The following is a 72,089-nucleotide window of genomic DNA, read 5'->3' as shown; positions in this document are numbered from 1 at the left end:
TCCATTGGATCTGAAAAAGCACAGCTATCCTCCACCGGGATAGTGGTACGCTTAGCTAAAGTAGAAACTGCTCCCTCCACCTTAGGGACCGTTTGCCATAAGTCCCTTGTGGTGGCGTCTATTGGAAACTTTTTTCTAAATATCGGAGGGGGTGAGAACGGCACACCGGGTCTATCCCACTCCTTAGTAACAATTTCAGTAAGTCTCTTAGGTATAGGAAAAACCTCAGTACTCGTCGGTACCGCAAAATATTTATCCAACCTACACATTTTCTCTGGTATTGCAACTGTGTTACAATCATTCAGAGCCGCTAACACCTCCCCTAGTAATACACGGAGGTTTTCCAGTTTAAATTTAAAATTTGAAATATCTGAATCCAGTCTGTTTGGATCAGAACCGTCACCCACAGAATGAAGTTCTCCGTCCTCATGTTCTGCCACCTGTGACGCAGTGTCTGACATGGCCCTAATATTATCAGCGCACTCTGTTCTCACCCCAGAGTGATCACGCTTACCTTTTAGTTCTGGTAATTTAGCCAAAACTTCAGTCATAACAGTAGCCATATCCTGTAATGTGATTTGTAATGGCCGCCCAGCTGTACTCGGCGCTACAATATCACGCACCTCCCTCTGAGCGGGAGATGTAGGTACTGACACGTGAGGCGAGTTAGTCGGCATAACTCTCCCCTCGTTGTTTGGTGAAATTTGTTCAATTTGTACAGATTGATTTTTATTTAAAGTAGCATCAATACAGTTAGTACATAAATTTCTATTGGGCTCCACTTTGGCATTGCAACAAATGACACAGGTATCATCTTCTGAATCAGACATGTTTAACACACTAGCAAATAAACTTGCAACTTGGAAATACAATTCAAATAGAATAATATTAAAACGTACTGTGCCTTTAAGAAGTACAGAAGATCTATGACAGTTAAAAATTAATAAATTGAAACAGTTATAGCCTCAATCCTTGTAAACAACAAAACTTATGAAAGGTTTAATCCCATTAGCAAAGATAACAATTTCTGAAAGCAGGAAACAAATTACAGAATAAAAGTTTTTATTTCAGTCAAACTATAATTCTCACAGCTCTGCTGAGAGAAATTACCTCCCTCAAAATAAGTTTTGAAGACCCCTGAGCTCTGTAGAGATGAACCAGATCATGCAGGGAATACAATGAGTTGCTGACTGAAATATTTGATGCATAGTAAAAGCGCCCCTCCCCCACACACACAGCAGTGAGGGAGAACAGAAACTGACAGAAAAAACAGATTTAAGCAACTGCCAAGTGGAAAAATGGTGCCCAAACATTTATTCACTCAGTACCTCAGCAAATGAAAACGATTTTACATTCCAGCAAAAACGTTAAACATAATCTCTAGTTATTAAACAGCTTTATGTCTTTTTTACAGTGTAATTCTAGTGAAGTACCATTCTCCCAGAATACTGAAGTGTAAAGTATACATACATGACATTATATCGGTATGGCAGGATTTTCTCATCAATTCCATTGTCAGAAAATAAAAACTGCTACATACCTCTATGCAGATTCATCTGCCCGCTGTCCCCTGATCTGAAGTTTACCTCACTCCTCAGATGGCCGAGAACAGCAATATGATCTTAACTACTCCGGCTAAAATCATAGCAAAACTCTGGTAGATTCTTCCTCAAACTCTGCCAGAGAGGTAATAACACACTCCGGTGCTATTTTAAAATAACAAACTTTTGATTGAAGATATAAAACTAAGTATAATCACCATAGTCCTCTCACACGACCTATCTAGTTGCTGGGTGCAAGAGAATGACTGGGAGTGACGTAGAGGGGAGGAGCTATATGCAGCTCTGCTGGGTGAATCCTCTTGCACTTCCTGTAGGGGAGCAGTTAATATCCCAGAAGTAATGATGACCCGTGGACTGATCACACTTAACAGAAGAAAGGTCATTTAGAACCAAAATACAAAAAACAAAAAGCAAAAAATAGAAAAAATAATAATAAATGATAAAATCCACTTTGGTAAAATCATATATGAAATGTAGCAATCCAAAAAAAAAAGAGTTCGTGTTAGTTGTGTGCAAAAAATGGGGGATTAAAACAAATTCTGTGCCCAGTGTGTTCAATGTCCCATCCGATGTTAAAAGTAAAATCACAATAGATAGCAACAAAAAAACCTGTAGGAAAATAAAGATTTTTTGTTGCTATCTATTGTGATTTTACTTTTAACATCGGATGGGACATTGAACACACTGGGCACAGAATTTGTTTTAATCCCCCATTTTTTGCACACAACTAACACGAACTCTTTTTTTTTTGGATTGCTACATTTCATATATGATTTTACCAAAGTGGATTTTATCATTTATTATTATTTTTTCTATTTTTTGCTTTTTGTTTTTTGTATTTTGGTTCTAAATGACCTTTGCCTAAAGGTTGAATTGTATTTTTCACTCATCTTTATTCATTTTTTTTACAACTTCATCTAACATCTACATTTGACTATAGATCTCTCACTACCCATCAGCAACGTTGGAGGACACACCCACGGTTTAATACGAACATTCACATTTTACTTTTTCCACTATTTTTTCACCATTTTTGATTGACTTTATATTTGATTGACATTGTGAGTTTGGAATCGTTTTATGGTTTATAACTTTGCTTATAAGTATTAGTATTTGCATTTCTATTCTACTTCCCACACTTGTGTATCACCATCAAGGAGTGTCAACACTCCCACTGTAATTCGCATCTCCCAGGAGATTTTATTATGTACTTTTGTTTTTAGTAGTTAGACATGGATCCATGTTTCTAATTTTATTGTGTTATTGTGGTTTTATTGTGATATTTTATGTTTAGCCTTTATCGAAGGTAATAAATTGTAAGATTTAGCCACAAGTTTGTTAGCCTTTTAAGCTCTTTTAGCGCTTACTCTCACCTTTTCATATTAGTACTATTATCAGCCTACTAGGAGGCTAACTGTTAGTAAGCTTAAGGCCCCATTGCAGCGCTCGGTCCAATTCTCTCCATTTTAGATGGACTTTAAGGACCACCAAAAGGCCCTTTTAAGGGCCCTTGGTAATTTATTATATATTAGGTTTTTTTTTTTTATTTTGGGGTGTTTTAGAATAGGAATATTTTTTATTGTTTTGTATAATTTCGCTTGTTATTTTTTGTAATGGTAGGTTTTTTATTTTTTGTAATTTTAGTGTTTTTTATTTTTTGTAATGTTAGGTTTTAGTGTAAGGCAGATTAGGTTTTATTTGACAGGTATGTATTTAGTTTTAAATAGGTATTATTTAGTTAATAATTGTAAGTTTATTTTAGCTCTATTTTAATTATGTTAAAGTTAGGGAGTGTTAGGGTTAGGTTTAGGGTTATGTTAGGGTTAGGTTTAGGGGTTAATATACTTTAAATTAGGTTGTTGCGATGTGGGAGGCCAGAGGTTTAGGGGTTAATACCTTTATTTAGTGGCGTCGATGTCGGGGAGGGGCGGAATAGGGATTAATAACTTTAATATAGTGGCGGCAATGTTGGGGTGTGGCAGATTAGGGTTAATAACTTTATGTGGCGGCGATATCGGGAGTGGCAGATTAGGGGTTAAAAACTTTATTTGGGGGGCGGAGCCAGCAGCACACATGAACAGACGCAAAGGGCGAAGCCAGCAGCACACATGAACAGACAAATTTTTTCAGAGCTCCAGCTATAGCTGCTCTAACAATGATAAAAGATCAGTTTAAGGTGTAAATTAAATCTTCTGTGCTAGGAGGGCTTCAGGTTGGACTTCTAACTGACACTTAGAGAAAGCTAATTTTCCCATTGACACGATAATATCAAGGTGAGGCCGGAGTCCCGTTTTGCAGCTACAAGGACGGTAGCCATTTTGCTTCCCTCGTGGTGCTGCACCACAAATGGCGAAGGCTCATCAATTACTAAGCGATCTCAGAGGACTTCTAATCTCTCATCATCGTAAACTTATTGCTACCTTGGACAGGACTTTTGGCTTTGAGGAGGATACTGGGTCTTTGGTAGAGGTTTGTTCCGTCCCAGCTGAGGCACATAACACTAGCGGAGATGCTTTGGGGCCTCGGTGCCGCCCGCACACTAATACAGAATCAGCTGGGAAGGAGGGATATCATGCAGCTGAGGAGACTACTAATGAATCCCTGCTTACAAGAGTGCCCAATGAGTCTTGTCAGAGAAAGCTTTTTACCGGTGCAGATGACATGGAAAAGCCTGGCATTTACAGCACTCCCTTCATGAGATTACAACGAGCTAGAGTGGGCAGAAGAAAACTGGCTTCTATTCCATGGTGCTCCAGAGTGTATGTGTTGGAGAGGATCGGCAGGGTGATACGGGACCGCATAAGTGTGAGGCCGTTGGTAGACCTTACCTTGAGCAATAACTCTAGCGCTAGTTGGTGGTCATTACTAGGACTCATGCAGCAAATGCAGTATGCTCCTTGTGGCCTCCCGAGAGGCATTGGTTAACTTGGAAATAGCCTTCGTGCTGACAAAGAGAGACTGACCATGTGTGACTACCGGGACCTTCTTATAACTTACTATGTTTTCCCTGTTATTTTTGAGCAATAAGTTTGCTGTTATGTGTTTCGCATAGCTTTATCTGCACAAATATTTATGCATTGTTTTCCTGTTTCATGATATATCTCATAGAACCAGTATCTGCTGGGATCTACAAGCTAGAATTATACATTCAGTCCTACTTTATATTATGGTACTCTCAGAGTAATCTGACATAAACATAAGTAGGCAGGGAGCCCAGTAGTGCAGTTATCAATATTTAGACCCTATTTACAACATTTAGCATGGGCTAGGGCTTGATACATGTACCAAGTTAAGTTCTCATAATCCAAGCTTATTATCTTCACAATGCCTACTCTGATGATATGTAATACAACATTTGTTAAAAACTATATTTTTGCTGGATACAGGGGTTTCCTTTTCAGTATAATCTGAAGTTCTTTTATCCTTAAGGTATGGGCCTTATTAATATGTTTAATTTTTTATAAATATATAGTTCTAGATATATACAAAAGTTGCCTGTGTGTTAATATGGTGCTGACAGAAGGGTTCATATTGAATACACTGATGATGTTTTTATAATATTTGGATATACCCTTAGGGGTTATAGTCTTGTTTGGTTGGGTTCTATTTCTCTATATGATTATTGTACTACCCTGTTTCTTTATCAGGTCATATTATCCTCTGCCAGATACCTATGTTTTATAATGAGACAGTGCTCTGCATGAGTTGTAATGCCCTGGTGATAGAAATGCATAGGAGCTTGAGGTGAGGTTTGCTACATGGCCATACTTACAACCGCTGTGCTGCAACTGAGGTTATATTCACTTTCCCACCCCTATGGTGTATGTATAGGAGCCACCTGTGCCATAATGTTTTATGTATTGACTCCCATCTAAGCCTTGCAAACTGTGCTGTGTGTTTTTCTTCTTTAGCTGTAGTTGCCTACTCACTGTTCTGCTACACCTGTGCTGGGTATAGGGTCCATACCTAGCCAACAGCATTTATTTATGCTAATAGGTGAACCTTGACCTTTTCATTATAGTAAGGAGGCATACATGATTTGCTTTATGGCAACACACAACATTAGTCTCCTTGCAAATCATGAGGCATTCTATGGGACAACTTGAGGAGGTGGCCTCAGATGTTGAGAGGTGTTGTGGCATATCTGATCCTCCTATCGAATCTAGCATAACTATCTTAAGCCCTCTGCTAGCATATACCTTGGTAACCACATATCGGTAGCAAGTCTCAGGATTTTTGGGGATATACCTTAGTCAAGCAGATGTTCTTTCCCTCTAAAAGCTTCCTTTGTCCCCATATCTCTCAGCTGATGGCCTACTATGAAAAGGTATTTATGTTAACTACACATATATAACCTTAGCCTTTATCCAGTAATCTTATAATGAACCCTTGAATTCATAGAGGTCAATACACAGAGCATTCTTGACTTATCTTGCTTACCACACTAAAAACACCACCTCCCCCCCCCCCCCCATAATAATAATAATAATAATAATAATAAATCCCCTATTTTAGGGGAACTAACTAGTCGGGTTGTCTTGTTTATACTGCACCTTAACTACTGTTTTTAATTGCTTCCTAAGCACTTACTCCTATATAACACCATAGTAATGAATCTATCTGCCCTATCTAGATCAGCATGACTGATTATTATTACCTGACACCCAAACATACCATCTTAACACAGCTTTTGGTTACCTCTATTGAGGTGTTAGTTCCACTGTTTCCTTATAGATTCTATTTATCATTAGGGGAGTTTGATATCATATCATATTATATATTACATTATATTATATACCCTATACTATAGTCTATATATTTTATTTGTTTCAAGGAAGTTGCTACCTGTTCGCTTATAATTAGAAAAACTGAGGTTAATTTAATTTTACGTTGCTATAAGTGCAGTACTATTTTATTTGGACACCTTGTAATGTTATGTACTGCAATGACCTTACTGACTGTTACCATTTGTTTCATTCTGGCCGCGTATGTGGCAATTTTGTACTGTCTTTATTTTTTCAACCTCAATAAAAATGAAAAAAAAACAAAAAAAAAACAAAAAACTTTATTTAAGTGTCTGCGATGTCGGGGGCAGCAGTTTAGGGGTGTTTAGACGTGAAGTTTATGTTAGGGTGTTAGGTTTAAACGTTAGTTTTTTTCCCCCATAGACATCAATGGGGTTGCGTTACGGAGCTTTTCATTCCTCACTTTAGGTGTTAGACTTTTTTCTGACCCGCCCTCCCCATTGATGTCTATGGGGAAAGCATGCACGAGCACGTCAAAACAGCGCTTGAATTGTGTGCGGTATGGAGCTTAAAACCACCATATCGCACGCACAAGCCGGCTGTTTCAAAACTTGTATTGGCTGTGCTATAGAGGGTTAAATAACGCAACCTTTGTTGCGTTTGTTAATTTCCCTATAGTGCGCATAATTCGTAATCTAGGTGATAATTCATAACGACTATTGGGAAAGCTATTCCTCATGTACGGGATCTATTGCGAGGATGGGCCATATTGTCTTTATCACTTTCTGGAAGAATCAAATTTTTCAAGATGGTAGCCCTCCCAAAACTACTTTACCCTTAAAGATACTCTCACTGTTTTTCGTCAAACGAGATGCTAGCACTCTACAGTTTGACATTAATGCATTTCTTTGGAGCAGTAAAAAACTGAGAATTAGTAAGATGCATTTAGTAATTCAGTTGAAGTGTGGGGGACTTTTCCTTCCCAATATAACCTGCTACAACTGGTAAGCATTAATTTAACTAGTAACAAATTGGATTGCCAGGTCCAATCATTTTAATGTTCCTACTCTGGAATCTCACTTACTTCACCCAATTAATATAGCATTCCTACCTCATGCATAATTCACTTCTTTGCACAATTACATGAAAAAGAACACTTTTTACAGGGATCCTCTGTGGGTTTGTAAATTGTGGGGAATACAGCAAAAAGCAAGTAAATACCTGCCAATTCAGGGAAACTCTGATTTTTTTTACCAGGGTACACTACTGATGTATTCAGTTTGTGGCATACTCAAAAGCTTACCACAGTAGCACAACTTTTTACAGGTTCTCATCTTTCAAGATTTGCAGAATCAGTATGATCTTTCACCATCACATAAATTTGCTTACTATCAATGCAGACACTACCTAATGAAACTAATATATGATGGTCTTCCCACAGGGGAATTAACGAACATTGACAAGCTTTATACCATGGTCAAACAAGACTCACGTTCTATATTGCATATATACAATTTAATAGTGAGGAACTTTGAAAACTCATCTATACAATTTTTTTTGCTTAAATGGCAAACTATAAGACGTAAGTGACTCCCAACTCACCGCAGCTTTGATAGAGTTAGGGACACCACTCTATTATAAGCATGTTTGAGGGAATCACACTTAAAATTGCTACATTAGGCATATATAACTCCCTGGCTCTTGGCAAAATAGGTTGGACGTCTGAACTAAATGGTCATACGGTCCTCCAGATTAAGATCACTTAATGTGGGATTCTCCTAAACTGAGATGGTATTGGAGTAAAGTAGCCTATTGGCTAACTAAATTTATTAAGGTCAAAATTACTTTAACAACCCAGCTGGTGCAATCTTGATTGAAAGGCAATTGCTTATGCGCTGTTGATACTAGAACCCCCCTTTTCAACAGCTACTCAAAAATATACATTTACAAATGCTGATTGAGCAAGTAGATGTATCAGGAGACAATGAAAAAAGAATCAGGTGGTTCATTCATAAATGGGAAGCTTGCCAGAAATTGTTAGGAATAGAGTCATATAAACCCATTTAGGAACAGTATACTCATCCTAGAAGAGATCTTGTGAGGTAGATGGTGTCTCACGGAATAAAAATCATACTTTTAATGATCAGTGCTATCTTTATTTATCATTCCATGCCTTTGTGAGAATTGGCGGATGGATGTGGTCTATGGGCACTCCAGGTACACGGCTATAGGGAATGTAATTTTTAAATACAAAGAGCTTATTTTGGGGTTTGTTTAATTTGTTTAATAATGTATATTTACTGTGTATTTTATTTATTTTATTTTACTGTGTACTTTATAAAAATAAATATATTTGGACTTGAGCGCATCATTCTGGTTGATGGATGATTGGACGCATGAAGACTTCTCATAAAAGGGACATGAAACCCAAAATATTTCTTTCATGATTTAGGTAGAACATATCATTTTAAACAACTTTCCAATTTACTTCTATTATTTAATTTGCTTCCTTCTCTTGTTATCATTTGCTGAAAGGTTTATTTAGGAAAGCTCAGGAGCAGCAAAGAACCTAGGTTCTAGCTGCTGATTGGTGGATGTATATATATGCCGATTGTTATTGGATTACCCATGTGTTCAGTTAGAAACCATAGTGCATTGCTGCTCCTTCAACAAATGATACCAAGACAATGAAACAAATTTGATAATAGAAGTAAACTGGAAAGTTGTTTAAAATTGTATGTTCTACCTAAATCATGAAAGAAAAATTGTGAGTTTCATGTCCCTTTAATTACTATCACCTTGGGATGTACCATCACTCTTAAAATTATTGTAACTAAGAATTGCTTTATTCTTTTCTTTTGTGAAACTGTGTATGCACTTAAGTTTTTCTAAAATAAAGTTTAAAAAATAAAAATGTATCAAGCAACCAAATAGACAATTATTATTACCTTTTAATTTTTATAAAAAAAGTTTATAAATATTAATATATAATTTTATCAGAGAGTGTATATATGAGTGTAATGCTTTATTTTTAATGTATTTATGCTGTGTTTGGTGCACATATGTTGAATTAATATTGTTAAAATATGCTGATTTTTTCATTCTTCATAAAATGTTTATGTATTTTACACTTGCATTATGTAATATTTGATATTAAATTAAATTTAAATAACACACACATTATAGGCTAGATTCATAGATGCTTGAGAGGTTGCCCAGTTACTTTGCAAAAGCAAGATAATCTTTGAAGCATCATTTCACCTATAGTTAGTTGGTGTTCCTGCCATTAACCTCTATGGTTGTGTTAAAGGGGCAGTATACTGAAATAGCTGTTTTTCCTTAATGTGTTTCCAATAACTTGTTATACCAGCAGCAGAGTATAAAACATATGAGATTTTGATTATTTATATTTATTTTTGTATAATAAATAGCTGGTATTGTTCTTTAAAACTGCAACCCATCAAAATGAGTTGAGCTTGCAGGGAAATCAGATCTCCTTATACTTTCTGTACACACAAATGCTTCCTTATCTTATCTTTGTTTGTATACCAAATCCCAATATTTAGAGAGAGCAATTAGAAATGCAATTTAAAAAGCCAAGAGCATAGGAGGCTTACGCGTTTCGGCCTTAGGGCCGTAGTCATAACCATTATGGCTATGACTACAGCCCCAAGGCCGAAACGCATAAGCCTGCTATGCTCTTGTCCTCTGTTCTGAATGATCTTCCGGCTTTTTAAATTGCATAAATAAAGAATGTTTTTAGATGGCTGCCGGACTTTTGTATCCTTTGTTACTTTGTAACCAGACCCGCTGACAGCCTGTCTTGTTTTGCTTGCATCTGACCCTGAGTCGACATGCCAACCCCTCATTTTCGTATGCTGGATGATGTCAGCTGACAGTGGAAGTGTGGACGCCGACATTCTGTGAAGTTCACAGCCATGGGTGGAAGCAGTTCCGATCGTCGGAGGCAATTTTGAATTGCCAACAGGCCAAAAGAAAGCCTTGTGCTTCCCCACAGAAGAGGCAGTGGAAATGGTATTTACTTACTCACCCAATTCCATGCAAGGTGTTTCTGTGTGGACCAGTTACGGATGCCCAGGTTGCTTTGAGCTGTATCTGAAACGGGGTGAGTGAAGCTTTCTATGCTTCCTATGCTGAATACACTTACTACTATTGTTGACTCAAGCTGTATATATATATATATATATATATATATATATATACGTTAAAAAGAGACTATTATGAGGGATACTTCTGGGTGGCTGCCAAGATGGCTGAATTACTTTGAAGCTATGTGGACAAGCTGATTAATCCTCTGTATATTAGCAGATAGGGACACCATCCAGCCTTGATTTTCTTAGCTTCAGATAGAGCTGCACTTACTGTACCCTGTGACCTAAATAGGTACCTATCTTTCCAGCTTTAAGTACCCTAATGGCAAGGCCTGCAGCGGCAGTGCGGTTAAGCCTGTGGCCTTGGCCTAATCCCCCTTCCCTGTTTTATCCGGTAAAAAAAGTCACTGAGAGCTATAATTTTCATACTTCTAATCCTTCAATGGAGCCTATTGACTTATCTATATTGAAGGCACTAGAGCATTTACTGTGCAAGTTCTCCTCACAGCTGGTAGAACATATACAGACGACATGGGGTGCTCACTTCAGGAAGCAAGTTGGCTTTGCAATAGGAAGATAGCACCAGGAAACCTGAAATACTGGAGACTACAACTTCAGCTAATGATCTCAAATATTTCTCGGTCACGATTGGCACCGCAACATGGTTTGCTGCAGATGGTGAATTTGACATGACGGAGAGTGACCGGAATGGAGAGAGGAGGCAGGCTATGCTTTTTTGTGACTCGGTCAGTGGCGACGAATCGACCCACACTTTGACATGGTATATGGAGAGAGAGAGACTGTCTCTGGCCCAGCTCTACTGCTGAGTAGAAAGAACTGCCGACCAAGGTTGCTAGCACATTTGCAGAGTCTCCCACTTCAAGATTGCGTACAGCACTATCCTAGATTCCCAAAAGGGATGATCATTGCGGAGCCTAAAAGAAAGTAGTTAAGAAGGATGTTAGTCTGTAAGAGGGGAGTAGTCTAACTCATATGTAACCCCCTTTAAGCTACAGGTTTAATACCCTTGGTTCTATTATATTGCATTGAGTGGGTTCCATGCTTTACAGTTTTCAGCTCCTATATATGACTGACAAGTGACCAGACAAATGAGGACTGAATAAATATATGTTTACCTATGTATCACCTAGATTATGAGCTTTGCGCTAAACAGGGTGCAAAACTAACGCCAAAAAAACAAAGTTTATGCCTACCTGATAAATGTATTTCTTTCTTGACATGATGAGTCCACGGATCATCATTAATTACTGTTGGGAATATCACTCCTGGCCAGCAGGAGGAGGCAAAGAGCACCACAGCAAAGCTGTTAAATATCACTTCCTTTCCCACAACCCCCAGTCATTTGACCATAGGAAAAAGAGAGAAAAGAAGTAACACAAGGTGCAAAAGTGCCTGAGGTTTTTTAAAACAAAAAAAACAAGGCGGACTGTGGACTCATCGTGTCAAGAAAGAAAGAAATTTATCAAGTAAGCATAAATTTGTTTTTTTTCTAATGACACGATGAGTCCACGGATCATCATTTATTACTGTTGAGAAACAAGAGGCTGCTATCCAGCAGTCTCATAACTAAACAAAGTATACTTCCAACCAAAGGAAAAAAGAAGTAACTGTCCCAGAGAAACAAATAACCAAACAGAAAACTGGTGAAAATCCTTAGTCACCAGTAGACTGAAATTAAGAACACGCACAACATCCAAGTTGTGCCTCTAAAGTTCCGGATGATAAAAAGGATTGGGACATAGACAAGGAACAACAAATCCCTATGAAGAAACACCTTATCTGAAAGATAAGATAAAGCAAAACACAATGCCAAGCTGAGAATTCCGAGACTCTCCGAGCAGAGGAAAGCCTTCCGAGATAACACTAAATATCTATGGAAAGTACCGCAAAACCTTAAAAACAAGGTTAAGAACAAAGTTAAGGCTCCAAGGGGAGCAACAGACTTAAAGGGACACTGAACCCAATTTTTTTTTCTTTTGTGATTCAGATAGCGCATGCAATTTTAAGCAACTTTCTAATTTACTCCTATTAACAAATGTTCTTCATTCTCTTGGTATCTTTAGATGCCGGCCCCTTTTGGTGAACAACCTGGGTTGTTCTTGCTGATTGGTGGATAAATTCATCCACCAATAAAAATGTGCTGTCCAAGGTTCTGGACTTTCTATTTCAAATAAAGATTGCAAGAGAACGAAGAAAAATTGATAATATGAGTAAATTAGAAAGTTGCTTAAAATTGCATGCTCTATCTGAATCACAAAAGAAAAAAATTTAGGTTCAGTGTCCCTTTAAGGACAGGGTTGAGTCTGACCAGGCTTGACAAGGATTGCACAGCTGGCAGGACCACCAGATGCTTATGTAGCACAAAAGACAATGCAGAAAACTGACCCTTCAGGGTACTGACAGACCCTTTCCAGACATCCTAGAGACAGGCAAAATTCTAGGAATCCTGACTCCACTCCAAGAGAAGCCCTTGGCTTCACACCAATAAGTATAAGTACGCCATAGTCTATGGCAATCCCCTCGAAAACATGCCTGCAAATCTGAGCCATGATCTCAATGACTGGCTCTCTCCTGTTGAATACGAGCAAAGGCTCGTGGAAAAAGAACAAACAGAGTAAACAGGCATGACAGACTGTAATCCAAGAAAAAAACGCCAGAACATCTATCAGGGTGGTCAGTGGATAGCTTGACAGTGAACCGCACCTTGGAAACTAGGCATTCTGCTGAAAACACCCTCAAAAATCAACTCTGGACCCCCCATTTGAGGATTTAACTAGAGAATACCTCCAGAAGAAGAATCCACTCCCCTGGAGGAAATATCTGTCTGTTCAGAAGTCCGACCCTCAAATGCCTGGAGAGAGGATGACAGACAGCAATTGTGAGATTCCACCCACTGAACAATCCAAGTCACCTTCTATACGGCAAAGGAAACCTTAGATCCTCCCAGGTGGCTGATATCAACCATTGAGGTGACATTCCCTGGCTGGAACCAAACTAAGAAACGACTGAGGCCAAGAGGCCAAGCTATCAGAGCATTGAAGATCGCTCTCTACTTCAGATATTAAAGAAAGGAACAGACACGTCCAAATCCATAATCTTAATGAGACCCAGACCGCATACCAGCCTAGCAGGTTGGCATCCGTGGTCACATTACCCCGGAATATCTCCAGAAGCACAAGCCCTGAAAAAATATTCCTTAAATATATATGTATATCTATCCTTTGAGACAGATCCGATGCTCTCTCCTTTTATGGAAATTAGCAAAAAAAGAATGATGTCCCATGGAAATCATTAGACCAATTTTCTCCTAAATCGATTCACTGAAAAGTGAAGGAAATTCAGCTGCAGTTAGATCCGAACTCCGTTAAGCCTGACAACAAATCTTGCTGTTGGCTAGACAGTAGCCTGCAGAGAGAGGAAAAAGGAATAACTCCTAGATATCCAACCTCTGTTAGAAAACTTCTTCTAAATAGAGAGTCATAAAAATCCACCCTTTCAATTCCCATGAGAAAGAAGATTGGACAAATACTCTTGAAAAAGAGATAGCAAGAAGGAAGGATGACACCTGAACTATATATAGTCCAGAAAGTACCCTTGAGCTATCCCAGGAACTAAAGGCCTTTCTTGGCTGATGAAACTCATAAGCTAGAGAACAATAAAAACACAGCCCTCCGGTCTATGTTCTTATGAACAGACCCACCAGAACCAAAAGAAGGTCAGTACCAGAGAAAACTTGAGATAAATACCCAGATCCCGTTCCCAGACAGGGGCTGGAACTCTCACTCCCTGCAAGGAACGTCCTGAATCCTGTTCAAGGAATGTTTCTCATCATACCTGAATTACAGAAATCGTAGATTGGATTCCAAACTCTATTAAGTAAGAAAAGGAAAACCTTCCCTTAGACCTACTCTAGAAAAATCCGTAGGTCAGGGATTGTTCTGCCAAAACAAGTCCAAAGAAGGACTCATCCTTGAAATGAAAACGCCAGAAGCATGATCATGGAGAAAAAAATAGAACCTGCAACTGCAGCACTATAAGGCCTATAAAGCCTAGACTGTACCACTAAGCCACAGGTAGGCTTCCCAGCTGACCAAAATATTAGCCATAATGCCCCGTGGCTAGCACCGCAAGCTTAATAATACAAGTAATTGCTCTAAATGAACAATTAAACCTCTTGCTTCTTATCTATGGATCCGTAAAGGTGCAGGTACCCTCTAAAGGGATCAAAGATCTCTGCGCCATAGTAGCGAGGCCCCTCTCTACCTTAGGCACCATGCATTTTAATGGAGACAGCGACAGAAAGATCCTTGAAAAGACGTAAGACAGGGAGAAAGATATCCCTAGCTTATCCTATTCCTGTGAGAATATCCAAGGTACGCCTAGAAAAGGCTTCCTCAAGAAAGGAACATCATATAAATGATAAAATTCACAAAAACGTTTCAAGGTCGACAAAGACAGGGGTATCAATGTCATCCAAGTAGCCACCTCCTTTAACAGTACACGAGGTGTGCAAGCATACATATGAAGGAAAAACACTTCAGCATCAGATGAAGGAATTATACTGCCCACATCTGAGATTTTTAATCACAGAAGCTACCAGTGAATTCTCCTCACCTGACTTAGGAGAGAGAGAGCAACCAGTGTAGCAGATGAGAAGCAGAAACCTTACTATCCGAATATTCAAATGTCCTTTTGCATCTTTCTTGAAGAAAGGAAGACACAGATAAAGCTGCTTGGGGCACTTGAGGAGAAGGCTGTGGCTTTGCCTAAACAGCACCATCCCGGGAGACATGAGACTCAACATGTAACAACTGATATGTATTTCAGAAGGCAAGACATTAGATAAAACTAATTATTTGTCTTGAAGGATATGAGGCTCTAAACAAATATGAGGCTTTAAACAAAAAAAGGCATAAATGTTCTTTAATATTATGGTCCACCAGCACCAAAAACATATATTGGAAGTCTGGGTAGATACTCCAGGAAGTATACCACTAACCACAGTGGATAGAAATTATACAATAACATGTTTATTAAATCCTTAAACAGACAATTAAGGAAGCAACATATAGGAACATCAGTGTGGACTTCTGAATATAATGGGCATATCTACAACAGTCTCCAGCTCCTAAAAAGGAATGCTCACTACACAGAATGGATATTAAAATACAATGTGTACAAGAGCAAAAATATTGTTACTTTCATAACCCCTACACGGAACCCGCTTTTAGAATGAGGGGACAAGTAAGTCAGAAGCAGGGAAAGCAGATCTCATACATTATAGCGCTTTATGGAACTTCAAAGCAGGAGTAGAATTGAATCCACAATATCGTTAACATTTTCTGTAAACGGAAAGCATGCAGTGCCTTATCTGAGGAGATCATGAAAAAAAACCCCAACTCTGTAGGGATCACATCGCTAAGATTAGACTTCCTACATGATTCATCGGCTTAGTAATGCGCCGCTTGGAGACACTCCCCCTGCAAACGGAAGCAACGTATCAACAAAATTGCGCAGATAGAAAACAGAATGCCCCCTCAGATCTAACTTATCTGAGTTCCCGCCATTGAAATCGCTCTGCATACAAAGCAGTAACGATAAAAAAGACAGCCCTTGTACAAAGCCCTTGTATACAAGTCTCCAACCTCAGTAAATAAAGGAAGCCATTAAGGAGACCTTAAGACTATTAGAAATAAGGAGCAAGCTCAATAACCTAAAATGAGCTCTCCATTACAAATGTTAATACACATGAGGCATAAGGGATTACCCAGATAAGCCTCTGAAGTAGAGTGAGCACAAAATAGCAGGGTATACTAGTATACAGGAAAGTATTAACCCCTAGTCTCCTAGTCACAATAGTGCCTGCATCCTGCTAAAAATGTATCCTTCCAAGGATATATTTTGTCCCAAAGAAAGCTGCAGTATGTGTCATAAGTACACAGTCCCCCTATATAGAAGAACAAAAGGCACTTACCTGCAATCCAGCCATCCAGCAGGAGGACAGTCTGACTGGTATGAGAGGAAGCCACTCCTAACATAGACCTCAATGTAAACCTGCCTGGCAGCTCACCCGGTTTGAGAGGCATTTTCCCTCACATGGAACTGTGGAAAAAAGGCAAAGACTGAGTAATCTTACTCAGGCTTTGAAGTTAGGGCAGCAATAACTATTTGGGAGGCGCAGTGAGGATTATACCCCACAAGTTCCCAATTGCTTAAAAGCCACCACTGCTCTACTGAAGAGACTAACCTGGGCTACGGCTAAACCCCAGGAAAAAGCAGAACAAACTTGCTCTGCTTTAAAATAATAATAAAGAATCTTCTTTTCAAACACCTAAACTTTACCACCTCCTTGCTTTTAACATAGGCAAAGAGAATGACTGGGGGTTGTGGGAAGGGAAGTGATATTTAACAGCTTTGCTGTGGTGCTCTTTGCCTCCTCCTGCTGGCCAGCAGTGATATTCCCAACAGTAATTAATGATGATCCGTGGACTCATCGTGCCATTAGAAAGAAATTTGTGTTATTGCACTCTCCATTGCACTGCCATTATGAGTTACTGAAAAGCCTCCTTGTGCTGTGCGTTATGGTGCGTTGAGCTCCATACTGCCCAAAAGCCAAGGGCTGAGTTTACGTGCTCGTGCACACTTTCACCCATAGACATCAATGGGGAGAGAGTGTTATAAAAAAACTGGCACATGCGATCGCGGAATGGAGATCGCCGTAACGCAACCCTATTGATGTCTATGGGGAAAAGAAAGTTACGTTTAAACCTAACACCCTAACATAAACCCCAAGTCTAAACATCCCTAAATATAAATTATTAACCCCTATCCCGACGCTCCCCGACTTTGCTGACACTAATAACATTTTTAACCCCTATTCCGTCGCTACACGACAATAATAAAAGTTATTAACCTCTAAACCGCCAGCCCCTCAACATTGTAATAAAGTATTAACCCCTAAACCTCCAGACCCCCACATCATAACTACTAAACTAAACCTATTAATCCCTAAAAGGGGATTAAAAAAAAAAAAGCTTAGATGCCTTCTTTTTCAAATAAAGATAGCAAGAGTACGAAGATTTTTTTTTAATAGGAGTAAATTAGAAAGTTGCTTAAAATTGTATGCTCTATCTGAATCACGAAAGAAAAAATGTGGGTTCAGTGTCCCTTTAAGGAACCCTTTTGTAGGGCATTGCCCTAAATTAAACAGCCCTTTTATGTCAACAAAATTAATCCCCCCCCCTAAAAGTAACCCCCCCCCACCCAACCAAACCCCCAAAATAAAAAAACTAACTCTAAAAAATCCTAAGCTACCCATTGCCCCTAAAGGGGCATTTGTATGGGCATTGCTCTTAAAAGGGCATTCAAACCTAACACTAACACCATAAAATCTACTCATGATTCCTTAAGTTCGGACATCGATCTTCATCCAGGTGGAGAGAAGTCTTCATCCAGGCACCGACACCTTCATCCATCTCGGGGACATTTTCTATCTTCATGCCTGTGCTGCAGAGCTATTTTGGAAGACATCCTGTGCGGAGGGTCCTCTTCATAGGGTCACTGCCGTACACTGAAGTTGAATGCAAGGTAGCCGTTTTTTTTAAATGGCATACCTTGCATTCCTATTGGCTGATTTGATTCTTCAAATTCAAATCAGCCAACAGGATGAGAGCTTCTGAAATCCTATTGGCTGTTCAAAACAGCCAATAGGATGAGAGCTACTGAAATCCTATTGGCTGTTCAAATCAGCCAATAGGATTTCAGTAGCTCTCATCCTATTGGTTGTTTTGAACAGCCAAAATAATTTCAGAAGCTTTCATCCTATTGGCTGATTTGAATTTGAAGAATCAAATCAGCCAAAAGGAATACAAAGTACGCCATTTTGAAACGGCTACCTTGTATTCAACTTCAGTGTACGGCGGTAACCCTATGAAAAGGATGCTCCGCACAGGATGTCTTCCAGGATAGCTCCGCGCTGCAGGGATGAAGATAGAAGACGTCCCCGAGATGGATGAAGGTGTTGCCGCCTGGATGAAGATGGATGTCCGAACTTAAAGGGACACTGAACACAAATTTTTTCTTTCATGATTCAGATAGAGCATGAAATTTTAAGCAACTTTCTAATTTACTCCTATTATCAAATTGTCTTCATTCTCTTGGTATATTTATTTGAAATGCAAGAATGTAAGTTTAGATGCCGGCTCATTTTTGGTGAACAACCTGAGTTGTCCTTGTTGATTGGTGGATAAATTCATCCACCAATAAAAAAGTGCTGTCTAGAGTTCTAAATTAAAAAAAAAAGCTTAGATGCCTTCTTTTTCAAATAAAGATAGCAGGAGTACGAAGAATTTTTTTTTAATAGGAGTAAATTAGAAAGTTGCTTAAAATTGTATGCTCTATCTGAATCACGAAAGAAAAAATGTGGGTTCAGTGTCCCTTTAAGGAACTGTGAGTAGATTTTATGGGGTTAGCGTTAGCTTTTTTTTTTTAGATTAGGGCTTTGGGCAATTGTAAAAGAGCTGAATTCCCTTTAGGGGCAATGGGTAATTTAGGATTTTTTAGAGTTAGGAATATTTTTAATTTGGGGGGTCGCTTCGGTGGATAAAAGAGATGTTTAACTAAGGGCAATGCCCTACAAAAGGCACTTTTAACGGCTATTGGTAGTTTATTGTAGGTTAGGGGTGTTTTAATTTGGGGGGGCTTTTTTATTTTTATAGGGCTATTAGATTAGGTGTAATTGTTTTTTTTTTAAATATCTTTTTATTGTTGTCAGGTAAGGCAATACACATTTTCATACCATACTCACATGTCAATCATAAGAGTTTCTAACATAAACAGAATAGTACATAATAGATTCTAAGTATTGAAAGCATGACATGTTTCTTGATTACATACATTCTGATTTCTTCACAAGTAACATTTTTTTTCCCAGTCTGTGTGCTTGCATTTCCCCAACTTAACCATTTTCCGTTATCTGTTCAAGTTTAAAACTAAATCTTAACCCTACTAACCTAAATTATTAACCAAACTAACCTAACCTATATTTATCAGTTATGAGGCCCGGCGGTGGCAGAAAGAAAAAAAAAAAAAAGGGAAAAAGGAAGGGAGGGAAATGAAATAGTAGAAGGAAGATGGGAGAAGTCTGGAGTGTCAGCGGGCTATGAAGTAGCTTTCAGAAAAGGGAAAACAAGAAGAGGGGCAAGGGAGGGGGGGAGATCTACATCCCGTATTGAGCTATTGTCGCTTAGAATAAATGTTCCCATTCCCCCCTCAACCCAGCTTCCATAAATATTGCTGAGTCTTTAAATGGTGTCAAAATCTGTCTTTGGATCTCTAGTTCGAAAGTGTGTATAAGTCTGCGCCATTTACGTAGGAATAGACTTAGCCTATTCTGGACATCCATCCTAACATCCATCTGCTCTGTGAATATTTGTGTTCTAAGTAGGTTCCTAAAGCTCTTGAAGGAAGGACTCTTTCTTACCGTCCAGTTTTTTAAAATGCACTTTCTGGCTAACAATATTACTAGACTCAGCACTGCATCTTGTTGCTTATGCTGTGTGTCCCATTGTAAGAATATGATGGCTTCCGGATTTAGTGTAAGGTGTATCTGCAAGAATTGATTAATCCAGTATTGTATTTTACCCCAATATTGCCTGACTGACGGGCATTCCCACATATAATGCAAGAGAGTAGGGGCTTCTCTCCTGCACCTAACACACTCATTAGAGCGGGTGGGGATTCATTTGGCTAGTGTTCTCGGTGTGAGATATGCCCTATGTAGAAAGCGTATCTGGGATCCCCTGAACATGGCAGACAATGTGGCTGATTTTGTTCTTTCTAGGCCTCTTCGTATATCTTCCCAAGCTATGTCGCTAATTCCCTCTCGTGCCCATCCCCGTTACACCGAGTCTCGCATATTCTGCGCTCGCTTTTGTAGCAGTGTTTGATAGATTTCAGATAAGGAGAATTTTCCCATTTTGTACAATGTTTGCGTGATGCGGAAAGGGGAACCCTCCCAGAATTCCGGCGCCTTCCGAGTCAGGGTTCCAATGTAGTGGCGTACCTGTAAAAAGGCAAAGAAGTGGGCCCGTGGTAGCCCAAACTCTCTCTGTAAGGTACCAAAGTTCTTGACCTCTTTTGAGAGTGGGTCTAGCAACTGTTTGAGCGATCTCAGTCCCTTCTGTTCCCAGACTAAGAAGGGTTGGGTCTCCGAGCCCGCTGGAAAGTCTGGATTTTTGAGAATGGGCAAGTAACTGGAGGCATGGCACGATTTTTTCAGGAACTTGTGAGCCTGATGCCAAGCCTTTAGCGGTTCGCTGTACAGCGTACTGAGACCCAGGGCCTTCACAGATCTCATGTTGGAGATATGTGGTAAATATGCTAAGGAGATGTCCCCCAGAACCGCTTGTTCCAGGGAGGGCCGACAAAAGTGGTGCGTGCCCACCTGCCAATCCACCACCAGACGTATTAAGGCCGCCCAGTTATACAGTCTGAAGTCCGGCAAAGCCAGTCCCCCATTAAGGAAACCCATACTCAATTTCTCTCTCGAAATTCATGGTTTACCCCCCCTCCAGATGAACCGGGTCGCTGCCGAGTTTAACAGTTTGACATCCGCTTTGGTTAAGAGTAGAGTTAGCATGAGAAGTGGGTAAAGGAGGCGGGGAAGTATCACCATTTTGAGGAGGTTGATCCTACCTGAGAGTGACAGAGGTAGCGATCTCCAGCTATTCATTTGTGCCTGCAGTTTTGCGCACAAGGGCGTCAGATTATTCGCATACAATTTATTGGGGTTAGCAGATATCTTGATGCCAAGATATGTGATATCATGTTTAGCTACCGAGAACGGGAAACCGTCATCAGTGCCGTTCTTTCTGAGCAGCCACAAAATCTCTGATTTCTGCATATTGACCTTGTAACCTGAAAACAGGCCAAAGTCAGTGAGGGTCTCTAATATATGCGGGATATGTTTTTGGGGATCTTGGACAAAAAGGAGCATATAATCCGCGTAGAGCGCTAAGTGTTGTGGATGCCCTGCTAAATCTATGCCAGGAAAAGCTTGTCTAAGTTTGATAGCCAATGGTTCAAGGGCGATATTGAAAAGGAGGGGTGATAATGGACATCCCTGTCGGGTCCCTCTATGTAAGTGGATGTTTGCTGAGAACATATTATTGACTAGTATGTTAGCAAAGGGGGTTCAATACAAATTTTTTATAAAAGTCAGAAAGGGGCCAGAGAAATGGGCCTTAGCCATAGTGTAAAAAAGATGATCCCATTCCACTTGGTCAAAGGCCTTCTCTGCGTCAAGAGACAGCAGGAAGGCCTCCGCTCTCTCCCCCGCTGAGTCACCGCCTCTCTCCGTCCAGTAGTGTTGAATGACCTGTAGGACCCTACGGACATTAACCACAGATGATCTTGCATACATGAATCCCGTTTGATCCTTATGTATGATATCAGGCAATATAAATTTTAGCCTTTCTGCCAGTAATTTGGTTAGTATCTTGTAGTCCGAGTTTAATAAGGAGATCGGCCGGTAAGACTCTGGTAGTGTGCTGTCCTTCCCTGGTTTAGGAATTAGAGTAATATATGCTGCGGAGAATTCCGGCACCGGAGCTCTCTCCCCCTCAAAATAGGAAGTATATACGTTAGCCAGCGTCGAGGAGACCTGTGTCTTTAAAAGCCGGTAGAATTCTATCGGTAGCCCATCCGGGCCTGGGGCTTTACCCAGTGACATGGACATTATTGTCCTCTGGATCTCTTCTTCCCCTATATGTGCGTTCAACTTCTCCAGTTGAGATTCTGAGATCCGTGGGATGTTGATATCTTCCCAGAACTTGTCTTTTAGCTCGTTTCCTGGGGTGCCGTCGCTGGAGTATAGGGTGGAGTAATAAGATGCAAACGCTTCTGCTATGGATTCAGCATCTTTCACAAGCTTGCCCTGACTTTTCAGGGCTGCGACATGCTTGGAGGAGGTATTTACATTTACCAATGCCGCCATTAGCTTCCCTGATTTATCTCCGAATCTATAATATTTACCCCTAGTACGGAAGAGAGCCTGCGAGGCCTGACTGGCCAGTAAGGCATCATATTCCTTCTTTGTGTCAATGTAATTGCGATAGTTAAGGCTAGAGGGTGTAGCGCAATAGATGCGATAAGTCTCCGCTAAGCGGTCCCTCAGTCCGCAAACTCTCTCTGTGCATTGTTTCCTGCGTGCCAAGTAGGCAACTACGTTGCCCGACAAGACCACCTTGGCTGTTGCCCAGAATAGCTCCGGTGAATCTATATGCTGAGCATTATTCATCCGGTAGTCATCCCAGCAATGCGTCAGGTAACTCTGAAATTCCTGGGAGTACATTAGATATTTCGGGAATCGTAAGGTCCGTCTGTTGCATACCAAAAAGCGCTATGGGTGCGTGGTCTGAGACTGCCACTTCCCCAATTTTAGCATCAATGATGTGTGTAATAAGAGAGTTGGAGACCAGAAACATATCAATGCGGGACAGGGAGGGTGAGGCACGTGATGCACAAGTATAATCTTTCCCATCTGGATTTAATTGCCTCCATATATCTACCACATCCAGGGAATTTCCCAGCAGCTCAAATATATCTTTTTCAAATTTTTCTGAGATTCTAAGTGCCTTTTTAGCCTTTCCGCTATGTGTCCCTCTCAGCCTATCACAATGGGGGTTAGGTGTGAGGTTAAAATCCCCTCCCAGTATGATGTGGGTGTCTAAATAGGGAGAGATAACTGCCACAATGTTGTTCCAGAAACTTCTATCTTTCAGGTTCGGGGCGTAAATGTTGCATAGTGTATAGATTTTCTCTGCCACACATATTTGCACTATTATGTATCTACCTTCCGGGTCCTTAAGCACCTGTCTGACCTCGTATTCCAACTTCTTACCTAGAAGTATTGCCACCCCTCTACTAGCAGAGCTATATGAGGCGTATTCAACTCTCCCCACCCAATCAGATCTCAGTTTCTCATGTTCTATGTCTAGAAGATGCGTCTCTTGAAGAAACGCAATCTCTGCTTTCTTTTTTCTTAGTTGTGTGAGAATTGTTTTCCTTTTTATCGGGGAGTGAAAACCCCCAATATTCCAGGAATAGAGATTAAATCTTAGTTTCTAACTGGATCCTGAAAACCTGTTTTGGCGTCTGATATATAGGTGCGTGCACAGTTAACTGAGTCCGAGAGCCTATTTTGGCCTCTAGTGTATAGGCGTGTGTATAGTTTTTCCAAGCGTAGAGACCCAAGAGGGGGAGGGAAGGGGAAAAGGAGGTGATAGAGAAGAGAAGGAAGAGGAAGAAAAAAAAAAAAAAAAAAGGGGAAAAAACAACCTTACACCGCGGTAGACAGACTCCCAGTTCAGTCCTCCACCACAGTGAGCCACCGCCAAGCCCTCACCAGCATTCTGAATTAAAAACAAATCTAGAATGGTAAAAGAAAAAAAAAGATGTGTTATCTTGACATACTTTGTAACCCCTTTGATATATGCGTAGTGAGGCATGGAAAAATGAACAATAGTGACTTTCAAACAGATTGTTATAGAATTCACTTGCAGAGCCATGGCCAAATAAATTACAAAATGTGAGTAATACAAATGAATACATGCATTAAAAGACCATAAAGGATTTACAACCTGCCTCTGTTCACACATATACAATCCATACCCTCTACTCATGTGTTCCAAGTAACCCACATACTTTGTAACCTCTCTGAAACATGAGCAGTGAAGCGTGGAAAAAAGAACAATAATGGCTTTCAGACAGATTGTTATAAAATTCACTTGCAGAGCCATGGCCAAATAGTTTACGATCTGTGAGTAATACAAATGAATACATGTATTAAAAGACAGTAAAGGGTTTACAACCTGTCTCTGTTCACACATATAGATTCCATATCTTCTATTTATGTGTTCCAAGTAACTTAAACCATGAAAGTAACCTAAGACAAAATATAAACATACAAAACTCAAACTTAATTCCAGAGATCTGTGTCTACGTGTATCCGCAGACCCATTTACATTTATATCTGTAGCCATTAGGGCTTCCTACTTAGATTAAAATCCTAAGGTGAAACCTTGGCTAGGGGGAATAGTTCCTGTTTAGCTAAGGGCCTCAACCCTCTTCCCCTCTTGGGTGGTTCTGGCGTGGACTGCGTGGTGGGGCCCCCCCACTCTCTAAGAAGTGTTGTGCTGCGGTGGGTGTGTCAAAGAATTTTGGACCTCTGGGGGTTATAATTTTAAGCTTGGCTGGGTAAAGTAAGAAGGCTTGTCTACCTTCTCTGTGAAGCCTTGAACAAATTGGTGAAAATTCCCTGCGGCGTTTCATAAGATCCACAGAGAAATCTTGAAATAAGAGCAAGCGTGAATTTTCATACATTACGCTATCCATTTTTCTATAAGCTCTTAGCAGTGCCGTTTTAGTCTGGAAATGTAGGAACTTGATCATTATCGGCCGGGGTTGGGGCATATCATCTAGGCCAGCTCTCTCTGGGCCCACTCTATGGGCTCGCTCTACCCCCCCCTCCAAATCCTGTGTGGGAATTTTTAACAGTGAGGGAAGTGTGTTTTCAACAAAGTGGATGATGTCTGCTGGTTTAATTGTTTCAGGGAGACCTAAGAGGCGCACGTTATTGCGTCTCGACCTATTTTCTAGGTCGTCTACTTTTAATTGCAGGGTCATAGCTTGTCTTTCTAGGTTTTCAATTTTATTAGAGTTTGATACATTAGAGTCCTCTAAATCAGAGATCAACCCCTCTTTGTAAATTATCAATTTTGGGCATAAAAAGGAGGGATATCTGTTTAACAATAGGATGGGTTTCAATCAGAATATTATCTGGGCAGGCTTCCGCGCTGATTCCCTGATTAGAGGGTTCAGCTCCAGATTTGTTTCTGCCTGAGCTAGCTTTGCTGCGGCTTGCCATGGGAGTATTGGTTAAATATCTCTCCATATACCTCTTAAGATATCAATACTGGTTATCTATGCAAATAGTACTCTAATGATATATCCCTAAACCTCTTTCAACCTGTATGTGACACAGTGCTTATGAATTGCTCAAAATGATGGTAACAGTATCCTATTAAGGGAGAAAAAAACCCTTATGGCATGCATTCAATACAAATCTGATCTGATTGTACAGTTCTCCCCTCTCCAGGGAGGCAGGACACCAGTATAGGTCCGTCAGCACAAAGTTCTGCAAGTGTCCCCTCAAAGGAATAGGGGCCAAATGTTCTCCTTAACACTGACTTAGGGTGTCAGAGTAGCCTTTAATCACAGTTCTATTATAAAGAGAGTGAGGCGTAAGTCAGTCTTGTTATATGACACTGTTAAAAGTTAGGCAGCAATATTTCTGTCAGCCGGAAACTTTGCAGGGTTCAAATGTTTTTTGCTCCTTGTAATGTCCCCTGTGGCGGGTTTCGCCAGTATCACTGTTAATTTCCCAAACAGGGTCTTTACTCCCCCGCACTGTGTTGGGCCAATTGTCTGCTATAATAAATATAGTATGTATTGGGCTGCAGCAGGGTGCGTAGTAAAACCGCTGGTCACGGTCCCTTAGATTTATTATTGGGGCTTTGGTGTGTGCTTGTGGCTCAATGAGCGAAGATGCCTTCTAGTGTTGTCAAAGGTTTAATAGGCAGGGATTGTACCCAATACTTTACCCCCTCCGCTCTCCAGACTTTGTGCCGGGCATCAGGAATGGAAACTCCGTTTTCAAGATGGCGCCTGATTTCGCGCCAAGCGGTTCTCCCGTGAGGGTCTCCTCTCCAGCAGATATGGCCCGGACAAGGCCGCAGGTAATGTGCTCAGCGCTCCGGAGATCTGCCTTGGAATCGGGCAGTAGGTGAGTATCCGGAGTAGATCGGGTGGTAGTTCTTGCAGCCGTAGGGTGGAAGAAGTGTGTTGCGGTCCCCTCAAGATTGCAGTGGCACCTTCTTCTCGGCTAGTATCCCTCCCGTGAGGTCAGTCTCCACCTGCACCACACCGCCAGTCGATGGTGTCAATCGGGTCAGCCGCTCCGTCGTGCGCCTTTGCAGCGCTTCTTGTGTGTTGATGACTCCGGTGGTGGAGCGATGTACAGCTCCTGTAATAAGTATGGAGGTAGTCTCTCAGTTTTCCCCTCCACTCCGGGCAGCAAACTCTGCCTAGGAATTATTAGTGGGCAAAGGGCTTACAGCAGTGCGAAAACAGCAGTCCAAAATAGGTTTTAAATAACTTTTTCTTTGCTGGTTTGTGCGGAGCTCTTCTCGCTTGCTGCTGCTCCCTAGGCCCGCCCACCGGAAGTCTCAATTGTTTTTATTTTTGATAATTTTGTTTATTATTTTTTGTAAGCTTAGAGTTTTTTTTTTTTTTTAATTTAGGTTTTTAATTGGTAGTATTTTTTATTTTATTAGAATAGTTATGTTATGTTAATTTAAACTTATAATGTAATTTTAATTTAAAGTTAGGGAGTCTTTAGGTTTAGGGGTTAATAGGTCTATTTAGGTGTTGGCAATGTAGGGGAGCGGTGGATTAGGGGTTAATAACTTTTATTAGCGTCGACGATGTTGGGGAACGGCGGTTTAGGGGTTAATATATTTATATAGTGTCGGCAATGTCAGGGGCGGCGGATTGGGGTTAATAGGTTTATTTAATAGTCGCCATGTGGGTGGGCTGCAGATTAGGGGTTAAAAAGTTTAATATAGTGTTTGTGATGTGGCAGGGTGGCGGTTTAGGGGTTAATAGGTAGTTTATGGGTGTTAGTGTACTTTGTAACATTTTAGTTATGAGTTTTGTGAAACATTTTTGTATCGCAAAATCCATAACTACTGCTCTCAGATGGCAGTATAGATTGTGTCGGTATAGGCTGTAAAGCAAGCATTTTAGCCGGAACGCACAACCTGTAATACAGGCACTATGAAAATCCCGCACTCAAACATCATATTTTTGAGTGTGGAATGGACGTTGCGTTAAAGACTAAAATTCTTTCGGTATAGCTATACCGCTGCGACTCGTAATATGCGTTCCTGGCCATTCAAGCGTAATGGCCAATTTTTCAGCGTTAAAAGCCATACCGCAAAACTTGTAATCTAGCCGTATGTGAATCAGCGAGCTTGTTAAGCCAAATATGCAACTTTCATATTCTCAGTTAAGATTCTTTTGTATTTGTTTGACAATTTACTGTATATTTAATTCCCTTACAATAGTTTATACTAGAGGGGTCACTTACTTATAAGTATTTTGTATTGTTTATTCTCCACACTCATTTAGTTATTTAAACAGGAAGAATATATTATAGTCTGGTTTCCCTTCCTTTAGGCTTTACTATAATGGCTGTATTTGCCTGCTGCAAGTAGCCATACAAGAAATGTGCCCATATTACTTGTGCTCCTCGAATATGTCTGTTTGTCCGTTATACCATGGTCTTTTTATAAGAGAGCATTAAACTGAATGTAGCTCGCTCCTGCTCTGAGAGCGAGCTACATTGAGTGTAATGGCGCGTTAGGGCCGGGCTGTGACTAGACAGCTGCCCAGATGCGCTTAGACAAAAAGCCAGACCCGCTTAGTAGAGCACTGAGCGGTGGTCTGAAAAATTATTTTTTTTAATAAAATATGCCTGCAATACTTTATAAACTATAAAGTTAGCGCTAAGATAAGATAATGCACTATGTGCAGAATTATATTACATTATTTTGTAGGTTCACTGCCCCTTTAAAACAAACATTTGCATGTAGAATATTGCTCTGTTTTAGTATAGAAAAGTAGTCTCTGTATAGAATCAGAAACGTTCCCTAAACCTCAGAGACAGAACAGGGAGTTCACAGCTTTACCTATACTTTACCTAAGCATGATAAATTCTAAAAGATTCTGTTGCCCATGTGACATATATTATCTCTCAAATTACCTCATTTTTATTTTTCTATGCTCTCTTTTTTCAACCTTATGCATATGTTATAGAGGGTGTTTTTTCATGTTTTAGTTTGTATGTATTGTTAGGTCTTGAAGGCATGTTTGTGATGCTGGTATCCTTAACAGTGGAACTTTATGGCGAACAGTATTTGGTTGTGAGATGGATGTGGCTCTATTGATTATAATGAAGCTGAACTTGCGGTCGTAATGAGAAGCAGATACAAATATATGAGTTGCAGCTTAGGGGCCTCAGTGTTTCAGACTCGCCTGAAACAATAGTTAGGTAACAGCAATATTAAGACTGCTGCTTAACCTGTCCACCACCTAAACGGGGACAGATTGAAATCATCCGGATCCGATCAGGATGATTGAGAGCCCCTGCTAGTAGCCAAATGGCCGCCAGCAAACAGGGGGCAGCTTGTGCAATGTTAAATGCAGACAGCATGTTCTGTCTGCTTACAGCGAGGCCAGGCGGACATTATTCTGGGAGTGAATCATGTTCGTTCGACCTATGATAAACCTATTATATGTTTTATTTTAAAAAGATTTCAAATAAAAATAAAAATAATAATGCATGCCCTAAAATACAGATATACGTCATATTAGTTCTAAATAAATAGGCATCTGTTTTCTTCAATTATGAAAATAGAAACATGTACAAGAAGAGAGATTAATCCTTTTCCAATTCATCAACTTAAATACCCTCCGCGTGTACTTACACTTGATAGATCACAAACAAGTGCCTCTAAAAACTCAAGTGCCTCTCTGACCAATAAACAGCAAGGTCAATGGATGTCAAGAAGCTAAGTAATCTGTGGTTATATCAAGCATATATCTTATTAACCCCTTAATAGATGTTGACCTCCATTGTTTTGCCAAGGCATTATAAATAAAAAATAAAACTATGTAAGAATTAATTTTCCTTTTGGTGCGTATAGCCACATGCACACTAAAGATTATCAAGAATAAACAAAATATACAAATGACATTTCTTGTTGTCCTTAGATACAACATGCATTGTCTTTAAGACTATAAATTCTGTTCTGGGATTCATATATTTTTGTCTTAAGGGCTTATATAATACCTAAAGTTTGTTCATGTCCTTGGCTTCAATATACTGTGGCATAATGTGTTGAAGCAAAACTGTGTTTTTGCAGTTTAAGACCTTTCAGCATATGGCTTTTAAACAAACCTTTATCAAGTTTCAAACCCAGAACACTACATTATTATTAATCAATAGCTGCACCATCAGTCTGTTCTGAGTAAAAAGTGCAGGCACACCAACAAATTCAGGTAATTATTTATTAGAACATAAGGCAACAGTACAGAGTAAGTAATAATAACATGACAACATCCTGTACCTATATACCATGAAAAATCCCATCCACTTCTGATGTCATAATTGACTAAACACCTCATACCATTAAGAAGCAATTAACCCCTTATATGTCAAACACAACATTTCAATCAGAATACACCAATAGAAGATAAAGCCAAATAAAAATAAATATAAAAAATATAGAAAATCAAGAAAGAAGAAAGCCACAAAGGGAGGAGTAATGGACATATAGTAATATGTATATATATATATATATATATATATATATATATATATATTTGCAATACAATTTAAACATAAGGCAATTCATTTAAACTGAATTTACTCCTTATAGAAAAGCTGTCATTATACTCTCTGTTGAGACCCTTGGGTTGTAAAGCATTTAGTTTATGTATCCACATAGCTTATTTTCTTAATAACATTTTACCCCTATCAAAACAAGAGGGTCCCTTAGGTACCCATTCAAGCACAAGAAAACGAAGTTGGTTCACTTGGTGACCGATCTCAAAGAAATGAGCCGGAACTTGCAGATGTCTTATTTTTGGGTTACGGATTTTGGGTCATCCACATACACAAGCCCACACGGGCATTTCAAAAGAAGAATGACACGTAAAGTATCCCCTAATAGAGAATTTCTTTCCAGAGAAGGGATGACAATAGTGTCACCCTTAATAATGCTATTGCAATGGGAGCAATTTAAACAGGGGAAAATACTGTTCTGCCTAGGTCTAAGCATAGTCTGCTTAGTGCCAGTGGTACTTAGTCTGGCACAAACCAGTTGTCTGCCTAGAGTATTACCCTTCCGAAATGCTAAGTATGGTGGCTGCTTAAACTCCTCAAAATTAGGCATAGAATCTCTTAACATGAACCAATTTCTACAAATTATTTTATGAAGGTTAACACTAGTAGTATTATACTCAGACACAAATGGCAACCTACGAATCTGATGCACAACCCCCCTATTTCTACTAGGGTTTAGGTCAACAGTGGCCAAATCCTCCTCAGAATAACCCCTTTCCTTAAATTGGTTGCACATCTCATTTAAGCACAACCGTTGGGTGGAAGGATCGGTCACTATTCTCCTGACCCTAAGTAACTGTGATTTGGGTACACTTTTAAACACCCTAGGAGGGTGATGGCTTTGTCTCAACAGAAGGGTATTCCTATCTGTAGGTTTCCTAAAAATATCAGTCTCAAAATGATCCCCAGTACGTATCACTATAGTATCTAGAAAGTCAACGGTAGTGTCATTATATTTAGTAGTAAATTGTAGGGCCAGGACTTTGGTTTGGATCCTTAAGCAGAATGCTTCAATGGATTCAATGTCAACCTCCCACAAGATGAACAAATCATCAATTTATCTCCACCATGCCAAACACTTGTGGTATTCAAAATCAGTATATACCACATGTTCCTCAACACCATCCATATAGAGGCATGCATAAGGGGGCGACATTTGAACCCATTGAAGTACCCCGTCGTTGTAAAAAGAATTTGCTGTTAAATAAAAAAAAATTTATCAGTTAGAATCAATTGAAGCAATTCCATGAATAAATTCATTTGAACATCAGAATATTGGCAGACCTTGTGAGAGCTTCGCAAGTCATGTTTAATCCATCTTGATGGGAAACTATAGTATATAAGCTAGATACATCCCAGGTGGCTAGAATGACAGTCTGCTTCTTAATAGATTTTGCACATAAAATATTACTTATTATATGTATCGTATCCGGTAGAAATACATTCACAAATAAACTCTCAATGCAAATGAATTTCCCAAAAATAAATAAGATATTATAAATCCTTTGATTGTCTCAAATATAAATATATTTTTAAATGAACATTGCACTAAAAATATTGTGTGCGTATGAAAGAAGAGCAAAAAAATATGATGAAAATATTTTCCATGGAAAAGGATCAGTTGCAAGTTAGAGAAGAAATACATTTTGTGCCAAATGATAATACTGTATTACTGCTCGTTTGCTGATAAGTACACATTGCTGGTGGAATGAGACATAGTACAATAAGCACATAAATATCAATGTTTTCATAACTCAAATATATTTTAAAAAGTTCTCTTTTAGATGTAAAAATAAAAACTTTAAGCACAATATTTTAATTTAAGAAAAAATAACTAAAGCTCTTGCTAATTCTAAAACATTTACTTTTATGGACCATAAAAGCTACCTTAGCTAATTTTTAAAAGTGCATTAGCAATCAGTTTGTTTTTGTGTCTTGTCAGTCCAGGTACTTCTAAATATACCCAAGTCAGACCTCTGAATAACAAAAATCAAATAAAAACATAATTTATGCTTACCTGATAAATTTATTTCTCTTGTGGTGTATCCAGTCCACGGATCATCCATTACTTGTGGGATATTCTCCTTCCCAACAGGAAGTTGCAAGAGGATCACCCACAGCAGAGCTGCTATATAGCTCCTCCCCTAACTGCCATATCCAGTCATTCAACCGAAACAAGCCGAGAAAGGAGAAACCATAGGGTGCAGTGGTGACTGTAGTTTAAATTAAAATTTAGACCTGCCTTAAAAAGACAGGACGGGCCGTGGACTGGATACACCACAAGAGAAATAAATTTATCAGGTAAGCATAAATTATGTTTTCTCTTGTAAGGTGTATCCAGTCCACGGATCATCCATTACTTGTGGGATACCAATACCAAAGCTAAAGTACACGGATGAAGGGAGGGACAAGGCAGGCTTAAATGGAAGGAACCACTGCCTGTAAAACCTTTCTCCCAAAAATAGCCTCCGAAGAAGCAAAAGTATCAAATTTGTAAAATTTTGAAAAGGTATGAAGCGAAGACCAAGTCGCCGCCTTGCAAATCTGTTCAACAGAAGCCTCATTTTTAAAGGCCCAGGTGGAAGCCACAGCTCTAGTAGAATGAGCTGTAATCCTTTCAGGGGGCTGCTGTCCAGCAGTCTCATAGGCTAAGCGTATTACGCTCCGAAGCCAAAAAGAAAGAGAGGTTGCCGAAGCTTTTTGACCTCTTCTCTGTCCAGAGTAAACAACAAACAGTGTAGATGTTTGGCGAAAATCTTTAGTAGCTTGTAAGTAAAACTTTAAAGCACGGACCACGTCCAGATTATGTAAAAGGCGTTCCTTCTTTGAAGAAGGATTAGGGCACAATAATGGAACAACAATCTCTTGATTGATATTCTTGTTAGAAACTACCTTAGGTAAAAACCCAGGTTTTGTACGCAGAACTACTTTATCTGAATGGAAAATCAGATAAGGAGAATCACATTGTAAGGCAGATAACTCAGAGACTCTCCGAGCCGAGAAAATAGCCATCAAAAACAGAACTTTCCAAGATAAAAGTTTGATATCAGTGGAATGAAGGGGTTCAAACGGAACCCCTTGAAGAACTTTAAGAACCAAGTTTAAGCTCCATGGGGAAGCAACAGGTTTAAACACAGGCTTAATTCTAACCAAAGCCTGACAAAAAGCTTGAACGTCTGGAACTTCTGCCAGACGCTTGTGCAAAAGAATAGACAGAGCAGAAATCTGTCAAGTTAAAGAACTAGCTGATAATCCTTTTTCCAAACCCTCTTGGAGAAAGAGAATATCCTAGGAATCCTAACCTTACTCCATGAGTAATTCTTGGATTCACACCAATAAAGGTATTTACGCCATATCTTATGGTAGATTTTCCTGGTGACAGGCTTTCGTGCCTGTATAAGGGTATCAATGACTGACTCGGAGAAGCCACGCTTTGATAAAATCAAGCGTTCAATCTCCATGCAGTCAGTCTCAGAGAAATTAGATTCGGATGATTGAAAGGACCTTGTAGTAGAAGGTCTTGTCTCAGAGGCAGGGTCCATGGTGGAAAGGATGACATGTCCACTAGGTCTGTATACCAGGTCCTGCGTGGCCACGCAGGCGCTATCAAGATCACTGATGCTCTCTCCTGTTTGATTTTGGCATTCAGTCGAGGGAGCAGAGGAAACGGTGGAAACACATAAGCCAGGTTGAAGAACCAAGGCGCTGCTAGAGCATCTATCAGTGCCGCTTCTGGGTCCCTGGACCTGGATCCGTAACAAGGAAGCTTGGCGTTCTGGCGAGACACCATGAGATCCAGTTTTGGTTTGCCCCAACGATGAACCAATTGAGCAAACACCTCCGGATGGAGTTCTCACTCCCCCGGATGAAAAGTCTGACGACTTAGAAAATCCACCTCCCAGTTCTCTACACCTGGGATATGGATTGCTGATAGGTGGCAAGAGTGAGTCTCTGCCCAGCGAATTATCTTGGAGACTTCTAACATCGCTAGGGAACTCCTGGTTCCCCCTTGATGGTTGATGTAAGCCACAGTCGTGATGTTGTCCGACTGAAATCTGATGAACCTCAGGGTTGCTAACTGAGGCCAAGCTAGAAGAGCATTGAATATTGCTCTTAACTCCAGAATATTTATTGGGAGGAGTTTCTCCTCCTGAGTCCACGATCCCTGAGCCTTCAGGGAATTCCAGACTGCACCCCAACCTAGAAGGCTGGCATCTGTTGTTACAATTGTCCAATCTGGCCTGCAAAAGGTCATACCTTTGGACAGATGGACCTGAGATAGCCACCAGAAAAGAGAATCTCTGGTCTCTTGATCCAGATTTAGCAGAGGGGACAAATCTGTGTAATCCCCATTCCACTGACTGAGCATGCATAGTTGCAGCGGTCTAAGATGTAGGCGCGCAAATGGCACTATGTCCATCGCCGCTACCATCAAGCCGATTACTTCCATACACTGAGCCACCGAAGGGCGCGTAATAGAATGAAGAACACGGCAAGATTTTAGAAGCTTTGATAACCTGGATTCTGTCAGGTAAATCTTCATTTTTACAGAATCTACCAGAGTCCCTAGGAAGGAGACTCTTGTGAGTGGGGATAGAGAACTCTTTCCTCGTTCACCTTCCACCCATGTGACCTGAGAAATGCCAGAACTATGTCCGTATGTGACTTGGCAATCTGAAAGCTTGATGCCTGTATCAGGATGTCGTCCAGATAAGGGGCCACTGATATACCTCGCGGTCTTAGGACCGCCAGAAGCGATCCCAGAACATTTGTAAAGATTCTTGGAGCTGTAGCTAACCCGAAGGGAAGGGCCACAAATTGGTAATGCCTGTCCAGAAAGGCAAACCTTAGGAACCGATGATGATCTTTGTGAATCGGTATGTGAAGGTAAGCATCCTTCAAATCCACTGTGGTCATGTACTGACCCTCCTGGATCATAGGTAGGATGGTCCGAATAGTTTCCATTTTGAACGATGGAACTCTGAGGAATTTGTTTAAGATCTTTAGATCCAAAATGGGTCTGAAGGTTCCCTCTTTTTTGGCAACCACAAACAGATTTGAATAAAAACCCGTCCCTGTTCCGACTGTGGAACTGGACAGATCACTCCCATAACTAGAAGGTCTTGCACACAGCGTAAGAATGCCTCTTTCTTTATCTGGTTTACAGATAATCTCGAAAGGTGAAATCTCCCTTGAGGAGGGGAAGCTTTGAAGTCCAGAAGATATCCCTGAGATATGATCTCCAACGCCCAGGGATCCTGAACATCTCTTGCCCACGCCTGGGCGAAGAGAGAAAGTCTGCCCCCTACTAGATCCGTTACCGGATAGGGGGCCGTTCCTTCATGCTGTCTTAGAGGCAGCAGCAGGCTTTCTGGCCTGCTTGCCTTTGTTCCAAGACTGGTTAGGTTTCCAGCCCGGCTTGGATTGAGCAAAACTTCCCTCTTGTCTTGTAGCAGAGGAAGTTGATGCTGCACCTGCCTTGAAGTTTTCGAAAGGCACGAAAATTAGACTGTTTGGCCTTTGATTTGGCCCTGTCTTGAGGAAGGGTATGACCCTTACCTCCAGTAATGCCAGCAATAATTTCCTTCAAACCAGGCCCGAATAGGGTCTGCCCCTTGAAGGGAATGTTAAGTAATTTAGACTTTGAAGTCACGTAAGCTGACCAAGATTTAAGCCATAGCGCCCTACGCGCCTGGATGGCGAATCCAGAATTCTTAGCCGTTAGTTTAGTCAAATGAACAATGGCGTCAGAAACAAAAGAATTAGCTAGCTTAAGTGTTCTAAGCTTGTCAAGTATTTCAGTCAATGGAGTAGCTGTCTGAAAGGCCTCTTCCAGAGACTCAAACCAGAACGCTGCAGCAGCAGTGACAGGCGCAATGCATGCAAGGGGCTGCAGGATAAAACCTTGTTGAATAAACATTTTCTTAAGGTAACCTTCTAATTTTTTATCCATTGGATCTGAAAAAGCACAACTGTCCTCGGCAGGGATAGTTGTACGCTTTGCTAAAGTAGAAACTGCTCCCTCCACCTTAGGGGCCGTCTGCCATAAGTCCCGTGTGGTGGCGTCTATTGGAAACATTTTTCTAAAAATAGGGGGGGGGGAAACGGCACACCGGGTCTATCCCACTCCTTATTAATGATTTCTGTAAACCTTTTAGGTATTGGAAAATCATCAGTACACACCGGCACTGCATAGTATTTATCCAGTCTACACAATTTCTCTGGTACTGAAATTGTGTCACAGTCATTCAGAGCAGATAACACCTCCCCAAGCAATACACGGAGGTTTTCAAGCTTAAATTTAAAAGTAGAAATATCTGAATCAGGTTTCCCCGAATCAGAAATGTCACCCACAGACTGAAGCTCTCCTTCCTCAGCTTCTGCATATTGTGACGCAGTATCAGACATGGGCCTTAAGGCATCTGTGCGCTCTGTACTACGTCTAACCCCAGAGCTATCGCGCTTTCCTCTGAATTCAGGCAGTCTGGCTAATACCGCTGACAGGGTATTATCCATGATTGCCGCCATGTCCTGCAAAGTAATCGCTATGGGCGTCTTTGATGTACTTGGCGCAATTTTAGCGTGAGTCCCTTGAGCGGGAGTCAAAGGGTCTGACACGTGGGGAGAGTTAGTCGGCATAACTTCCCCCTTGCCAGAATTCTCTGGTGATAAATTTTTTAAAGATAAAAGCTGATCTTTATTGTTTAAAGTGAAATCAATACATTTAGTACACATTCTCATATGGGGTTCCACCATGGCTTTTAAACATAATGAACAAGGAGTTTCCTCTATGTCAGACATGTTTATACAGACTAGCAATGAGACTAGCAAGCTTGGAAAACACTTTACATCAAGTTAAACAAGCAATATAAAAAACGTTACTGTGCCTTTAAGGGAAACAAATTTTGCTAAAATTTGAAATAACAGTGAAAAAAGGCAGTTAAACAAACTAAAGGTTTACAGTGTATGTAACAAGTTAGCAGAGCATTGCACCCACTTGCAAATGGATGATTAACCCCTTAATTCAAAAAACGGATTAACAAATTGAAAAAAACGTTTTTTAAACAGTCACAACAACTGCCACAGCTCCACTGTGGCTTTACCTTCCTCAATATATGACTTTTGAAGCCTTTTGAGCCCTTCAGAGATGTCCTAAAGCATGCAGGGGACTGCTGAGGGAAGCTGAATGTCTCTGTCTGTAATTTTAACTGCGCAAAAAAGCGCTAAAATAGGCCCCTCCCACTCATATTACAACAGTGGAAAGCCTCAGGAAACTGTTTCTAGGCAAAAATCAAGCCAGCCATGTGGAAAAAACTAGGCCCCAATAAGTTTTATCACCAAAGCATATATAAAAACGATTAAACATGCCAGCAAACATTTTATATTGCACATTAATCAGAGTATATACCTCTGATAGCAAGCCTGATACTAGTCGCCATTAAATCACTGTATTTAGGCTTAACTTACATTAATCCGGTATCAGCAGCTTTTTTCTAGCAAATTCCATCCCTAGAAAAACTTAACCTGCACATACCTTATTGCAGGATAACCTGCACGCCATTATCCCTCTGAAGTTACCTCACTCCTCAGACATATGTGAGAACAGCAGTGGATCTTAGTTACTTCTGCTAAGATCATAGAAAAACGCAGGCAGATTCTTCTTCTAAATGCTGCCTGAGATAAAATAGTACAACTCCGGTACCATTTAAAAACAATAAACTTTTGATTGAAGAAAAAACTAACTATATTACACCACTTTCCTCTTACTACCTCCAGCTATGTTGAGAGTTTGCAAGAGAATGACTGGATATGGCAGTTAGGGGAGGAGCTATATAGCAGCTCTGCTGTGGGTGATCCTCTTGCAACTTCCTGTTGGGAAGGAGAATATCCCACAAGTAATGGATGATCCGTGGACTTGATACACCTTACAAGAGAAATTAATTTATTGATATTGTAAAGTATTTGCAGATGTGCAAACTAAATGGAATGACCTTGCACTGTCGTACAATCATTTTAGAAATATATTGATCCAGAAAAATATCTTTACTGCACATGCGGATGTAAAATTTAATTTTTTAATTATTTATGAAAAGCTGATAATCAGAAAATATAAAGATTTGCCATTTTGAGATTCGATATCTTAGAAATTAAAAACCAAAAGTTCTTTTTCATGCCAATTTTGAAAACTGCTCCATAAATGCATTCATAAATAATGTTAATCATTAATTTATGTAGTGTTTATTGTGCTTAATTACCAAAGGGGTATGATATATTCTAAAAAGCAGCTGCGACTTGCGGATTTAAGTAATACCAAGGACACCCAGTAACTGAAGCTAGCCGTAAGATTACATATTTTATACGTTATTTGGTTCTTTGCAAAATATTAAATTATTTAAACCTAGTTAATATAGTAAATTTAGCACTCATATTTACAAGATTCATTTTCTATTTTTCATAAAATAATTTCATGCTGCATTTTGATTGTGTCTGCCAGTTCTGCTGAAGGATGTACAAATGATTTTCTATTTGGATTAGATGACCCTGTCTTTCACTCTGAGCCCTTTTTTATTTATGTCCACTATTTGTTTGCTTTTTGTGACCTGCGCTGACACATAAAATGACAGATATGTAAGGATTAGTAAGGGGCTAGGTCCTGGATAGATTTGTGTGAAGTGTCCTAGTTTCTGTGTGCGATCACTCTTCTCATCAATATCTGAATCTGACCTGGAAAAATACATCCCCTTATTCAGTTCCAGGGGATGACACCAAGCACTCAATGTGTACATGTATCTAATGAATTAAATTGATTGGCTCTAGCCCCTCCAGCAGTTTTACAATTAAACAAATGATTTCCAAGATGCTGGGAAACTAATTAAAGCTTCAACTGCAGGCTTTCAATTATACTAGAAAACCAGCACCACTAATAGATGTATTGTACCAAAATGTAGAATTACTATAACAAAAAAGTTAGTATATGTACCGGAGTCATAGTTTAAGGATAACATATCTATCTGTCTATCTTTTATTAGGACTAATCCATACTTTAAATTATTTTGTTTATAATCAGGTTACGGTAGAGAAAATTATGAAAGTTAAAATTCTGTATTTGTTTATTATTATTTATTTTAAAGTGCTGCCAATGACTTTAGTGCTGGGTTCGTGAGTAGGACTACACAATGACACTGTTCCACGGTAATAAAGGATACAAATACATAACACAGACTAAACAAACAAATCAATACAGGAGAATTGCCCGCTCCAAAGATTTACAATTTAGGGCTAGATTGCTAGTGAAGCACAAACGATTTCGCGAGGGTTTTCAAACTTCTCATAATAGTTTACTGTCTAATAAAAATTATTTTTTTTAAAAAATATTGCACACAAAAGTTATAAGGGCTCAAAGATAAGAGATCTCAGGCAGGCAAAGGGCTTTAACATTGAGATACATACATACATATACATGTCTAATGATGTTTATTTCTAAATGTTAGAAAAGTAATTGTAACCCATTCACGCTGTTAGGACGTTTCATGATGTCCTAACAGTGCTGGGCGTTAGGATGGCGTCCTACCTTATATGGCTTCCTGCAGCCTCCCCCTTTGACGCAAGCAATAATTGGTAGGTAAGTAATCAGCGTAGGCAGTCCCCATGTTCCGATCCCAGCATTAAAATCACGTGATCGCAATGACAATCGCGAGATTTTATTTTTACAGCAACCATTTACAAACGGAACTTCGTTCTGATGTTAATATTTTGATTCTGGCATGAAGTGGTTAAAAATTTGTTTTTCAAAAATAAAACCTGTTTACTTTCGATAAAAGTCGATAAAAAAAATGTTTTTTGGATAGAAGCTGTTCATTAAATTAATGCATAATTCCATGTCTTCTCATGGGACAATGGGTGATACATTTATTATTTAATTTATGTATGTATTTTACTGCTTTAGATTCATTGTATCGTTATGCCCTTCCTTGACCTTTTTATATTGTCTGCCCCTTCTTAAAACAGATATCTTGGACATTTTTATTAATAGTTGTTGCTGGTTTAAACACCAATATTATTTTCTGATAATTATATATGATGAATAGATTTTATGATATACTAGTCCCCATTACAGTTTGTAAGAAGAGCGTGTTTAAATATCTTTTTCTAAAGATTTCAAATCATTAAAAATTCAAATTCATTATTATTATAATCGTGTATTTATGCAGCCAAATTCCATAAGGCCAGCTACATGAGTAATGGTACATAATGCCACTAATTTGTGGTAAGAGAAATTCAGATACATAAAACATAATAATAATAAGAAAATCAGTCTAATCTGGCAGAAAGCCCTTTTAACCTAAGTTTGTTCATGATTTTATTTGGATTTGTTTAATTTGATAGCCTTGTTGTTCTAAAAAAACTATTTTGACTTGTTTCGTATGCCATCGCTTTACTTTTTTCAAAAGCTTTATTGGGCCTGTCAATCTTTCATATGCTCTGTTCACATTTCAATACACATAACTGCAGCGGAATTTGATAAAATGCTAAAAAATATTGCTCAGATCACACTGTTAAACTACAAAACTATCAAGGGCTAGATTGTAAGTGAAGCGTACGAGCAATAAGGGGTATTTTGCGGCTACTACATGTTGAAAGTAAACACGTTCACTTGAGCACAACTGAATTTAATGCGTGTCGGGTTAGCGAGACTTCAGAGCTTTGATAAACTGTTACACTAGAAAAAGGCTGCAAAGGGCTTTAACGTAGAGATTAATGCAACAAAAGACAACACCACTTGTGCTACCGTTCCTAGAACTGCTCAACAAAACTGTCTGGTCCCTACAACCAAACAACAAATTTATCACAGAATAACAGAAAAAAGTGGGCACCCAAAAAGGCAAATCTAGAGGAGAACCTAGGTTCAAAATACTATAAATCAGAATATTATGCGTTCAACGCTGTTCTATAAATAGATGCAATATAGCATAAACGAAAATAGTATAAAAATATATATGGAAACAGTATACAAATATATGTTTAATCAAAATCAAGTTAAAAACTGCTCATATATATGTGTAGGATATCCCAAATTATCACACAATACAAAAATCAGCAGCCCGATACTAAAAAACTGACACTCAAGCAATTATAACATAAAAACATAAGTTATGCTTACCTGATAATTTCATTTCCATATGTGGGAGGAGAGTCCACTGCTTTATTCATTACTTGTGGGAATTAAGAACCTGGCCACCAGGAGGAGACAAAGACACCCCAGCCAAGGCTTAAATACCTCCCCCACTCCCCTCATCCTCCAGTTATTCTGCAAAGGGAACAAGGAACAGTAGGAGAATATCAGGGTATAAATGGTGCCAGAAGAAAAATATTAAATTTAGGTCAGCCCCCCAAAGAAATGCTGATATTCTCCTACTGTTCCTTGATCTCTTGGCAGAATGACTGGGGGATGAGGGGAGTGGGGGAGGTATTTAAGCCTTTGGCTGGGGTGTCTTTGCCTCCTCCTGGTGGCCAGGTTCTTAATTCCCACAAGTAATACATGAAGAAGTGGACTCTCCTCCCACAGATGGAAATGAAATAATCAGGTAAGCATAATTTATGTATTCCATCTTAATGGGAGGAGAGTCCACTGCTTCATTCATTACTTGTGGGAATAAATACCCAAGCTCTAGGACACTGAATGAAAAAAACAGGAGGGTAAAAGGAGGTGGACCCTATACTGAGGGCACCACAGCCTGCAGAACCCTTCTCCCAAAAGCTGCTTCCGCCGAAGCAAAAACATAAAATTTGTAAAATGTTGCAAAAGTATGTAAAGAGGAACAAGTAGCCACCTTACAAATCTGCTCCATAGAAGCCTCGTTCTTAAAGGCCCAAGAAGAGCCCACAGCTCTAGTTGAATGAGCCATAATCCTCAGAGAAGGCTTATGTCCCGATGTCTCAATGCGAAACGGAGGACACTCCTCAGCCAAAAAGATAAGAAAGTCGAAGAAAAAGTTTGTCTGAATTCCTACATGCAAAAAAGAGTGTGGGTGGCGCCAAGGAAGGCAGACTGTCAGTGTACACAAATAAGGAGCCAATTATAAAATGAAAAATAAAAATATTTTTTTAATATATAAAGTGAATGGATTTCTATGTAAGAGAATTCAAATTTTTGTATCAATCCAATAGAAGGTTTATTAGCAGCTATCTTAAAACTATCCTATAAATGTAGTGTTAATATCTTCAAAAAAGCATCAGTAAACTTGTTCAATTCTTAGCATCAGTATACCTGTTCAATTCTTAGCATCAGTATACCTGTTCAATTCTTAGCATCAGTATACCTGTTCAATTCTTAGCAGTAATAGCTCCAATATATTTATAACTTAATACAATATACAATAATAAAACGTGCACTCGTGAATTAACCCTTAAACTTGGGTAAATAGTTAAAAAACAAAATTTATGCTTACCTGATAAATTTATTTCTCTTGTGGTGTATCCAGTCCACGGCCCGCCCTGTCATTTTAAGGCAGGTGTTTTTTATTTTTAAACTACAGTCACCACTGCACCCTATAGTTTCTCCTTTCTCTTGCTTGTCTTCAGTCGAATGACTGGTAGTGGCAGTTAGGGGAGGAGCTATATAGACAGCTCTGCTGTGGGTGATCCTCTTGCAGCTTCCTGTTGAGAAGGAGAATATCCCACAAGTAATGGATGAATCTGTGGGCTGGATACACCTTACAAGAGAAAACAAAACAGTATTCTATTTGTTTCTAATGCATAAGGACTCAATCAAATTCTTAATTTGCAATTGCTCATTGATGAGACACAAGGCAGTTCACACAAAGTAGCAGTTCACACAAAGTTGCAAAACTAAAGTGTTTAAGAATAGATAATTCAGGAATTATTTAGATCGATTCTTTGACACACTAAACCAAGTTTTCAAAGTTTAGCCACTTGTCACTTGTATTATCATGGTTAGAAAGAATTTTCTTCCACTCCTTTGTAGCAGACTTATTACTTCACAAAAAACAGTCTCACTTTTTTACCTCTCTGTATGCTCCTTGTTTGAGCAAATGTCAGTAACCGTTCACACTCCTACCGTTCACACTTCCAAACCTTAATCTTCACACTCAAGATCTTGATAAAGGCTTTACAGTTGATCTGGAACTGCCCAAGACCATAACCATAATGTTCGCTCCCAGAACCGTACACCGGAATAAGTCTATCACTGGAAGATTCTGAGTGAAGATAGGACTTCAAGGCACAAACCACATCCAGAATTACGCTGAAAGGAACCACAATCTCTTGATTGATGTTGCTATTGACACAACCTTAGGAAGAAAACCTAACTTGGTTCGTAGAACAGCCTTATCAGCATGGAAAGCCAGATTAGGAGGGATGCATTGCAAGGCCGTAATTACAGATACTCTGTGCGCAGAAGCAATAGCCCGTAGAAAAGGAACCTTCCAAGACAATAATATAATGTCTACTTCATGCATAGGGGCCTATTTATCAAGCTCCGTATAGAGCTTAAAGACCACTGCTCCATAACCTGTCCGCCTGCTCTGAGGAGGTGGACAGCGATCGGCAGAAATAAACCCGACTGAATACGATCGGGTTGATTGACACCCAGGCCGCGAATCTGCAGGGGGCGGTGTAATGCTGTCGGCATTCAGCGATGTCCGTCGGACATGATCCACTGATCGGATCATGTCGCAGAGACATTTGATAAATAGGCCCCATAGGCTCCAACGGAGCGTGTGCAAAACCTAAAAAACAAGATTTAAACTCCAAGGAGGAGCAATATATATTAACACAGGTCTGATCCTAGCAGAGCCTTAACAAGTGACTGCACATCAGGAAGCTCAGCGAACCTCTTGTGCAGTAACACAGACAGGGCCGAAATCTGTCCCCTCAGGGGACTTGCAGAAAAGCCCATCTACAGTTCATCCTGGAGAACAGAATAAGTAGGTCCTCCACACCTTATGATAGGTGCAACAAGCAACCAGCTACAAGCTTGAATGAGAATAAAAAATAACACTCTCAGAAAATCCTCTCTTGACTAGGACTAAGAATTCAATCTCCATGCAGTCAGCCTCAGAGATCTAGACATAGATGAACAAAGAGACCTTGGTCAGCAGATCCACGGAGGAGATAACGACATCCCCACTATTCTGCGAACCATATCCTTCGCGGCCAAGACAGAGCAATCAGTATCACTGATGCCTGCTTGATTCGGGCCACTACACTAGGAAGTAGTGGCAACGGCCGTAAAAGATAAATTAGATTGAACCTAAAAGGCCCCGCTAATGCATCTGTTAGCTCTGCCTGAGGATCCCTGTACCTCAACCCATATCTAGGTAACTTGGTAATGAGACGTTATAAGATCTTCCTCTTGCAAATTTCACTCGGGATGGAGAGACCAATCCCCCCGGATTAAGTATTGGCTGCTGAGGAAATCCGCTTCCCAGTTGTCCACACCTGGAATGTGGATCGGTGTCAGTGAACAAATATAGGTCTCTGCCCACTCCAGAATCCTAGATACTTCCCTCATAGCTAGGGAGCTTCTCGTTCCCCCCTGATGGTTGATGTAAGCGACCGAGGATATATTGTATAATTGGAATCTGATAAACTGGGATGAACCCAGCAGAGGCTAAGGCTTCAGAGCATTGTGTATTGCCTGAAGATCCAAAATGCGATCGGGAAGGAGCTTTTCTTCCTGAGTCCATAGGCCCTGCGCCTTCCTGGCACCCCAAACAGCTCCCCACCCTGACAGATTCGCAACCGTAGTCAGAATCACCCAGGATGGTCTTGAGACAAACATCCCTTGGGACAAGTAATCTGAACAAAAACACCAAGAGAGCGATTCTCTTGATCGGTTGTCCAGAGAAATCTGTTGAGACAGATCCGAATGATCGCCGTTCCACTGCTTCAGCATGCGCAGTTGCAACAGTCTGAGGAGAAACCTGGCAAAGGAAATTATGTCCATGCTGGACACCATGAGACCAATCACCTCCATATACTGAGCCACAGATGGCCTTAAGGAGGTCTGGAGGACAAGACATGTCAAAGCTAGCCTACAACATCTCTGGTCTGTTAGAAATATTCTTATGTCTATGGAGACTATTATAGTACCAGAGAATTCTACCATGATACTTGATACAAGAGAACTAGATTAATCTTCCATCCATGGGATCGAAGAAGACAGAGGAAAGATTCAGAATGGTCCACTCTCCAAAAAACTTCTTGGAGAATGCTGTGTTGGCCGGGAACAGAAGATCAATAAACTGGAAATGCTGGTCCAGGAATGCAAACCTTAGGAACTGGAAGTGATCCTTGAGGATTGGTACATGAAGGGAGAATCCTTCAGATCTATCATGGTCATGAACTGCCCTTCTTGAATGAGGGGAAGAATGGACCTATTGTCTCCATCTTAAACGAGGGGACATTTAAAAACTTGTTTAAACACTACAGGTTTAAATCGGACGGAAAGTTCCATTTTTCTTTGGAACAACGAAAAGGTTTGAATAGTATCCCAAACCTCTCACTGCGATAGGCACCGGGACAATAACTCCTAAGAGGACAGATCCTGTACGCACCCCAGAAAGACTTCCCTCCTTTCTGGTCAGGAAGACAGGAGAGAGAGGAGGAACTGCCCTTGGGTGGCTGAGACTTGAAATCTATCTTGTAACCCTGAGCTTTGACCATGGATCCTGCAGGTCCCTGAACCAAGCCACTGAAAAGAGCAACATTCTGCCCCCTACACAATCCAGAAGAGGACCGGGGACCGCCCGTTCATGCCGACTTAGACTCGGCGGGCTCCTGTCTCTGCTTGGATTTATTGTAGGACTGAGCTGGCTTCCAAGAGCTCTTGGTTTGCTCAGGCTTAGTGGAGGACTGCTGACATGGGCTTTATCAAAACGAAAATAAAATAAATTGTCCCTTAGACTTGTTCCTATTCTCTTGCGGTAGAAGGGCACCCTTGCCCCCTGTGACCATGGAGATAATTGAGTCCAGTCCTGGACCAAACAAAATCATTCCCTTAAAGGGGAGGGAAAGGAGTCTAGACTTAGAAGTCATATCTGCAGACCATGACTTCAGCCAGAGCCCAACGGGCCTGAACAGAAAAAGCTGAAGTCTTAGCATTTAGGCAAATAATCTGCCTAATAGCATCACAGATAAAAGAATTAGCAAGTAGCAACCCTCAAGGCCATAAATCTTTCCTGAATAACGTCGAGGGAACCTCACCACCCTGATCAATCCTATAAGGAGTCACACCAGAAGATAGTTTCTCCAGCAACCGCAGCAATGGCTGCCTCCGGTTGAAATGAATATCCCGTATGTTGCAACAACTTTCTTCAGAGTTTCCATCCTTTATCCATGGGCTCTTAAAACGAAGAGCTATCCTCAAACGGGATAGTAATACGTTTAGCAAGGGTGAAGATAACGCCATCCCTTTTAGGGACGGAACCTCACAACTCCATTGTGAGTCCAGGACTGGGAATGAATTGTTAAAGGGAGAAGAGAGGAACAATCCAGTCCTATTCATTCTTAATAATGTTCGCCATCTAACAGGAGCAGGGAAGGATAAGGTACCACCCTGTCCTCAAACTCGATCCAATTTAGGAATCAAAGGTTCCTCAGGCAATTTGGTCTCTGGAACCACTGAATTCTCCAAAAAACTTCCTTTAGAAGAAAGCGCAAATTCCTAAAACTAAAGTCTGGTTCCTCCGCAGCCGGAGGTTTAGAGGCAGCAGACTCCGACCCGAATGTTCATACGCTGAAGTCTCAGAAAGAACTTTATCCTCTGATAACCCTATCAGCTAAATCCAATAAATGATCTGATGTACTCTGGGAAGGAGTGCAATATGTAACCTTTCGCTTGCACTTAGAAGGGCGAGGTAAAGCATTAAAGGCAGCAGACACCGCCGTCTGAGCTGCGCAGTAACGTCTGGTGAAAAAATGGCCCCTCCAGATGGAGGATAAGCAATGCTACGGGAAACTGCATGTGTAGAGAGGTAAAGCATTAAAGGCAGCATGTAGGGTACGCACCTCACTGGACGACAACTCCTCAGAGATGGACGGTTCAGTGGTATCAAACATGTTTGATATTATCACATTATCAAGGCATATGGAACATAATTGAGGGGGCGGTACTAAGGCCTCCTCACAATATAAACAGGAATTACTCTTTAGAAATAGAGGGAGTGCCCTCTAAGTAACAGAATCCTCCATCACTATAGAAATAAAACATTATTTTATTCAAAAAACTGCACCTTTATATCCCAATGGCTGTGGCACTCACCACCTCCCATGACCCAGACAGCACAGAGAGTTAGGACTCCTCTCTGATAGACACCCAGTCAGGAAAGAGGGAAAGAATCACATGGTGCACAATGCAGGACCGTCCCTGCTATGAGAAAAAGCATGCCAAGCTTGTAAGCTGCATGGCTTCCAAAGTGAAAGTGAAACCTGTATATTCCATCATAAGATTATTCCCCCCTGTTCAATAATCCCCCTCAGGAGATATTAACTTTTGATTCTATACAGATAAAAGGAGTCACACTGTGACCCTGTCTCCTAGCGTTATCATACATGTATAAAAAAAAAATGAAACAATCTTACCAGAATCTATGCCGTGGAACAGGGACACGGCCTCTCAAGTGTTACAGGTTAGTAGCATCACTCCTGACATGGACTTGAGAGCAGAAAGTAGGCAGCAAAACTCGTCAACTCTGATTCCTTATGGAGCTGTTAATCTGAGTCAGGATGGTTTCACAGAAAGACTCTCCATGCTCTCACTGAGAGGCTCACAGGACTACTTAAAACTCCAGTCCCATTGCGAAGAGTACTACCCTCCATAAGAGATTACTCTGAATCTTCCGACACTTCTCTGCCAACCTCCTTTGATGAAAGGCAAAGAATGACTGGGGGATGAGGGGAGTGGGGGAGGTATTTAAGCCTTTGGCTGGGGTGTCTTTACCTCCTCCTGGTGGCCAGGTTCCTAATTCCCACAAGTAATGAATGAAGCAGTGGACACCTATTAAGATGGAGACATAGATTTGATTTGTAGTTCACAAGAAAAGATAGGATGTCAATGAAGTTGCTATTTTCTCATCCAGCGTTGGTCCCACAGGTAATCAGTGTGCACACAATTGGGATAAAAAAGTACCTTAAATTAACGCTGGAGCTCTGAGTTATTTGTATCCTTTAAGATGATGGAAAATGTATATTCAGCTCTGGGAATCCTCACAGTATGGGCACGGGAGAAAGCCGCCGAGCTCCTCTCCCATGCACTTCCTGGAAACCACCTTCAGTCTGACGTATTCTCTGTATGGTGTCCTGCACTGGACACAAGAGGAATGTAGTTACAGCAACGCGTTTCAGCTCATTTAGAGCCTTTGTCAAGCCAATCTACAATCCATTGGCATCATGCTCTTTAAATACCGTATTGGGGCTAATAAGTTGACATGCACTCCTTATGCCTTAATGGCGTTAATGTGTTATAGATATTTCAATGATAAAGTCAAATCAGATGTCAAGTCAACATTGTAATATCTCACACTCAGATGTATAAACAGTGGTCTGTTGTAGTTTAACTTAGGACAGCATTTCTCATCAGCCAAAAAAGCACATTATTTTGGCCAATCTCAAAACTAGCTAAAGAAAGCGCATAGAGATGCATACATACACGTCTAAACATGTATATGTATGTATATATATATGTGTATAGACCCTCTTAGCATGTAAGCCTATGAGCCCAACAGTTTGCAGATCACCTTCATAAGAGCTAACTACAGCAGTGCAACTCTTGGTTGGGCCCTCTACCCATATGATCCCTATAATCGTTACCTTGTATACCACCTATGTTTATATCGCTGCATAATCTGTTGTCGCTCTACAAATAACTGATAATAATAATATGTGTGTGTACATACTGTATGTATTTCAGTATTTCAACATTTTACTGTATATTTACTGTAAATATTTCATTTTTAAATGTTCTTCACTTAAAGAATAATGTCCTTTTTCTTGTAAATACATATTTCTTTATATACCTATATATCTATTCCTATAGATATATAGAAATAGATATGTATTTTACATGAACAGTATCATATATATATATATATATATATATATATATATATATATATATATATATATATATATATATATATATATATATATATATATATATATAAAAATTAGTTCCCAAAAGAGATAATCACAGTCTTACAGTATAATCACAGCTGCCAGGGTGCTCGTCAAAGTAATGTGAACAATCCTCTTGCAAAAAAGACACTCGCTTGACTTGAATATAGTATACAAACTTTAATTCATCTTGAAAGACATCATAAGGTAAACATAACGTTTTGGTGTCCTTCCGGCACCTTTGTCAAATGTTGTCCAATGTCAGATTAACGGAACAAACATATCCCCATCAAAATTCCTAATAAAACATCACACAAACCCACCTTATATACATTTAAAATAGCCCGGATCGCCATATCGCCTGGGCATTCGATAACGTCATCACGCTCTGAACATGGGTGTGATGTGTCATCGTGATTTGATAGGCTGAGGGTTGCGATAGCAACCACATAAACAGAGCTCAGTAATCAGGCCCACAATCGCCTATGCCAGGACTGAAAAATACAGTCAAAGGGAAAATGTTTCAACAGAGCAGGCAAATGGAGCACAACAGAGCTCAAATAGTAGATATAGCTCCCTATTAAGAGATCTATAAATGCCACATTATTCCTAAAAAAACAGCCCTCCTGTCATAGGCAAAAAGCAGACCGGTCACTCATGATTAAAATCAATATCCTATTGGTACATATACATCGTGCTATTGCTGCAACTATATACAGGTATATTCTAACACGTGAGCCAACTATATAACTCACAAAAAAGCAAATTGCACAAATGCAATACATTTTGGTTTTACATAATCCTAATCCAATTCCTCATGCCTCTTGTGTATGGTTAGAAACCCGTGTGTACCCACTAGAATGAAAATTCAGGTAGGATCATACTTCAGGGTTCAAACATATTGAGGTGATTAGGTGATGTAACTTAAAACATCTGTCCATAGGTTATCTGGTATAGAATGGTCCGAAATCTAGATATGTATTCAGTCCTCTAGGTATGAGGATATCAAGAGTATAAATCCACTTTGTCTCCATTTGGAGGAGGAGTTTTGCTCTATTACCCCCTCTGTATAATGGGGGAACGTGATCAATCACCATTGTTCTCATGCTGGACACACTGTGCTTATACTGTGCAAAATGGCGTGCCACAGGTTGCTCAGAGTCCCCTGTTTTAAGGGCTTCCTGAATGGCACAATAGTGATTCGCCATCCTATCTCTGAAGCTTGTTATCGTTTTCCCAATATATACCAGGGAACACGGACAAATCAGCATATATCCACACGTAAAGCATCCTTTGCTTGTTGATTTTAACCACATTTCACTCTGGTAACATCCTACTGGATCAGTTTTTTCCAGTAGGTCCCGAAGGTTGTCTGCTCGCCTATGCACCATCCATGGTGGCTTAGTCCCCTGGAATGGGAGCGTAGCATCTGTCTCCAAGATAGCCCAATGATGGTGTACCGACTTCGTCAGCTCTTGACTTATTGGGGTATATGTACTTACAAAGTTCAGCTGTGATGTTAGCTCTTTCCCTATTTTTGACTCATCCTTCACTGTGTTTTCCAACAATCTTTCTCTAGTATCTCGGACCATCGAACCTTCATAACCCCTCCTTATCAACTTCATCTCCATCTCATTCAGCTGTTCCAGCATAGTGGGTGCATCACTATTGTTGCGGATAACCCTAGTGAGCTGAAAGGTACAACCCTCACTTTCTTCTACTTTAAAGATATTGAGATCCAAAAAGTGAACCACTGTCTCACTGTATTCCAACTTAAATCTGATGGGACAGTCCATAGAGTTCAAACATGACACTTTTTGGATCTCAATATCTTTAAAGTAGAAGGAAGTGAGGGTTGTACCTTTGGTACATCATTATATACAAAGACAACAGTAACCATAATTCATTATTGAAGGCCAATAGTTTCCACTCTAGACATCAGAAAGTAGGTATTGTTAAATCTCAGCTCACTAGGGTTATCCGCAACAATAGTGATGTACCCACTATGCTGGAACAGCTGAATGAGATGGAGATGAAGTTGATAAGGAGGGGTTATGAAGGTTTGATGGTCCGAGATACTAGAGAAAGATTGCTGGAAAACACAGTGAAGGATGAGACAAAAATACGGAAAGAGCTAACATCATAGCTGAACTTTGTAAGTACATATACCCCAATAAGTCAAGAGCTGACAAAGTCAGTACACTATCATTGGGCTATCTTGGAGACAGATGCTACGCTCCCATTCCAGGGGACTAAGCCACCACGGATGGTGCATAGGCGAGCAGACAACCTTCGGGACCTACTGGAAAAAACTGATACAGTAGGATGTTACCAGAGTGAAACGTGGTTAAAATCAACAAGCAAAGGAGAAGAGGCGGGCGTAGCCGTGCATGGAGACGGATGCATGAGCGGGTAGCGCTGTAGCCTTTCACAGTCTCTTGGCTCACAACCCGAGTTATATTAGGTGCAATGCAAGATAAGCCTGCATGAACCTTCGTGCTACAGGTTGGGGACAAAAGTTTGCTACATTACCCCGCTTATCATAGCGGTATTAGCCAGTAACATCCCGGCTCCTACGATCAGATGTGCACTTGGATCACACAGCCACCGCAGCAACTCCGTTAACGATGGAGGAGAAACCCAGCTGACTGTCATCAGCGCATTAGTTACCAGGGTAAGATCGACCTGAGGGGTTATAATATTGAGCCCATTAGTAAACCACATGGCTCCAACATCTGGCACTACACTGCATAACTAGGTGTAAAATGGATCATGCAACCCAGTTTAAAACACCCTATATTCAAAACTAAATACTTGGGAAGTGAATGTAAGCAGGCTTTTTATTGATGGAGGAGTAACTACCTCATAAAAACCCAAACTGAGTATTAAGTCAAGCTCTGGAGCGTTTTGTGCGTCCTCTGTGTACAATGATACCCCCATATAAGCTTAAAGTTCAACACCTGCAGGATGTTATTACCAATTGACTGGACATATTCAAGGTGAAAGTGCCTCACTGGAAATATTTTATACATCAGATGCTCTAGAAGAGATTGCAGCAAACACTAATTTCAGGGCTTTAAACTGATAGTTGCCACTTTAATATCTCATAACAAATCATATCCTCATCCTTTCTGCATATGGCAGCGAGGAAATCCAACAGACAGACCAACAGAGCAAATAAACTAGAAGTACCATCAGTAAGCTCTTACTTTACTCTACAAGAGCAAACCCCACACCTAGAGATAATAGGTGTTGCACAATCTGACACCATGGCATTTCAAGCCTCTCAACAGACCCCTCAGTCTTCCATAGAACAGCTAACTCAAATCCAAGCTACCATAGCTGCTCTCCCATCAAAGTCGGATATCGCTGACCTAAAATCTTTCATCAAATCCAAATTATCGTCCATTAAAAAAGATGTTGGAGAACTGGGATCCAGGGTTGAATGCCTGGAAGAGGGGCAGGAAAACCTGGAGTCCATAGTCAGCGACAACACCCAACACCTTAATTGCCAAGACGCCATGATTCGGGATTTACAACTAAAAGTGGAGGACTTTGACAATAGAAATCGACGTAGTAATTTGAGAATTAGGGGGATCCCTGAGGACATCACTCACGAAATCATATCCACATACCTTCTGCAACTCTTTAAACTACTGGCTCCATCATTGGAATTAACGGACTCCTCACTTGAAAGAGCCCATAGAGCCCTACTCCCTAAACCTAAACTGGAAAGCCCTCCTAGAGATGTCATTATGAAATTCGCCTTCTATCAACATAAAGAACTCATTTAGAAACAGGCCAGAGCACAAAGTCCCATAACCTTTCAAGGTAAAGCTCTCCAAATATTTCAAGATCTGTGTCCCACAACAATTGAAAAGAGACACTCTCTCTAATTTATTACCACCACTTTACAGGAAAACAAAATTCGATACAGATGGGGATATCCATTTAGCCTCCTAGTTCAAAAAGATGGCAAAACCTTCATTTATAAAGACTTGGAGGACCTTGATGCTTTATCTAAAAATCTCAACCTGGCATTCCCAAACCCGCAACATCAGATGCAAGACTCTCAACATAAAACTCCAGACTCCCACCATACCCAACATGATGGTCAGTGGACTCTTGTGGCCAAAAAGAAATCTAAAGACCCTTCAGTTATGTGAGGGGATGTGCAGTTTTGCATGGGACATTTCCTTGCTAGAATTATTGGACACCCATAGGAATACAGGTCGTATGATAATTGTATATGCCCAGTATTGTGACCTTTAGACTGGACTTTCTCCTTAATTAACCAGTATTTACTGGTATTAGGTCTAAAAGGACTGTGCTACAATTAACAGATAATCATAGGCTTTGTTAAATACAAATTTTCCTATATAACAGATACTCTTACATCTTGGTTATATTATCATAGTCCTTCTCTAAGCTAGGATTTCAATAGCATAGTTGAAGGAACGGTCCACCACCCTAGCATTTATAACCCCACAGGTATAAATAAGGAAGTTTTTCAGAGGAAAGGTGGTCAAAAGGCCCTCAATCGAGGGACACATAATGATACTGTGATTTGGAAGTAAATCAAGCTATACAAAACCACTTAAACCAAAATTTTACTAGCAAACATTAAACACACTATATTGTAATTTTGATTCTTTCTAAGAAACAGGGGTCTTTAGGACCCCAAGGTTACTAGAACTTTATGGTTAATTCTCTGTATTTAGTTGCTGTTGTTAATTAGTTAACCTTATATGTTCAACCGGAGGTCCTGGGAGGACTTACAGATCAGATGGTTAGGTGAACAATAAGTAAAATAGTTTGGTTTGCAGAAGATGGGGAGGCAGCTGATGCTCCCCTGTTTGTTACACAATATCAAACCTTGTAACTCTATATCAATAGAAATGTTTGACTTTTTAGACTAAGTTGTTTATTGCACCCTTTCTTGTTTATTAAGGGCCAAAGAATGTGAAACACATCCTCAAAGATGCTATTCTTGTTGATTGCAAGATTATTGTTGTGTTTTTTTTTCTATGTTTCCTCTCTATTTTCTTCTTTCTCTCTTTGCTGGTCTGCCTGCCCTGTAACACCACGTCACAAGTAAATACTACACAATTCTTCCCTATGTTCCTCGCATGTCAGCAATACCCATAATACGCGCCCACTTGCCCCTCCATGACTAATTCTCATCTCACCCACAAGCCCCTAGACTATAAGAATTCAAACCATAAATGCTAAAGGGCTTAACATCCCGGCTAAAATATCCCAGGCGTTGCATGATTTTCAAAGGCACAAATCTGACATTGTGTTTATACAAGAGTCTCATTTTCTTAAAGGTAAGGAACCGAAAACCTTTATATTTAAATTTGGCACATGCTTCTATGCCTCCCACACTCAAGCCAAAAAGCATGGGGTTGGGATCCTAATTAAGAAACACATCCCATTCTCGGTTGTTAAATCAGTCAAAGATAGAGAGGGCAGGTATATTATATTAGTAGGCCTTTTATATGGTCTCCCAGTCACACTAGTCTCCATTTACACACCGAATTCCAACCAGTCTAAATTCATTAAGTCAGTTACTAACCTAATCCTAGAACACCAAAAGGGAGTTTTGATACTCTGCGGAGACCTGAACATGCCTCTAAACCCTCAATTAGACTTCTCGTCCTCACATTCTTCAAAACCAACCTCTCAGATTAATCGCACTAATGCTTATTTTAGAAAACTAGTTGTCCACGACCTTTGGAGGGTCTCAAACCTGGAGATAAGAGATTACACTTTCTATTCATACCCCCATAAACTCTATACAAGAATAGATTACATCTTTACTGATGTTACAGTACTAGCACTATTTCATGACACACAAATTTCCCCCCTCATATGGTCTGACACACTTGGCCTACCAAACCGATTCGAGATTATATATGGAGACTAGACGATCATTTACTGTCAGATCCTCTGGTAGCACAACACATATCAAAATCCATCACAGAATATTTTACTTTTAATACCACCTAAGATAATATATGGGAAGCCCATAAATGCGTGCTGCGAGGGGAATTCATAGGTATAAAAGCCTCCTTATTGGAAAAAAAAACGAAAATACTTAGCATCTCTACTAGCCAATATAGAATCCTTAGAACAGAACCATAAGAAATCCCCTACAGATCAGCAGTTACAGGTTGCTTTGCAATTGGAGAGGGATAAATTAGCAGCCTATTACAACAAAGAACACAAAAGACAATCTCTAAAACTACAACAATCAAATTATGAAGGACGGAATAAATCAGGCCGATCTCTGGCACGCTATTTAAAACAAAAAGCACATAAATCATATATTCTATGCATAAAAGATGATCATAATAAGGAACATTTCTCCTCCAAATCTATAGAAAATACATTTAGGGACTACTATCAAAAACTCTACAACCTAAACAACTCACCCAGTATGTCTCCCCTAGAACAGGACACCAAATCTCAAGCAGTAGCTACATTCTTGGCCGACCTTCACCTCCCTCAAATTTCTTCTCACCACAAGATTCAACTAGATGAACCAATAACACTTGAGGAAATCAAAGCGGTTATCAAAGACCTTCCAAATGGCAAAACACCTGGTCCTGACGGATTTAGTAACAAATACTACAAACAATTTCAGGAGGAACTACTACCCCATCTTACCCTTTTATTTAACTACATAAACAAATCCAAATCACTATCTTCTAGAGCATTGGAGGCTCATATCATGTTACTACCAAAACCTAACAAACCCTTAGACCATCCTTCACATTACAGGCCAATATCTCTCCTAAATTCCGATTTAAATTTTTTTGCAAAGGTGCTGGCGAATCGAGTGAATCACCTGCTACCAGATATAATCCACCAGGATCAGGTAGGGTTTATCCCAAAGAGAGAGGCTAAGGACAACACGGTCAGGGCCTTAAATCTCATCCAATTTCTACAAGACAGAGGTATCCAGGGGATCCTACTGTCTATAGATGCAGAAATGGCCTTTGACCGTGTTGACTGGTTATTTTTACGAGCTACACTGGAATCTATGGGCTTTGGCTCCAAAATAATAGACAGAATCTTTTCCCTTTACTCTCAACCCAACGCCAGGATATTAATAAATGGAACCTTGTCCGCCCCCTTTAAGATAACCAACGTAACCCGCCAGGGCTGCCCCCTATCTCCACTTTTATTTGCATGCTTTATTGAAACCCTTGCGTCTAAGATACGGCAAAAATCTAACATAAAAGGGATACAAATCGGGTCACAATCATACGTCCTCTCCCTTTTCGCAGACAATATTTTATTTTCACTCACTGACCCAGAACACTCTGTCCCCCCATTATTACGAGACTTTCAACAATTTCACATACTTTCCAATTTTAAGATCAATTTTACAAAATCTGAACTAGCTGCTACATTAGAAGAAACCTTTACCAAAAACTACGAACCTATCAAAAAAACAATAGTTAGAGACCTCTCCTCTTGGCTATCAAAAAGACTTTCATGGTCAGGCAAAATAACCTTAAAACCTTAAAATGAATATTTTCCCAAGATTATTATATATTATGCAGGCACTGCCTATCCCTCTACCAGAATCCTACCTCGCAAGAATCCAAAAAGCATTTAGTGACTTTGTATGGGCTAGAAAGCCTCCTAGAATCAACCAGAGCATTATGCAAAAACCTAAATCTCAGGGAGGATTGGGTATTCCCAATATAGTGTTATATAGACAAGCCATCTTTTTGCAAAGAATAGTAGATTGGCATATTCACTACGACCATAAAAGATGGGTACAATTAGAGAATTTAATCTCAGGTGTTCCCCACCTAGGCAGAGTGTGTTGGAGTTTACAGGGAGTGCAGAATTATTAGGCAAATGAGTATTTTGACCACATCATCCTCTTTATGCATGTTGTCTTACTCCAAGCTGTATAGGCTTGAAAGCCTACTACCAATTAAGCATATTAGGTGATGTGCATCTCTGTAATGAGAAGGGGTGTGGTCTAATGACATCAACACCCTATATCAGGAGTGCAGTATTATTAGGCAACTTCCTTTCCTTTGGCAAAATGGGTCAAAAGAAGGACTTGACAGGCTCAGAAAAGTCAAAAATAGTGAGATATCTTGCAGAGGGATGCAGCACTCTTAAAATTGCAAAGTTTCTGAAGCGTGATCATCGAACAATCATGCGTTTCATTCAAAATAGTCAACAGGGTCGCAAGAAGCGTGTGGAAAAACCAAGGCGCAAAATAACTGCCCATGAACTGAGAAAAGTCAAGCGTGCAGCTGCCAAGATGCCACTTGCCACCAGTTTGGCCATATTTCAGAGCTGCAACATCACTGGAGTGCCCAAAAGCACAAGGTGTGCAATACTCAGAGACATGGCCAAGGTAAGAAAGGCTGAAAGACGACCACCACTGAACAAGACACACAAGCTGAAACGTCAAGACTGGGCCAAGAAATATCTCAAGACTGATTTTTCTAAGGTTTTATGGACTGATGAAATGAGAGTGAGTCTTGATGGGCCAGATGGATGGGCCCGTGGCTGGATTGGTAAAGGGCAGAGAGCTCCAGTCCGACTCAGACGCCAGCAAGGTGGAGGTGGAGTACTGGTTTGGGCTGGTAAGATGAGCTTGTGGGGCCTTTTCGGGTTGAGGATGGAGTCAAGCTCAACTCCCAGTCCTACTGCCAGTTTCTGGAAGACACCTTCTTCAAGCAGTGGTACAGGAAGAAGTCTGCATCCTTCAAGAAAAACATGATTTTCATGCAGGACAATGCTCCATCACACGCATCCAAGTACTCCACAGCGTGGCTGGCAAGAAAGGGTATAAAAGAAGAAAATCTAATGACATGGCCTCCTTGTTCACCTGATCTGAACCCCATTGAGAACCTGTGGTCCATCATCAAATGTGAGATTTACAAGGAGGGAAAACAGTACACCTCTCTGAACAGTGTCTGGGAGGCTGTGGTTGTTGCTGCACGCAATGTTGATGGTGAACAGATCAAAACACTGACAGAATCCATGGATGGCAGGCTTTTGAGTGTCCTTGCAAAGAAAGGTGGCTATATTGGTCACTGATTTGTTTTTGAATGTCAGAAATGTATATTTGTGAATGTTGAGATGTTATATTGGTTTCACTGGTAAAAATAAATAATTGAAATGGGTATATATTTGTTTTTTGTTAAGTTGCCTAATAATTATTCACAGTAATAGTCACCTGCACACACAGATATCCCCCTAAAATAGCTATAACTAAAAACAAACTAAAAACTACTTCCAAAACTATTCAGCTTTGATATTAATTAGTTTTTTGGGTTCATTGAGAACATGGTTGTTGTTCAATAATAAAATTAATCCTCAAAAATACAACTTGCCTGAAAATTCTGCACTCCCTGTAGAGAAAACACATCACAAAAGGATACAGGGCACCCCATTAATTAAAGAAACTTATGAAGTATGGGAACAGGTCCTTTCCAAAACTACATACATTTCCTCCAAGCCGTCCCCTCTCACCTCACTTATAAAAAACGGTCAATTTACAATAGGACACAATGCCCTGACAAACTTAGAAGACACAAACATCCGTGACTTTCCTATTTGCATGATAACGACAGGAGACAAGATCCTCTCCCAAAGCGAGTTGCTAAGCAAAGGGTATACCTACTTCCATAATTGGTTTAATTGTCACGGGGTAAACCGTTTCATCTTATCGCATGAACAGAGTAGAAACATGGTTAGACCACTAACAAATTTCGAATCATTATGCACCCGTGCCCCCCCGATGTCCTACACTCTCTCTTTGATTTACAAAATACTCACAACAAATACTCCTGGCTATGTCCCACCATATCTTGAGAAATGGGAAGATGATTTAGGAATCATAATTCTACCTCAAACTGGCACAACAATTTTTCAAAACATCACAAAAACATCAATCTCGCTCTCCATAGTTGAAATAAACTTTAAAATCCTACACCGTTGGTACCTTACGCCCAAGAAAATTCATCGCCTATTTCATCATAGGTCAGACCGTTGTTGGAGATGCGGCCATGGAGGTAGCAACATGGCCCACATGTGGTGGTGTTGCAACACAATACAAATCTTCTGGAGATTAGCTATAACCGAAATAGAGTTGATATTGGAGACTCAGTTTCCTCTGGACCCACTGGTGTGGTTGCTATGCAGCCCCCCTAAGATTAAACATAAGCCCCATAAAAAGCTATTTTATGTGATGACGAATAGCATCAAATTCCTAATAGCAAAAAATTGGAAGAGTGAGATAGCCCCAACAATGGTGATGTGGTCTCGTAGGGTGTCGGAACTCCTAGAACTGAAGGAATATTATTACTTGAAAAATGATAAAATGGACGAGTACGCGGAAATGCTAGCTACTTGGGAATATTATCTCAAACATAACACTCATAACCTAGACATTCTGACATGTTAGTGTTTAAAACTTACTACACTGGGACAGGGAGATTTATCAAACAAGGATATTTGCAACTCTTAATTTTTTATATATGTGTGACACTCGAGATTTTTGGGCATGGTTCTTCGTGACAACGGCACTAGACAGTACAATATCCATTGTGTGACTCTTACTTTGACGGGACGGATCAGCACTTCTTTCCTTTTCTTTCCCTTCTTCTTCTACTTCTTTACTCTCTTACTCTTCTCATTCCTTCTCATTTCTCGTATAAAGTTAATAATAACCTCTTGGGTTTATATAATAAAAGAAGGAATTTCAACTCTCTTCCTACTTATTAGTACTTGTTCTTTGTAAAATGTAACTGACAATGTTATACAGTCTGATGGGAGCTGCGCCTCCAAGAATGTAAATTGCAAGCCTTAAGTTCTGTTTTTGTAATTTTTCATAACTCACTCAATAAAGTCAGTTTATTTAAAAAAAAAATCAAAAAAAAAATCAACAAGCAAAGGATGCTTTACGTGTGGAAATTGCACGACATGCAACAGCATGATGAGGGGCAAAACGCTTCAACATCCCCACACTAATCGACAGTATGCCATCCGCTATAGGCTCACTTGTACCAGTACGTACATCATATATATGCTGATTTGTCCGTGTTCCCTGGTATATATTGGGAAAACGATAACAAGCTTCAGAGATAGGATGGCGAATCACCGTTGTGCCATTCGGGAAGCCCTTAAAACAGGGGACTCTGAGCAACCTGTGGCACGCCATTTTGCACAGTATAAGCACAGTGTGTCCAGCATGAGAACGATGGTGATTGATCATGTTCCCCCGTTATACAGAGGGGGTAATAGAGCAAAACTCCTCCTCCAAATGGAGACAAAGTGGATTTATACCCTTGATACCCTCATACCTAGAGGACTGAATACATATCTAGATTTTGGACCATTCTATACCAGATAACCTATGGACAGACTTTTTAAGTTACATCACCTAATCACCTCAATACGTTTGAACCCTGAAGTATGATCCTACATGAATTTTCATTCTAGTGGGTACACACGGGTTTCTAACCATACACAAGAGGCATGAGGAATTGGATTATAATTATGTAAAACCAAAATGTATTGTATTTGTGCAATTAGTTTTTTTGTGAGTTATATAGTTGGCTCACGTGTTAGAATATACCTGTATATAGTTGCAGCAATAGCACGATGTATATGTACCAATAGGATATTGATTTTAACCATGAGTGACAGGTCCGCTTTTTGCCTATGACAGGAGGGCTGTTTTTTTAGGAATAATGTGGCATTTATAGATCTCTTAATAGGGAGCTATGTCTACTATTTGAGCTCTGTTGTGCTCCATTTGCCTGCTCTGTTGAAACATTTTCCCTTTGACTGTATTTTTCAGTCCTGGCACAGGGGATCGTGTGCCTGATTGCTGAGCTCTGTTTATGTGGTTGCTATCGCAACCCTCAGCCTATCAAATCACGATGACACGTCACGCCCATGTTCAGAGCGTGATGACGTCATCGAATGCCGAGGCGATATGGCGAACCGGGCTATTTTAAATGTATCAAAAAAAGGGGGTTAAATAAACTAGCGCTTAAGAGTTAATATCCCTTGCCCTATTCTCCTACTATCTACTTCCCAGATAGAAAGGTGTATAAAGTGAAAAAGTTATGGAGATTAGGCGCTTAATCTGCAAAAGGGATAAAGGTGTGTATGGAGGTCGTTAGCTAAATATGTAGAAAAAACTGGACCTTGGACAGAATAAGTGAAAAATTCTTCTACAATTTATTTTCAAAATAAAAACATGATAATACCAAGATAAAATAAATCACAATCCCTAAGTGTTGCAACACTATATCGATCAATTCATAAAATTTCTAAAATTCAGATATACATTTGTTTCATACACAAAAAAAAGGATTTATCTGCTCTTTTGTATCCTTTGTTCAAAGATTTTAGATAGAATGTATTCTTTTATTTCAACACAATTAATAATATTTGTCTCTATTTGATATTTTATATCTATATTTCATCAACTTTAAAATTACAAATATGTAGCAAAAACTAACAATTAGTTAAAACAATTTAAATGCAAGATTATAAATGGTGTCCCCACAATGGCTGTTTACTTATATTGGTTGTAATTTTGTGTATCTAAAAAGTTCATCAAAGCATTTGTAAGTAATTGGAGATAAATTACTGAGGGCTGTGTTCTTTATCCTTATATTTATGTTGTGATATATTACGGTTTCACAGTTACCTCTTTGTATCCTCAGTGAGCTTAATTTGTAGAAAAGGAATGTTCCAAACAGTGTTTAGGGGTGATTTTCTTACCCTCTCTTGTGAGCTGTTACTACTCACGGCTTCCCAGCGGTTCCTATGTGTCCTCAGTTTGACTCTCAGACAAGGGGTTCCGGTAGGTAATTTTCTTTGTGTTACCTTGTCACTGGTCTTTGTAGAAGTGCTCTGATTACAGCACCAAACTGTAGACAATCCTTTTGTTTCTGTAACTTGCGCAAGTTAGCTTTTGTGTTTGTAGTTCCTCAATCTCCTGCACTTAAGTACTTCTGTACGCAGGAAAAAAACAGGCTTTTTCTTTCTTGGTGTTCACACAGATATCAACATGTTTCGCCAGCAACCCTGGCTTTATCAAGATAAAGTGTGATCACACCTTACACCTTTATATAGCACTGACTTGATTTCCATTGGTCCATTCACTGTTTCTGTTTCTCTTTTCCACTGGGTCCTAGAGTCCTTTTGTTCAAATATCCTATTTTGTTTTCTAACTTTTTATTTTTTATTCAGGTCATATCAGAGTGGTTAACCTATTTCCTTTTTCATTATTCCTAACAGCCTTTCTCCATTACTTCACATATGCCAAGTGGTTCAACCATTTATATTTTAACAGTTTATTTAATTTTCACATTCATTTTCTATTACTCCTATTAACATTTTAAACTTTTGACAAATCTTTAGAATAAATTAGTTTAGAAATCCATTTATTTTAAAATAATAATCCCAATTAATTTTTTATATAAATATATTATTTTTCCAAGTGTCTTAGGTGAAGAATTTTCAAGTGGCTCCATGATATAGGTACTATTACAAAAGTGAAAGGGGAGAAAAACAAATAATGTGGTGATATGTTTGTGCAAGAGAAAAAATTATCCCTTTATTTTAGTGGCTCCATTATATAGATACTATTACAAAGGGGAGAGGGGGGGGGGGGAAACAAATAAGGTGGTGATATGTTTGTGTAAAGGAATTAATTATCCTTTTTTTTTTTTTTTTTTTTTTGAAAAAATCTCTAGGATAATACATTTTTTAGTGACTAAAACTAGTTGTACAAATTTATTAAAGATAGTGATTACTGTGTGCCTAGAAAAGGAGATATATCCAATTCTGAATTCAAACCGTGGGGGTGAATCGTGTTGAAGTTGTATATGAATTCTGCTTCTTTTTTTAGAATAGATGCTTCTAAATCTCCCCCTCTCCAATTGGGTTTCACTTTATATAATCCCCAATACTTCATATCTGAGACTCTATTTTTGTGTATTTCCCTAAAATGTTTATAAAGATAAGTGTCCAGGTTCCCTTTTTTGATGTTTCAGATATGCTCCCTTATCCTGTCCCTTAGCATTCGCGTCGTTTCTCCTATGTAAAAAAGTTCACAAGAGCATTGCAGCATATAGATTACTCCTTTATTAGTGCACCTTATTGTGTTTTCTATTTTAAACTCCTTAGTGTTATTAGGAGTCCTAACAGTTTTCTTTTTAATGCCATACTGGCATGCTCTGCATACATGGCAGGGAAAAAAACCTTTCACATCCCCTCCTTTTAGATCTTTCTCAAAAGATTTCTTATTTTTATTCTGTTTTTTTGTACTCACTCGGTGCAAGAATCATTTTTAAATTTTGTGCTCTCCTATAAATTACCCTTGGGTATGGTGGTATTTTGTCTCCTAGAATTGGGTCATTTTTTAGGAGATGCCAGTGTTTTCTTAAAAATTTTTTCACTAGTAAATGGTCTTCGCTGAAGTCATTTATAAAAGGGACATTGAACTCATCTGACATATAATTATTAGATTTATGTTTATACTCTAATAGTTCTTTTCTCTCTGTGTTTCTTGCTCTCTCTGTTGCTCTATTTATTGTTTTTTTCTTATAACCTCTTTCCTTAAATTTTTCTTCCAAGATGTTAATCTGGAATTCAAAGTCATCAATCCTTGAGCAATTTTTCCGGACCCTTAAACTTTGGCTTATCGGTATACTTTCCTTCCATTTAGGGAGGTGACAGCTGGAGGCATGTATAAAATTGTTCGAATCAACTTTTTTAAAGTGTGTTTTAGTTTCAATGTTGTCTGATACTATCATTATATCCAGATCTAAGAATGTGATCTGTTCTTTATTAAATTCATATGTAAACGAGATACCTCTGTCATTACTATTCATGGCCTCAAAGAACTCCAGGAGATCTGTCTCTTCCCCTTTCCAAATTATAAAAATATCATCTATGAACCTCTTAAAGAGCACAAGGTTCGCACCGAGCTCCAGACTTCCCAGGAACCTTTGTTCCCAATCTCCCATAAAAAGATTGGCATAGCTCGGTGCGAACCTTGTGCCCATGGCGGTTCCCTCAATTTGAACATAATATGTGTTATTGAATGAGAAGTAGTTGTGTTCTAATATAAATCTTATGCTCTGCAATAAGAAATCTTTCTGTTCTTTTGGTAACTCATCATCTTTATTCAAAAAGGACTCCACTGCCTCTATTCCAAAATAATGTCTAATGGATGTATATAAAGAAGTCACATCGCAGGAGGCTAATATCATAGAGTCTTCCCATTTTATATTCTCCAATAATCTTAGGAGGCTGGTAGAGTCTTTTAAATATGTACTGAGATTTACCACATATTTCTGTAAAAAGGTATCAATATATCTTGATAAATTTGCTGTCATTAAACCTATACCGGAGATTATAGGTCTCCCTGGAGGGTCTATGAGGCTCTTGTGTATCTTGGGTAAGTGGTAGAAGACCGGCACTCTAGGGAACTTATTCAGAATATAATTATATTCACCTTCTTTTAAAATGCCAGTCTCTCTTCCACTACCCAAAATAGACATCAGCTTTTTATTGAATTTCTCAGTGGGATTCAGTTCCAATTTTCTGTATGTTTTCCTATCACCCAGAAGCCTTTCAGCTTCTTTACAATATTTCAATTTGTCCATCACCACCAAGCCACCCCCCTTATCCGCCGGCTTGATGGTGATGGAGGTATCCTCCTTTAAATTCTTGAGGACCTCCCTATCTTTTCTACTCAAATTGGAGTTTACTTTCAAGCTATGATTGTCCTTTCTTAAGTCTGCTAATACTAGCTTTTCAAAAGTCTCTATATTACTCCCTTTCTCATTGGAGGGGTAAAACTTTGATTTTGGCTTCAAATTGGTATGTACAAACCCGTCAGTCACTACTCTTGTGTAATTCTCTAGAGGTTGTTTCAAATAGTATCTTTTAAGTGTTAAATTTCTTATAAATTTCCTTACATTTATATGGGTTTCAAATTTATTCAAGGTTTTACTTGGAGCAAAGGTTAAACCTAAGCCTAAAATTTTTTTTTTGTTTCTTCATCTGAAAGGGATCTATCGCTTAAATTGAAAATACTACTTTTTTTAGGGAGGTCAACAACCTCCTTTCCTATCTCTGTCTCTTTACCCCTATCTCGTCTTCCCTTTCCTCCTCTACTTCCTCTATATTTCTTTTTTTTGTGATGGCTTTTTGAGGTTTTCCTGTTTCTGTTACCTCTTTTATTTTTACTGTCTTGCCCTCCTTTTGAGGGCTTTTCCCTAAAAAATGTTCCTCCTCAATTGTAAGTTCAAAACTATCTAGTCTTCTTTTCTCTAGTGGTTCAAATCTATTATATGTGACTGGTTTCCATCCTTTATCCCTCCCTTTCCTTTCATGATTTCTATGTGTGGAAGTTTTCCAATTCTCCTCCAGTCTATTTCTGTTTTGTCTATGTGGTGTGTACTCTTCCTCCCTACCATGTCTGTAGTTTGCTGTATCCCATCCATCATAGAAATTACGATTATCATAGTGTCCATCATATGTATTAAAAACCTTATTTCTATAAGATCTGTTATATTCATTAGGTCTATATGACTGTCTGTTCCTATAAGGTCTAAAATCCCTGTTGTAATAATGAGGGTAATTATTCCTTCTGTATGTTGAATTATAATGTGAATAGTCTCTTCTTTCATTAAATCTTTTATCTCTCATATTCCTTTGATCCTCATAAATGCCCCCTCCTTGGTATTCAGCTCCCTTGTCCTTATGATATTTAACTCCCCCATTAAGGGTTTGTTTATCATTCCTATCCTCTATATCATAGTTTTCTGTTGTTATTTCCATATCCTGATTCTCCTGTATTTCTTTTTGTTTTTCTTTTTCATCTCTCTCTATTTTCTTCCATCTGTTATTAATAATCTCATTTTTTAACGTGTCTAATCTCTCCATGATCAACTTCTGTCTATTTTTTAGTAGGTGCTGTTCCTGACTATTATCCAATCTATTTTTTCTAGATAAAATTTCCTCATTAATATTGCATAATGTCTCATTTCTAGATTTTTTTATAATCTCTATCAGCCCTTTAGAGGCATTAAATAGTACTCTTTCCCATTCTTCTTGATGTACATCACTTAATTGGAAGGTGCAGGATTTTTTAAATTTTAATCCTCTAGGTATAAGCTCTTTATCCAAATATCTATCTAAGAATATGAGTTCCATTTTTTGTCTCAACTCTTTATTCATATTTTTTTCAAGTTCATTTATAAGTTTATTGGCATCAATCCTTTCATGTTCCCCTGATGTACTAGGTTTATCTTTTAAATCTAATTCGGTTAAAAGTTTATCTCTATAGGAAAATATTTCCATCACCCTCTAGCTGCTTATTTATTTATTGGAAGTGATAGATATGTAGCAAAAAAAGGGGGTTAAATAAACTAGCGCTTAAGAGTTAATATCCCTTGCCCTATTCTCCTACTATCTACTTCCCAGATAGAAAGGTGTATAAAGTGAAAAAGTTATGGAGATTAGGCGCTTAATCTGCAAAAGGGATAAAGGTGTGTATGGAGGTCGTTAGCTAAATATGTAGAAAAAACTGGACCTTGGACAGAATAAGTGAAAAATTCTTCTACAATTTATTTTCAAAATAAAAACATGATAATACCAAGATAAAATAAATCACAATCCCTAAGTGTTGCAACACTATATCGATCAATTCATAAAATTTCTAAAATTCAGATATACATTTGTTTCATACACAAAAAAAAGGATTTATCTGCTCTTTTGTATCCTTTGTTCAAAGATTTTAGATAGAATGTATTCTTTTATTTCAACACAATTAATAATATTTGTCTCTATTTGATATTTTATATCTATATTTCATCAACTTTAAAATTACAAATATGTAGCAAAAACTAACAATTAGTTAAAACAATTTAAATGCAAGATTATAAATGGTGTCCCCACAATGGCTGTTTACTTATATTGGTTGTAATTTTGTGTATCTAAAAAGTTCATCAAAGCATTTGTAAGTAATTGGAGATAAATTACTGAGGGCTGTGTTCTTTATCCTTATATTTATGTTGTGATATATTACGGTTTCACAGTTACCTCTTTGTATCCTCAGTGAGCTTAATTTGTAGAAAAGGAATGTTCCAAACAGTGTTTAGGGGTGATTTTCTTACCCTCTCTTGTGAGCTGTTACTACTCACGGCTTCCCAGCGGTTCCTATGTGTCCTCAGTTTGACTCTCAGACAAGGGGTTCCGGTAGGTAATTTTCTTTGTGTTACCTTGTCACTGGTCTTTGTAGAAGTGCTCTGATTACAGCACCAAACTGTAGACAATCCTTTTGTTTCTGTAACTTGCGCAAGTTAGCTTTTGTGTTTGTAGTTCCTCAATCTCCTGCACTTAAGTACTTCTGTACTTAAATGTATATAAGGTGGGTTTGTGTGATGTGTTATTAGGAATTTTGATGGGGATATGTCTGTTCCATTAATTTGACATTGGACAACATTTGACAAAGGTGCCAGAAGGACACCGAAACTTTATGTTTACCTTATGATGTCTTTCAAGATGAATTAAAGTTTGTATACAATATTAAAGTCCAGCGAGTGACTTTTTTGCAAGAGGATTATATATATATATATATATATATATATATATATATATATATATATATATATATATATATATATATATATATATATAAATATATATAATAATAAAAATTACATTTTCAATGTGAAGAACATTGAAATGTAAAATATGCATTTTGTGCATTGCGTTTATTGACACGCTTTTGCTGTAGGTGTCCTTACAAAACAGGATCACATTCAAACACAGCAAGTTTAAAGTAGCCATCTTTACACAGTGATCACCCTTCATTGTGACTAGTCCATTAAGGACTTTACTCCGACATACGTTTCACTGGACAATTCCAGCTTTTTCAAGGAGCGTGTCAATATTTGCGAAAGGTGTTTAACCCTTAGTGACCCATGTCTATGTTTGTTTTTGATAAACTTTGTATGCTGTGAGCCAGGAGGTGTTTATACGTAAAGCACTTACACTAGAGCTGGTTAAAGCTCTGGGATATGTGAGTAGGACTCACTCAGATGTGGGATTGTTTTTATTTGCATGTACTGTGTTATGCTATGATTGCCATTTCTTTCCTTTGAGGATCACTTCGGAGGATCAATAAGAATAAATACTCCCCTTTTTTCTTACATCAGAGGACTCTATGGGGCCAATTTATCATATCTCTGTCCGACATGATCCGCTGAGCGGATCATGTCCGACAGGCATCACTAAATGTTGACAGCATACGCTATCTGCATTTAGCATTGCACAAGCAGTTCTGGTGAACTGCTTGTGCAATGCCACCCCTGCAAATTCGGGGGGTGTCAATCAACCTGATCATATCTGATCAGGTTGATTGCTGTCCGCCGTTCAGGGGCGACGGACCAGTTAAGGATCAGAGGTCTTAGGACCGCTGCTTCTTAACCGCTTTTTTCGGCGAGCCTGAAGGCTCACGCGAAAACAGATTTATTAGGCACCATACAATGCTTAATAATTCGGCCCCTTATACTTTTTATATGTTGAATCTTTAATGGTCAGTATCTGATTTTATTTGGAAACACATTTTATTTTTACATTTCTATTTTTTGTGTTTTTTTTAACCATTGTGATACATTTTATTTGTATGGTATACTTTACATTCCTATGTTCCTCACATAGAAGAACATATTCTTTATATATATATATATATATATATATATATATATATATATATATATATATATAAACATATATATATATATATATATATACACACACACACAGGTATACCTCACTTTACAGCGTTTAGCTAATACAGCGCTTTGTTGATCTAAAGCTCAACCTCCAAGGATTTTGAAACAGTGCTTTAATCATCCTGAGATTGCGAGAAAAGTGACTGGCACCATTTTGTTATGCTTAGTTCACTCTGTTTACAGCATTACAGTGCAATCTGTGTCTCAGTGTTGTAGTCTGGTAAATTTTACTACAGTAATTGTCACAATTTTACAGGTACAGTATTTATTGAATACTAAATTGAATACTGTGCTGTGCTAGTGTTAAACTAAACATAGCACTATTGCACCTCTAATATATGTTCGTTCAAACATGTTTTGGACTTTTTAAACACACTGGCAAGTGAAAAGAAAGCTAAAACTGCCTTGTTTCACTTTAAGGTGGTTTTCACTTTACAGCGGGGCTCCAGTCCCTAACCCGCTATATGAGCGGGGTATACCTGTATATATATATTTTGAATAACCAAGCTGATTAGCACCACTCTATTTATCAAATAAACCCACTTATTTGTATGTCCTGATTATTTAAGATACATATCCGGGAACACTGTGCACGGGGGGAGAAAACAATTGTACAATGTACATCAATACATATATAAACACATAAAAACACTTGAGCACAACTTATAACTATCTTTGTCGAGCCATTTTCTCACCCCTGTGTTTTTAGTTGTTTGGCCTTCATAGCATTTACACTTAAATTTTAACTTTTGTTCTCTGAGTTACCCACTCAAATTATATCTCATTTATTTTCAGCAAGCCAATCAGTTTTAGAGAATAACTTTAGTTTGCATAAATATAATAATATGAGGTAATGCCCACATAATATTATTTCCTAAATATTTCAAATACTCATTTTGTTGCACCTTATTAAGCATCAGTTCATATTCCCAAAACAGCAACATTTATGATTTTATCGTTTTTGGCTCAATTCAACTAAATAATTGAAAATTAGAAAAGAGGCCAATTATTAAATGAGTAGGTATAAAATATCTAACCATACAAATATTACACAAATTTAAAATAACACAAAATTCTGAACTCCCAGAGGGATGAATTAACCCACTTTAAAACGGTATGCATGTTCCTATCTCTGTCCAAAATCATTCAGCATAGCAAAAAATATTTTTAAAAAATTAACTTATAAGCATGAAATAGTTGTACCTAGTAATCCTGAATAGAATTTCACAAAATATCCCCCATTTGTACATTCTCTAAGTTTTCCCATATATTTTGATTCTTACATTTTTTTTTTTTTTTTAAAGTTCAGACAAACATCGTTCTATGAGCCCTAACATCATTACAAATAAATAAGGCAAGTGGTTACTGCCAATTTATCAGTCTTACTATAACAACCACTTTGTAGCTATAAGGACATGGAAACCTTTATTTGATGATGATATGTTGTTATGGTGAGGGGTAATAAAGACCTCTAAAAAAACATCAGAACCCCCAAATATAGCCAAAGATGAGAGTTGTTTGACATTGTTTACTTGCAGCAGGTGGACCAATCATTTGAAAGACCAGGCTTGCTGCTTTCAATTAATGGGTCTCAAGTTTATGTATGTATTGTGGAGAGAAACATAGGGGATACTCCATATCCTCAATATTGATCTATATGCTTATGACTCTGATAGATGATCATTCTAAATACAGTTGTCAGTGGATAACCACTGGACATGTGATCCCTCATTTAAAAGAGCGGCCTTAAAAGAAAGGGTCACTTGCCTTGGGGAAGTGCATATTTTGGGGTGCAAGGGTCTCATACCCATCTAGTTAAAACAGACAGGGAGATATGGGACTCTTTAGCAGCCCCCACCACTAGAAATGGTGACTGCCATTTTTAATTGTGATCAGCTGCATCCTACGGGGGCAAGAGGCCTCTCATGTTAAAGAGGAGGGTATGAACCTTCAAATTAAGGGTAACTTGTCCCTTTAGTCCACACAGGAGGAGAGATAGGGGCTCAATTGGAGCTCCTTACCCCTCTGGTGAAAAAGTATTTTATACGCTGCTGCAGGTATTTACCATTTGAAAGGGCAGACTATACTCTTTCAAATGAGGGTTCACTTTTCCCTGTAAGCCAAACAGGGGGAGGGGCTCTGTTAAAGACCCCCCTCCCCTAAGGTTAAAATCATTTTCAGTGCTGCTGCTGCTGCTGTTGGTTCTAATTGCCATTTTTTCAGCAATCACCTGCAACTTGCAGGTGAAAGTGATTACTCATTTAAACACCGGGGGGATAGTGGTTCCATTAGAGCCCCCTCAGGTTAAAAGCATATTCAATGCCGCTGAAGGTATTTGCCGTTTTTACAGTGATCTTCAGTTAGATCTGCCTCCTTGTTACATCTCCATCTGTGCCAGTGGTGACTTCACAATGCCTACAGGAAAGAGACTTCGATAAAGAAAGGAGCTGCAGTTTATTTTTCCCATCTGGAGTGCGGTGGTCCCCAGAATCCAGATCAGAAAGGGACCCCCTGGATGACAAACCTGTGTGCACTGCAGAAGAGATGTGCAAGACAAGGATGCCTGGTTATGCGTATCTAAGAGGTTAAAGGGCCACTAAATACAATAAAAATAGCAACATAAATGGAGCGCCACATCGCATATCACACTGTTAAAGTGAAGGTAAACTTTGATGAATGAAAGCCCAGTTTTTAAAAATTCTATTAAAAACAGGGGCACTTTCATTCATCAAAGTTTAGAAAGCAGCTGTTTTGTTTAAAAACTTACCTTTCTTCTTTTCACAGCCAGAGCAGCTTCCCCCACCCGCAGATACTCTCTTCACACGTCAGCAATGACTAATCTGGCTTCCTCCAATCACGGCTTACCCCCCAGGGGAATCATTGCCTGAGGCCATGTCTTGATTGGAGGAAGCCGGATTAGTCATTGCTGACGTGTGAAGAGAGGATCTCTGTGCGGGGGAATCTGCTCCGACTGTGAAGAGGAGAGAGGTAAGTTTTTAAACAAAACGGCTGCTTTCTAAACTTTGATGAATGAAAGTGCCCCTGTTTTTAATAGTATTTTTAAAAACCGGGATTTCATTCATCAAAGTTTACCTTCACTTTAAATCCAAACAACATTGCAACAAATGCATAATAACATTATAAAGCAAGAACACTTACTTTGAATTTTA

Source organism: Bombina bombina, chromosome 3 (assembly GCF_027579735.1).
Source record: "Bombina bombina isolate aBomBom1 chromosome 3, aBomBom1.pri, whole genome shotgun sequence".
Classification (NCBI taxonomy): domain Eukaryota; kingdom Metazoa; phylum Chordata; class Amphibia; order Anura; family Bombinatoridae; genus Bombina; species Bombina bombina.
The sequence above is the reverse complement of the archived record's forward strand: the minus strand, read 5'-3'. Positions refer to the sequence as shown.